A 70,572-nucleotide genomic window follows, 5' to 3' on the forward strand; every position below is an offset into this window, starting at 1 on the left:
TTGCAGAACCTGTGTGTGTGTGTTTGTATGAATGAATGTGTGAATAAATATGAGATTGAATGGAATGTTATAGCTATAACTAACTGCTTACTAGGATTCTTTCTGTATTCACAATAAATGTGGTATTTTGCCTTTTCCCCTTTAATAAGATCCTGCTGGTTTTTATTTTATTGGTATAACATGTTTATGTGTTTTTCTCAGGCTCAACACGCAATTGGGAGATTCTGACTCACGATGTGAATTCTCTAACTGTGAAACCACTTAGACAAGATGGGAGAGTCACACTGATGCTTTGAAGCCTCTTTGCTATGAATTTGGAAACATTTATGATGCCCTAATTGAAATTTCTGATGATACTACCTTTATTGGATCATCTGGCAATAGGGCATGTTCAGATGCAGAAGCTCTTGCGAATGTCCTTTCCAAGTTCAAATTTGTGACTTCACTCATTTTGTGGTATAATATCCTTTTCGAGATTAACCTCACGAGTAAGCAGCTTCAGGAAAAGAACTTGAACGTACATTCTGCTATTCAAAAACTGCAGCAAACTAAAAATATTCTGGAGTAACTCAGAAGTGATGAAGGGTTCGAAAGAATACTGGTAGATTCCCTTGAGCTTGCTGAAGAAATAGACTTTCCAACAGAATTTGAACCAGAGCCAGTTCACGTTCGGCAAAAGAAACAGCAGTTTTCATATGAAGGATGAGACACACCCATTCAGAACCCAAAACAAAGGTTCAAAGTGAATTTCTACTTCCCAGGCCTTGATACTGCTATTCCATAGCTAATGGGGAACATAGCTTCTCAAAGTTAATATTGATAAAAACATATCTGTGTTCAACAATGGTGCAAGAGAGACTTGTTGGACTTGCCACAATGGCAATAGAGCATGAAATAGCTGGAAAACTGGATCTAAAAGAATTAGTGACTGAATTTTCAAAACTTAAAGTAAGAAAAGTCATGTTTTAAGAGCACAGAGTGTTTTTTATTCGGAGTGTTTTGTAAATACAGGTTATTGAAGAGTTTTCTTATTTCTATATTGGATGGGGTGGTAATGGCAATTAGATTTGTAATAATAAAAAATATAATTTTTATTATAATTATAATTAACATTTTAATGCATTTTTATTTGAAATCAGACTGAAATATCATTTAGTTGTTGTGTACAAATATATTCTGAAAATTTTGTGTCTCTTTTATCTGATCTCAGAAACATTGGTTAGACAGACAGACTGACAAACGCCTCTATTTAAAAACAAAAACAAAAAACACTTTTAAAAAACATTAAAAGAAAAAACTGGGTAAAATGTTTCCCAGTTTACCAAAAACCTCAGCTTAGATCTGCCCTTGGGATTTGGGGGTGGGGGCGCCGATTGCATGGCTCACCTCGGGCGCCAGTTGCTGGCAGCTAGTCTAGGGCCACCCCTGTCTATGACCATTGACCAGCAGACCTTCTGGGGACAATTCCCTCAACAGAAATCCTGGTGCCACCTGCCCCACTCCTGAGCCAATCCCCTTCCTTGTTATTCAGGTAGATAAGGAGTCCCAGTGCCATAAAGAGTGGCACCAGCACAGAGTCCCCCACCTCTGTAAGGATTTTGCTCCTGGAAGATTCAGTCCCTGTCCATCCAAGCCTGATGTTGATGCTGGGGCCTAATGATGACATTTCCATAGTAATATTATTCATTAATTCCCTGCAGATCATTCTAGCAGAAATATTCATGGTGCATGCTTCTCCTTCCCTTCTGCATGCACAGGCTGATGATGGTGTGGGCATCTCTGGGGGAGGGGATAGAGAAGAGAGCAGATTCTTTCAGTGTCATTGGAGTGGAGAACTAAGCCCCTAAAGCCCTTGCCAAAAAAATGTCAAATTTCTGCTGACATTGCCATAAAGGGAAGGGAAAGAGGAGACCCCCTCACCCAGTACCAAACCCTTCCATTGACTCCTTAGGGCCAAGCCCCCAAACTGCTTCCCCTGGGGACATGCTTCCTAGCCCCACAGATCTGACTGCCAGGACTTTTCTCCAGAGACTCAGCCTCACTTTTGTCTTTGCTATTTCAACCCCCTCCCACTGCTTCCTCGCACCTGAGTTATTGGTGTTGAAAACACACCCAGAAATAACAGAACTGTAAGCAGGCAGGGCACCTCCAGTGCTCCCTCTAGGCTCACACCACAGGCAGTCTCCATTTATTGGGATGTTCCATAAACTTCATAAACACCTGTCCCGTCCCCATCCCTTCTCACATCATGCTCTATCACATTAGCCAGCATTCAGAATAAAGTTCTCAAGTCTACCCATTTCCCCCGGCCTTTCCTGCCTGTTGTCTCATTTCCCGAACCCGAGGTTTCTCTGCTGGAGCTCACCCTCCCCAGGCAGCTGCTGTACTCCCTGCAAACTCTCTCTACACTGTCTTTCCTGAGTCGGCAGGCACCCCCCAGCCCTTCTTAACTGGGGCAACTCCCCAGTCACAGAGTCTTCACTACAGCAGCCTTCCTCACTCTGCAATTTCCTGAGTGCCTCCTGCTGCTCTTTGTAGGGAAACAGCTAATCTAACCCAGGTGTGCCCCATTAGTCATCAGCGATCGCTAACCCGAGGCCCTACAGCTGTTAATAGGTGAACTGCCCTGCTACAAGAACCCCCAGTTCATGGACATATCAGATCCCAGCCATGGCCTCTGACAGCTCCAATTAGGGTCCCAGAAGTGTCCAGCCCCCTTATAAGGCCGCCTGCCCTCAGCCAGTCATTTCTCTGTCCAGAACCGTGTGAGACTCCATGGATCTGGGGCCCTTATGAGGCCTTGACTGTCAACCCTACTCTCATTATCATGGCTGCATCTGCATTAGCCTCCCCCTTCTTTGTGTGCAGCAGGCAGGGACAGGAATCTGAGACTCCTGCAGAACCGGAGGAGGATTTTACATGGACCTGGGGCTGTCCCAGGGTGTCCTCAAACTAAAAGGGCCCTGGGCTGATGGGCAGCTGACCCCAGGGCATGCCCCAAGCCCTGGCTGGCAGCAGGGGCAGGTTTCTCTGGGGCTTTGTCTCTGGTCCATTCGCTCTGGAGGTTTCTCTCTGTTCAGGAAAAAGAGAAGGATTCTGACCTGACCTGGATCCTCCCCACCCCACTCGCTCCCCTTTTCCTGTTTCTGTCCTCAGTGCTGCGGGGAGGATCATTAACTGTCACCACCAGAAGGTTCTGGTTATTGCTGGGAGAGAGGAAGGAGGCAGCTCTCTTGGCTCACTATCTCCCAGGTTGAGCTTCCCAGGTGCTGCTGCTCTGCAGTGGGGTCTGTGTGGGGAGAGCCCTTCACTAACGGCACTCTGTGCAGAGCCTTCACAAAATCTCACTATGAGACTAAGCAACCCCCAAATAATTAATTTTATGAACATTTAATATTTCAAAAATGGAGAACAATAAAAGACAAATACAAAATTTTGATTGAAAATGTCACAAAAAATAAAAAGGTTTCAGAGTAACAGCCGTGTTAGTCTGTATTCGCAAAAAGAAAAGGAGTACTTGTGGCACCTTAGAGACTAACCAAATTATTTGAGCATAAGCTTTCGTGAGCTACAGCTCACTTCATCGGATGCATACTGTGGAAAATACAGAAGATGTTTGTTTTTATACACACAAATCATGAAAAAATAGGTGTTTATCACTACAAAAGGTTTTCTCTCCCCCCACCCCCCTCTCCTGCTGGTAATAGCTTATGTAAAGTGATCACTCTCCTTACAATGTGTATGATAATCAAAGTGGGCCACTTCCAGCACAAATCCAGGTTTTCTCCACCCCCCCCCCCCGCCCCACACACACACAAACCCACTCTCCTGTTGGTAATAGCTTATCTAAAGTGATCACTCTCCTTACAATGTGTATGATAATCAAGGTGGGCCATTTCCAGCACAAATCCAGGGTTTAACAAGAACGTCGGGGGGGGGGGTAGGAAAACAAGGGGAAATAGGTTACCTTGCATAATGACTTAGCCACTCCCAGTCTCTATTCAAGCCTAAGTTAATTGTATCCAATTTGCAAATGAATTCCAATTCAGCAGTCTCCCGGTGGAGTCTGGATTTTAAGTTTTTCTGTTGAAATATCGCAACTTTCATGTCTGTAATCGCGTGACCAGAGAGATTGAAGTGCTCTCCGACTGGTTTATGAATGTTATAATTCTTGACATCTGATTTGTGTCCATTTATTCTTTTACATAGAGACTGTCCAGTCTGACCAATGTACATGGCAGAGGGGCATTGCTGGCACATGATGGCATATATCACATTGGTAGAAGTGAAGTGAGCTGTAGCTCACGAAAGCTCATGCTCAAATAAACTGGTTAGTCTCTAAGGTGCCACAAGTACTCCTTTTCTTTTTGCGAATACAGACTAACATGGCTGTTACTCTGAAACCTGTCATTATGCAAGAGTTAATAAGACACATGCACCTCTAAATATACTACCAAGTATATAAAGACTAAAAATATTTTCTACATCTCAAGGACGATTTTAACCAGTAGATTCTGGGAAACTTTCATAGGAGAGTGCATCAGCCACTTTGTTAGAAGATCTTGAGATGTGTTGTATGTCGAAATCAAAATCTTGGAGAGCTAAACTCCACCGAATAAGTTTTTTGTTATTTCCTGTCACGGTATGAAGCCACCGTAGCGCAGCATGGTCGGTTTGCAGGTGGAAACGCCGTCCCCAAACATATGGGCGTAGCTTTTCCAGAGGGTAGACAAAAGCGTAACATTCTTTTTCACTGTCTGACCAGTTGCTTTCTCTCTCAGACAGCTTCTTGCTGAGAAACACTACAGGGTAGAATTCTTGATCCGGTTCTTCCTGCATTAAAACTGCTCACACACCACGTTTGGAGGCATCTGTGGTTACTAGGAATGGTTTGTCAAAGTCTGGGGCCCTTAGCACAGGGTCAGACATGAGTGTCGCTTTAAGCTGGTTAAAGGCCTTCTAACACTCTTTGGTCCACTGAACGGCATTTGACTGTTTCTTTTTGGTTAGGTCTGTCAGTGGGGCGGCGATTTGGCTGTATTGCAGTACAAATTGCCTGTAATATCCAGCCAAACCTAAGAAGGATTGGACCTGTTTCTTTGACTTTGGGACAGGCCACTTTTGGATAGCATCCACTTTGGCCTGTAGGGGGTTGATAGTTCCTTGACCCACCTGGTGTCCAAAGTAAGTCACTCTGTTTAGGCCTATTTGACACTTCTTAGCCTTAAGAGTTAGTCCTGCCTCCCTTATGCGCTCAAAGACTTTTTGTAGATGTTCCAGGTGTTCAGCCCAGGAATCCGAAAATATGGCCACATTGTCAAGGTAGGCGACTGCATATTCTCCTAATCCCGCTAGGAGACCATCTACAAGTCTTTGGAAGGTGGCAGGTGCATTCCACAGCCCGAAAGGGAGTACATTAAATTCATACAGCCCGACATGTATGGTGAAGGCTGAGCTTTCCTTGGCGGATTCATCTAGCGGTACCTGCCAGTACCCCTTGGTTAAGTCCAAGGTAGAGATGAACTGGGCCCGTCCCAGTTTCTCTAATAGTTCATCTGTGCGTGGCATTGGATAGTTGTGTGGGCGAGTTACAGCATTTAGCTTACGGTAGTCCACGCAAAAACGTATCTCCCCATCTGGTTTGGGAACTAGAACCACTGGAGATGCCCATGCACTGCCAGAGGGGTGGATTACACCCATCTGAGGCATATCTTGGATCTCCTGTTCTATAGCTTGAGGAGACACCCAGTAAGGTTGGACTTTAATTGAGTGAGCATTACCTGTGCCCATGGAGTGGTATGCCCATTCAGTCAGTCCTGGGGTGGCTGAGAACGTTGGCGCATAGCTAGTGCACAGCTCCTTGATCTGCTGTCGCTGCATACGCCCAAGAGTCATGGAGAGGTTCACCTCGTCCACGCCACCAGCACTTTTCCCTTCGTAGTAGACACCTTCAGGCCACTCAGTGTCACCTCCTCCCTGGGCTGTAAACTGACAAACCTTTAATTCTCTGGAATAAAAGGGCTTTAGAGAATTAATATGGTATACCTTAGGCTTTCGGTTGGAGGTGGGGAAAGTTATGAGATAATTAACAGCTCCCAGGCGCTCCTGGACCGTGAATGGCCTTTCCCACGACGCTTCCATTTTATGGGCCTGGAGCACCTTTAAGACCATGACCTGGTCTCCTACTTTGAAGGAAAGCTCTCTGGCATGTTTATCATACCAAACTTTTTGCTCTTTTTGAGCATCCTGTAGGTTTTCTTTAGCAAGGGCTAAGGAGGTTCGGAGGGTGTTTTGTAGGTTGGTTACAAAGTCCGGAATGTTAGTTCCTGGAGAAGGTGTAAATCCCTCCCATTGCTGCTTCACCAACTGTAATGGCCCCTTAACCTCGTGGCCATATACAAGTTCAAATGGTGAAAACCCTAAACTGGGATGTGGTACAGCTCTGTAGGCAAAGAGCAACTGCTGCAACACTAGGTCCCAGTCATTGGAGCACTCATTTACAAATTTATGTATCATGGCCCCCAAAGTCCTATTAAATTTCTCCACCAGGCCATTTGTTTGATGATGGTAAGGGGTGGCAACCAAGTGATTTACCCCATGAGCTTCCCAAAGGCTTTCCATAGTTCCTGCCAGGAAATAAGTTCTTGCATCTGGGAGGATGTCAGAGGGCCTGGCACACACTTTTAGCCCTGGTGTTGCTTAGAGCTACTGCTTTCAGCCAATGGGTGGCAAAATCCATGAAAGTCAGTATGTACTGCTTTCCTCTAGGTGTCTTTTTCGAAAAGGAGCCAGAATATCCACAGGTACTCGCTGAAATGGAACTTCAGTGATGGGGAGTGGCTGGAGAGGGGCTTTGAGCTGGTTTTGGGGTTTTCCCACTCTTTGGCATACCTCACAAGACTGGACATAGGTAGAAACATCCTTGCCCATTCCCTCCCAGTGGAATGACCTCCCCAAATGGTCTTTGGTCCTGTTCACCCCAGCATGGCCACTAGGATGATCGTGGGCCAAGCTTTACCCAGTACTTAGTTGGAACTACCAACTGTCTGAGGATGCCAGTCTTCCTGGTGTCCACCAGAAAGAGTTTCCTTGTATAAAAGTCCTCTTTCTACAACAAACCTAGATTGATTAGAAGAGCTGAGAGGCGGTGGGTTGCTCCGTGCCGCCGTCCAAGCTCTCTGGAGGCTTTCATCTGCTTCCTGTTCGGTCTGGAACTGTTCCCTTGATGTTGGAGAGAAATCAGTTCCTCATTGGATTGTGAACCTATGCTTGGTCCCTCTGGAAGCTATGTAAGGGATGGGACTGTTTCCGTTGACTGTGAACCACTCTCTGCTGGTGCACTATGTTGGGGTTCAGGCTCTGGCTGAGCCTCTTGTGTAGGGTTATTGGCTGCTGCCGGTTCTGGGACTGGCTCTGTCTGGGTCTCTGGGACTGGATCCACCACTGCCGTTGCAGATGTTGGCATGGGGTCTGGGTCCATCACCTCTGACCGGGTCCTGGTAGAAGTTTCCGGAATAGAGCTAGGCGGGACGGCTTGCTTATCCTTGCTGTGGATGACCATTCCCATCCTCTTGGCTAGCTTCACATGATTGGCCAAGTCTTCCCCCAAGAGCATGGGGATGGGATAATCATCATAGACTGCAAAAGTCCACGTTCCTGACCAGCCCTTGTACTGGACAGGCAACTTGGCTGTTGGCAAATTGAAAGAGTTGGACTTGAGGGGTTGAATGGTCACTTGGATTTCCGGGTCGATTAAATTGGGGTCCACTAAGGAAGCATGGATAGATGACACTTGTGCTCCGGTGTCCCTCCACGCGGTGACCTTCTTTCCGTCCACACTCACAGTTTCCCTCTGCTCTGAAGGTATCTGGGAGGTATCTGGGCCTGAGGACCTCTGGTGTGATTCCAGTGCAATGAACTGTAATCTGTTGGGGTTCTTGGGGCAGTTGGCCTTCACATGCCCTGGCTCATTACATTTAAAACATCGTCCAGATGACGGGTCACTGGTGCGAGGTGGTTGCTGGAGAACAGTGTGGCAGGACGATAAGGTGTCTGGAGTATTCCTTGGTGTGTAGTTGGGGCCTTGGGCTGCCCCTTGTAGTAAGGTGTGGTCTGAGGGTGTTCCTTCTGGTATCCGCTCCAACTGTGACCTGGGTTGTTCCTCTCTCCACCCGTTTTGTTCCGGCTTGCCCCGCCTCTCTGGCAGTTTGGGACTGCTCGTATCGATGAGCATAAGAAGCAAAACTTTCTGCTGAGTCCATTTCCTTATCCCATAAACACTGTTTTATTTCCTCCTTGGACATATTCAGGAATTGCTCCTGAACTATCAAATCACACATTCCATCAAAGCTAGTGACACCCCTTCCTTGGACCCATTTATCTAACAGATCCTTCATCTGGTTTAGATAAGCCACATTACTTAGTCCAGGCCCTATCTTAAGGGTTCGAAATTTTACTCTGTACATTTCAGATGTAATTTGAAATTGCTTTAAAACCAAATCCTTGAACTTATTATAGTCAGAAGCCTCATCAATAAGCATCTTTTTGAATATGTCCAGAGCTCTTCCAGTTAATTTTGTGACCAATGTAGTCATCTTGTGAGCTTCAGAAATTTTATGGAGAGTGCACAGTCTTTCAAGGGTGAGAAAATATTCAGCAATATCACTGGATTCATCATACTGTGGACATAGTTGCTCCCATTTGTGGACTGTTAGGGAAGGATTGTTAGGGTTATCCAGTAGATTCCGCTCAGCCCTTACCTTCTCCAACTCCAGTTCATGCTTCCTCTCTTTTTCCCTCTCCTCCATTTCTTTTTCCGCTGCCTCCAGTACTCTCCTGTGGGCAGCCTCTTTGGCTGTTTCTGCCTTGGGCTCTGTCATGTTTGCCTCTCTGCTTTTAACTAACTTTACACCTGAGAGTTAGAAATAAAACAAACAAACAAAAAAAAACTTGGCTTGTTAAAAAACTATATATATATAGGTTGTGCTGTAACCGGATACCTATGTTCTCTGATAGTGACTGACAGCCTACAGAAAAATCCTTAAAAAAAACCTAACACCTTTGTCTCCAGGCAAATAGACAGAAAACCCCTCTAGTTGCTCTTAGATAAAAAACAACTTCAGGTCTGTGAAGACTTGTGAATTTCCCTGCAGGAGGTTAACTAGCCTGCCTTTAGGTAGAGAAAACTCCAGCTCACAAAAGACAATTCCCTTTTGTCTCTGCTCTGGCCCCCAAGCAGAGACAAAAAATACCTCTAACTGCCTTCAGCTTAAAACCTGCTTTCCAGTAGCCCAAAGGAAAAAAAGAATATTTCCTTTTAAAAAATCTGTGCTTCTGGTTCAAAAAATCTCAAATTGATCTCAAAAGGATTTCAAGTTAATCCCACTACTCTGCCACCATGTCAAGGTTCCTTCCCCATTCTGAACTCCAGGGTAGAGATGTGGGGACCTGCATGAAATACCCCCTATGCTTATTTTTACCAGCTTAGGTTAAAACATCTCCAGGGTACAAACTATTTTACCTTTTGCCCTTGGACTTTATTGCTGCCACCACCAAGCGTCTAACAAATATATAACAGGGAAAGAGCCCGCTTGGAAACGTCTTTCCCCCCAAAATCCTCCCAAACCCTACACCCCCTTTCCTACGGAAAGCTTGATAAAAATCCTCACCAATTTGCACAGGTGAACACAGACCCAAACCCTTGGATCTTAAGAACAATGAAAAAGCAATCAGGTTCTTAAAAGAAGAATTTTAATTGAAGAAAAAGTAAGAGAATCACCTCTGTAAAATCAGGATGGTAAATACCTTACAGGGTAATCAGATTCAAAACATAGAGAATCCCTCGAGGCAAAACTTTAAGTTACAAAAAGACACAAAAACAGGAATATCCATTCCATTCAGCACAACTTATTTTATCAGCCATTTAAACAAAACAGAATCTAATGCATATCTAACTAGATTGCTTATTAGCCCTTTACAGGAGTTCTAACCTGCATTCCTGCTCTGGTCTGGGCAAAAACAACACACAGACAGAGAGAGAGAACCCTTTGTTTTCCCCACCCCCCCTCCAGCTTTGAAAGTATCTTGTCTCCTCATTGGTCATTTTGGTCAGGTGCCAGCAAGGTTATCTTTAGCTTCTTAGCCTTTTACAGGTGAAAGGGTTTTTTCCTCTGGTCAGGAGGGATTTAAAAGTGGTTTGCCTTCCCTTTATATTTATGACACAGCCAAAAGGACAAGGAGGCATTGCAAATAACAATAGCACCAGTATCCTCTGTTTCCCAGTGACCAGAGGCTTCCCCTCCTGCTCCCAACCAACCCTCACACCATGAATTTCGTCACTGATTTGGATGGGGCAGGGCCCCGAAGGTGGAGGGCTAACTCAGGTGGATCCTTTGATGTCTAGTCAGGGCTGAGCTCTGGCCGAAGCTTTTCCTGAAGTTGTGGCATGTGTAGGGTTTCTCTCCTGTATGGATTCTCTGGTGGGTGCTGAGGTTCGAGCTCTGACTGAAGATTTTTCCACACAGGGTATTTATAGGGAGTCTCTCCTGAGAGGGTTCTCTGGTGTCTGATGAGGTCTGAGCTCTGGCTGAAGCTTTTCCTGCAGTCAGGGCACTTGTATAGCTTTTCTCCAGAAACATGAGCTGCCTGGTGTCTAATGAGGTGCCTGTTGTCGTTGAAGCTTTTTTCACAGTCACGACACTTGTAGGGTTTCTCTTCTGTGTGGATCCTCTGGTGCTGAATGAGGTTTGAGCTCTGAGTGAAATTTTTCCCACAGTCAGGGCATATAAAAGCCTTTTCTCCAATGTGGATCCTCTGGTGCACACTAAGGGCTGAGCTCTCATTGAAGCTTTTCCCGCAATCACACTTGTAGGGTTTCTCCCCTGTGTGCAGTCACTGATGGGTGATCAGCCTGGATCTCCAAAGGAAGCTTTTCCTGCATTCACCACGTTTGATCTCTTTCCACTGAGGTGTCACGGCTGGTCAATTTCTTCAGGTGTCTTGGTTGTCCTGTGAGTGGATTTATTCCCTCTCTTCCTTAGAGGTTTCCATTCTCCATGACTGGCTCACTCTGATGGTCACAGGCTTTTTCCTGCTCAGGACTCTTGGAAACACTCCCTTCAGATCTTCCAGATCCCCTCCCTTGTGGTGCCGCTTGCTCTGGACCTGCCTGCAGAGGAGTCTCTTCCCCGTTTTCCCTCACCATCCCGTAACCTGCAGGGATAGAGGATCTAGACAGGAGCCACTCCCAGTGCTGGTGGGCATGGGAACCTGAGAGAGGTGAATGGCGAAGGGTTTTTCACAAGGATAAAAACCAAACTAAAATCTCTGTTGGTAAAACTGAAAATCAGGAACTGAGTTCTACAGAAAAGAGGATATCGGGGAAAACCATGCTTCAACAGCCTGGAAGTTGAAGATAAACAAATTCAGGCTGGAAATAAGGCAGAATTTTTTTTAACAGTGAGAGTAATTAACCATTGGAACAATTTACCAAGGGTCATGGAGGATTCCCCATCCCTGACAACTTTTAAATCAGGATTGGATGTTTGTCTAAAAGATCTGCTCTCGGAATTAGATTGGGGAAGTTCTCTGGCCAGTATTATACAGGGGGTCAGACTAAATGATCACAGTGGTCCCTTCCAGCCTTAGAATCTATGAATCTCATGAGGAAGGGTTAGTGGCCAGATATCAGGTAGGATGGATGGGAAGCCACGAGTGACATCTGCCATGAGACTACAACATGTACTGGTAATAATTCTGAATGACCTGAGCTGAGGCAGAACTAAGAGCAAGGCCTGAAAGCCTTTTGAGTTGGTTTAAGCACTTCCTCACCTGTGCAGATGCCACTCAGGAGCTCCCTTTTCTTGGAGCCAGGGTGCTTCCCCTCTGTCCAGCTGGGATGTCAGATCAAGTCTGGGCATTGGAATCCTGCTCAGGAGGGAGAGAACAGACCATATCAGGGTTTGTTACATATTGGCTGAGAACATGTCACAAAGACTGTTCCAGGATTTTAAACCCAGCTTCTTTGGCTTTGTCTAGAGTAGATGTTTTCTTCTGGAAATCTCCCACCAGTGTACCCACACAGGAGCAGCTCCATCATTAGTAGCCACAACTGGAGCACTAGGATGGACAGGAATCAGGCAACTAACTCTACCACCACCGTAACATCTAGTTGTGCTGTAAGCAGTCAGGTGACATGGCGGTAAAAACACTGATGTCCCATTTGTGTGACTACTACAAAACAGCCGGGCCAAATTTTCTCTGAGGAATAGTAAATTCACAGAAAAATGCATTTTTCAGGCCACCAAAATTATCTGCTCAATCCAAGCAAATTCAATGAGTAGTTTTGCCCCCAAAATTCTTTTCCCCATTTTTTAAATTAACCACTTTGGCATTTCATTTCAAAATGGCACTGGACATAAACAATGTTCTTTCAAGGAGAAAAACTGAGGGGCGTGGGAAATCAGTTTTTGTTCAAAACACTATTTTTTATTAATTATTATGATTATTATTATTTTGTTAGGCCACTGAACTGAAAACTCAGTTATTCTTTCATCATTTGGCTCTCCACTCCATCCCCTCCACCCCGCACGAACTAGGGGTGCACGGGTTCTGCTGCACCCTGACTTGAAGTGGTTTCCATCATAAACAGGGTTTACAATTTGGTTCAATGGCTCTGGGCAACCCCACTTATGCAAATTGTTCCAGCGCCCTGACCCCCACCCATTGTGTGCCCAGCGGGCAGAGTGCACCCCTCATCTTAGCCCTGAGTGTATGGGAGGCAGCTTGAGACAAGGCTTTGGGGCTTCCCAGGCTGGTGAGGGAGCTACTGCCCCCTGCACATTCAGGGGATAATTATCCCTGAGAGCCAGCCCAGCTTTGAGGGTTTCAGGCTGCTGCAGAAAGACGGTCTGTAACCTTTCCCTGCTGGGAAGAAACCAGCATGAGCTGCCACCATCACAAATATTGTTGAAATCACATTTTCCCAACTCTCTAATTGTGTAGTGAATGGCAGTACCCTACTGCCATTCATTCTGCCATTTCGTCCCCCTTGTCTGTGGGAGTCTTTTCCTTTGCCTACTATGGGCTTTCGGTCAGGTCCATAGGCTGTGACCCAGAGTCACTGATTCCTCTGTGGATGACTGAATCTGCACTTTTCTAGGACCTTTTCCCAGAATACCTTCTAAGGAGCTGCCGGTCCTCCCAGAGCCCCCAGAAGTCACTGGGGGAGAGAAATGTTCACTTCCTGTCCTGACACAGGCCAGCTGGAAACAGGCTGATGGCTCCTGCTCCCCACCCAGACCAGGGTGCATGGGAACCCCACTGGGAGCAGCGGGATGGGTCCTTTCTCCTGACTGTGCTGGCATGAGCAAGGGTGGCATGGGGACCAGTACCCAGGCAGAGCTGGAGGGCCAACAGGGAGCTGGGTCATGCATGCTGCTGCACTAAGCCCCAGGGACAAGTGTCAGGAGTGTTCAGGGTTGGCACAGTGCTGGGCACACAAAGGGCTAGCCTGACATCACCCCCAGCCATGAGACCCAGCACAGCCTCTGCCTCCTCCTCAGATTCCACAAGAGACTGAGAGCCTGGCCCAGCTGCAGGGCTTAAAACAGACTGGAAAAGGGGGAGACCTCACCACACCAACCAGGAGGGGGCGCTGCTTCCTCCAGCTGCGGCATGTGGGGGAGCAACGTACCCAGCCCCAGGGGAGGAGCCAGAGCTCTCTGCCTGGGGGTGGATTTTACAGGGAAAGAAGAGATCTGGGATACGATAAAGGGGTCTGGGCTGGTGGGCGCCTGGCCCCGGGGGCGGCCCCGAGCCCTGGCTGGCAGCAGGGGGCAGGTTTCTCTGGGGCTCTGTCTGGTCGGTGCACGCTGAGGCTCAGGCAGGAGAGAAGGGTTCCGGCCGGATCCCCCCGTGCCGCGTTCTGCTCCCAGGAGCTCCTTGGCTGCGGTCGGTAGAAGGCCTGGCTGTTGCTGCGGGCGGGGCGGGGCGGGAGGCTGCACTTCCTGGGTCAGACACTGTTGCTCCATCCGGAGCCGCTGATCCTCCTGTCCCCGCCCCAGCGGGGTCTGTGTGGGGAGAGCCCTTTCCTACCGCCCTCTGTGTCCAGCTGGAGGGGGGGACCCAGCTCTGCTCCCGGGGGGGCGGGGGTCTGCGAGTCCCAGCGCTGCCGCCCTCCCTGACCCGCCCCGGCTCTGCCCCCGAGCGCCTGCAGGAGCCGAGCCAGCGCCGGGGGAGCGACCGGCCCGGGCCGGGCCAGGGACCGAGTCTCCCAGCCCGAGGGGTGGGGAGAGGGAGCAGCAGGGGGAAGAGACTGGAAGGGGCAGCAGGAGCAATAAGGGGGTGTATGCAGATCTCTGGTCAGATCCTCTTCTCTCCCCCCTCATGCAGAGGGAGGAATTGAACCTGTTTGGCCCACATCCCAGCTGAGTGCTAACTTCTGGGCTCTGAGTTATACTGTCGGCACCTTCTCTGGGTTTGGGACGGGCCCTGGCTGCCAGGCATGCTCTGAGCACACCTGCCAGATCAGGCCTTGCAGGGAAGTTAGGCATTCACCTGCCTGGCTTAGCCTGGTTCAGGGATCGTGCTAGGGCTCAGACGGGAGATAGTGTCCGGATGCCTAGAGGGAGGCAGCAGTGTGCTTGACCAGAACAGGAACTTAGGCAGCTAGGGAACTTTTACAGCAGTAATTTAGATGTGCAGTGAGAGCAAGGTCGTATAAAAGTGGCACCTGTAACTAGAACGTAGGCACCTAAATCTGGGCCAGTTAGCTTACCTGAATGATTACACAGGCCCAGGAGGAGGCTGTGAACTTGTGAGTTTAGGAGAGGATGCCTGGCTGAATTAGCATCCGGGCTCACAGAAGATGGATGGATTGGAAGGGTTAAAGGTGTGTACTTTTGAGTTAGTGAAATAAGCCCCACAAAGGAGGAATGTTGGTCTGAGTATTCTGGTCTGGGAGTAATCATTGCAAGACGGCAAGAGAGCGAGAGAGAGCTGCAGGACTGAGCGTGCCAACAGCTCCTAGGTGGCACCCCATCACTCCAGGCAAGCATGAGAAAGCCAGGAAAGGCCACAGGTAAGGGACCCCTTGTGCATCTTTAATTGCCCCCTTTTGCTTAAGCATTAGGACACTGTGTTTTATTACATGGTCACATATTATTTCTCAGAACTCATTGTCTCAGGAAGTTGTTGAGGCCAAGAATTTAATAAGATTCGAAAAAGGATTGGACATTTACATGGACATCACACTTCAGGTCTGAAGCCAATTTCTGGCTAGTAGAGACCAGAAGAAGACCTAATATGGGGGCATATTTTCCCACATCTGCTACACCATCCTCTGAAGCAGCTGGTGCTGGCCATTGTGAGAGACAGAATATTGGGCTAGGTCCATACCTGGGTCTGATCCCGTCTGGAAATTCCTATGTTTGTATTATACACTGCAGGGTTTTTTCCTACAATCTTAAGTGCACATGTTTGACAGCCTGTAATATAACTGTGTCATCTGGCATGCTGACAACAACTTCCCCGTGGCCAAAATCCTATGGTAAAGCTTTAGTGAAGCAGATTTGTCATATCGTCACTTCTGTCTTTTATAATTGTGCAGGCAGTGATTAATTTGTGCCAGGGCTGAGCCCTGGCACCTTGAGGCTTGGCAGTTCATAGCCCTGACACCTCTGGGCTCCTGGCCAGCAGCTGCAGCTCTCCAGTTGCCCAACTCGGAAGGCAGTGCCACCGCCACCAGCAGCCCGAAGGAAGAGTGGCAATACTGTCCCGTGCCACTCTTACTTCTGTGCTGCTTCTGGCAACAGTGCTGCTTTCAGAGCTGGGCGCCCAGCCAGCATCCGCCACTCTCCAGCTGCTCAGCTTGAGCCCCGGCACCTCTTTCATTACAGATTAAGCACTGGGTGTATATTGTTAATTATTATGCTGCTACATGTACAAGCCGGATTTCTATCCCTCTGGACTCAGATACGCTTCTGATGGGTGGTTTTGTTATCACAGCAGAACAGAGAGTTGCACTAACAGCCTGGATGCCTATTCTGGATGCCACCTTTTCTGACACCAGTATCCCCTTCTGACACCAGCCTGACCCCTCTGTCAAGCAGTAGCAGTTGTCTGAAGTCTTGCAGGTTGGCTTCACAGTTGGGGAGAAATCAGTGATTATCCATGAGGGTTTCCAGCCAGCTGGTTTTCATCACACATGGGTGACTCAAGGTAACGTGCTGTGGCCACTGAACTTGAGCTATACCAACATACTCTTAAGTTTGAAATCAGTCTGTATACACTGTAAGAGTAAATTGCAGTACATCAATTCTGACACGAGAAGGACAAACTGCATGCAGGGCAATCCCTTCTCCTAGGAATCTCAACCCCACACTAGTTCCCAGACAGCAGCTCTGTCTCGAGCAGACTGTATTTAGAGACAAGTTTCATAGGGGTAGCCGTGTTAGTCTGTATCAGCAAAAACAACTAAATTTGTTAGTTTCTAAGGTGCCACAAGTACTCCTCATTGTTTTTTAATTTAGAGGGCAATCTCTCCTGCTTCTCGCGCAGCTTCTCCTGTCCCGAAGCTGCCTCTACTCCAAACCTGGCATAATCCAAAACTAACAAAGCACAATATATCATCCCAAGAATCAAAACTTGCTCACATGCCTAGGAAAAGGGTTTGGAGACTATGTGTAACAGTGTCACTTTGTGATACCTGACAGGTTTTGTTATGCACTTTATTTGCCTCTTTCTTGGGAACTGCCCTGAAATGACCCTCATAGAGTTAACAGTAACTTTTTCCCAAAGCAGTGAAAGGAATTGCTTTAAAGTGTTTATGCTTCTAGCTTCCAAATTTAAGCTAAGGTCCTTCTAGGAGCTGACATGCATATGAATGTCTTCCTAGCTGCTAACTGTGCACCAGAATAGAATACCCTGTAATAATTGGTCACGCTTGTGTTCGTGTTTCCTAGCTGACCATTTAATGGCACACATTTTTAAAAAGTGGCTTCACTGATAGCATCTGTTTTTTAGGAACCCAGTTTGACACTTCAGGTAGGTGCAGTTTCCATTGGCTCTAGCACCTCTTAAGATCCATAACCGTTTCACTGTGGGCACTTGACATGTGAGGTACTCAAAATCAGTGTCCCTGAAAGTGCAGCAGCCTCTGGGGCTGAGCAGAGCAGCCGGGGTTGCTGAAGGTGACGTGCTATGGCCAGTGAACCTGTGTATTGTGAGTTTGAGCCCAGCCCTTGATGACTTTCAAAGAATGCGTCTTGTGTACATTGCTTTCACCTGTCTAGGAACAAATACCATGGGCTGTACTTTCAGGGAAGGGGACTCTTCTTTAAACCATGATTTGAGGACTTCAGTAGCTCAGACATAAGTGAGAGGTTTATTTCAGGAGTGGGTGGGTGAGATTCGGTGGCCTGCATTGTGGAGGAGGTCAGACTAGATGATCATAATGGTCCCTTCTGACCTTTAATATCTATGAATCATGCGAAGCAGTGATTCTGAAAGGCACATGGTGGATAATCAGCTGAACATGAGTTCCAAGCCCAGATCCACAAGATAAGTAGGCACCTAAATCTCAGTTATAGGCTCCACAAAAACCCTGCTCTGTTCCTGCAGGCACCTAAACTCATTCAACCCCTGTTTTCAGGGTAAAAGTTCCCTCCACACCTCAGCTTCTGCCTCTGGAAATGCACACAGCTGCCTGGACACCTATCTCCCCACTAAATCCCAGAGCGAACCACAAACCAGGGGATGATACATGTTTGCTTGCCTGTGGCACCTGATCCAGTAGGTATGCCCCTGAGAACCAGTAGGCATTGGAGCCAGGGGACTGCACCCGGAGGCTCATTCCTGGGTGCCCTAACCACCAGGCTACAGATTCTCTGGCACAGTGACTCTCTCATTATTTGATCCACAGTGGAATGGCTTCAGCAGGAGAGATTGTGGAAGGCCCCTGTTAGACTATCCGGTAGCCCAGTGGTTGGAGCACTCACCTTGTTCAAAGCCTTTCTCCCCTTTGAGAGAAGGGGGACTTGAACCTGGGTCTCCCAAATCTCCACTTAGAGCTCTAACCACATGTCTAGCCTAAAAGTTATAGGGCAAGCCCTGCCTCCACAGTCTGCTCCTCTGGCTATTTTATGCAGAGTGGGGCAGGCACCTCTCTCCTTCTCACAAGAAACAACTTAGGGGGCCTGAGCCACCTTACTCCATGAGACAAGTTCCAAGCTGGGAATTGCAAGCCAAGCTAAAAGCCTCCCTGCAGCCTGCATTGCAGGGGCCTATCTGCATTGGAGGGGCAGGACTTCAAACGCACCCCTCTTGTTGGCATCTGATACTGGCCAGTTTAGATGTCTCCCTGCCTAATGTGCTGGCTTTTGTGGATCCCATTCTAAGGCGCCTGTTTCTCCCCGTTCATTGTACTGGGAGCAGCTGCATCTAACTCAGGTTTTGTGAATACCAGTACTGTTCCAGTGACTTCTTAGGTGCCTAAGAATCCAATTGCAGATCTGGGCCCAACTGTGACACTGTAGCCAAACAAGCTAATGTAATCCTTGGATGTATAAACAGGAATAGTGCATCGGAGTAGAGAGGTTGTTTTACCTCTCTATTTGGCACTGGTGCGACCACTGCTGGAATTCTGTGCCCAGTTCTGGTGTCCACAATTCTAGAAGGATTTTGAGAAATTGGAAAGGGTTCAGAGGAGAACCCTAAGAATGATTAAAGGATTGGAAAACCTGCCTTACAGTGAGAGCTCCAAAAGCTCAATCGATTTAGCTTAGCAAAGAGAAGGTGAAGGGATGACTTGATCACTGTCTATAAGTATCTTCATGGGGAAAAAAAATTTTATAAGTTAAGGGCTCTTCAATTTAGCAGACAAAGGTCTAACATGATCCAGTGCCTGGAATTTGAAGCTAGACAAATTCAGCCTGCAAATAAGGTGCAAGTTTGTAACCGTGAGGGGAATTAACCATTGGAACAACTTACTCAGGGTCGTGGTGGATTCTCCATCACTGACTACTTTTAAATCAAGGTTGGATGTTGTCCTAAAAATATATACTCAAGTTGAAACAGGAATTATTGTGGGGCAGGTCTCTGGTCTGTATCATATAGATGATCACAATGGTCCCTTCCGGCCTTGAAGTCTATGAACAATGGAGGGAGGGGAGATCTTGTACAGAATTGTCAGAGCAAAACTCTTATGCTTGCAGAATGCAACAAGAGGCTACTTAACATTCACGTCCTTACCCGGGAGCATCTGGTTTTAAGGAACTTCTATGAAAAATCCACACTCAGAAAACAAAGTGGGATTCTCTCTTTTGTGGGCAGGAAGCCTTGAGCCAATCTAGCCTCATGGCACCAGTGGGACCTGGACGGGGGGTAGCTCTGTATTTCATAGGTAGCGTGTGCTTTAGAATGCTCTTTTGGTTCCCTTCCTCTAACGTCAGACAAAGTGACCATAATGTCAATATCTTCATAAATGATCTGGAGGATGGTGTGGATTGCACTCTCAGCAAATTTGCGGATGATACTAAACTGGGAGGAGTGGTAGATACGCTGGAGGGGAGGGATAGGATACAGAAGGACCTAGACAAATTGGAGGATTGGGCCAAAAGAAATCTGATGAGGTTCAATAAGGATAAGTGCAGGACCCTGTACTTAGGACGGAAGAACCCAATGCACAGCTACAGACTAGGGACCGAATGGCTAGGCAGCAGTTCTGCGGAAAAGGACCTAGGGGTGACAGTGGACGAGAAGCTGGATATGAGTCAGCAGTGTGCCCTTGTTGCCAAGAAGGCCAATGGCATTTTGGGATGTATAAGTAGGGGCATAGCGAGCAGATCGAGGGACGTGATCGTTCCCCTCTATTCGACATTGGTGAGGCCTCATCTGGAGTACTGTGTCCAGTTTTGGGCCCCACACTTCAAGAAGGATGTGGATAAATTGGAGAGAGTCCAGCGAAGGGCAACAAAAATGATTAGGGGACAGGAACACATGAGTTATGAGGAGAGGCTGAGGGAGCTGGGATTGTTTAGCCTGCAGAAGAGAAGAATGAGGGGGGATTTGATAGCTGCTTTCAACTACCTGAAAGGGGGTTCCAAAGAGGATGGCTCTAGACTGTTCTCAATGGTAGCAGATGACAGAACGAGGAGTAATGGTCTCAAGTTGCAGTGGGGGAGGTTTAGATTGGATATTAGGAAAAACTTTTTCACTAAGAGGGTGGTGAAACACTGGAATGCGTTACCTAGGGAGGTGGTAGAATCTCCTTCCTTAGAGGTTTTTAAGGTCAGGCTTGACAAAGCCCTGGCTGGGATGATTTAACTGGGAATTGGTCCTGCTTTGAGCAGGGGGTTGGACTAGATGACCTTCTGGGGTCCCTTCCAACCCTGATATTCTATGATTCTATGATTCTAATGATTCCTTTTAGCTGTCACAGGGTGGCACAAATTTCCTTCCCCTTGTCCCTGTGCTTGGGCTGGCAAAAGAAAGGGTCACAGGTGCCTCTTGCAGGTGCTTCACCCGTGTTCTTTTATTTACAGTGGCTGTACAGTCCTGTCAAGGTTCTTTCCCCACTCTGAACTCAAGGGTACAGATGTGGGGACCTGCATGAAAACCCCCTAAGCTTATTTTCTACCAGCTTCAGTTAAAACTTCCCCAAGGTGCAAACTATTTTACCTTTAGCCCTTGGACTTTATCGCTGCCACCACCAAGCGTCTAACAGATATATAACGGGGAAAAAGCCCGCTTGGAAACGTCTTTCCCCCCAAAATCCTCCCCAAACCCTACACCCCCTTTCCTGGGGAAGGCTTGATAAAAATCCTCACCAATTTACATAGGTGAACACAGACCCAAACCCTTGGATCTCAAGAACAATGAAAAAAAGCAATCACCTCTGTAAAAATCAGGATGGTAAATACCTTACAGGGTAATTAGATTCAAAACAGAGACTCCCTCGAGGCAAAACCTTGTTACAAAAAGACACAAAAACAGGAATATCTATTCCATTCAGCACAGCTTATTTTCTTAGCCATTTAAACAAACAGAATCTAACACATATCGAGCTAGATTACTGTTAGCCGACGGCCAAGGATGTTTGGTGAGGTGCCAGCTCTGCCCGTTTATACCATCCGTGACTTTAACTGCTAGAGCTCAGAGCTCCTTCGCAGCGGGCAGCCAGGATTGACTGACAGGTACCCCAAGAGTTTGCCCCGTGGAGGCGGCACAACTCAACGCTAGGCTCTTAGTACTTTCACCTAATGGCCAGGCTTTAGAGCCAAAACGGCTGAGGTTCTTTAATTGTGTTGGCTGCTTTACAGTAAACCAGAGAAAACAAGTCAGGCTTATGCATAAATGGTTACCAAAATTTATTAAGCTAGATTCTAATCATGTGGTTACAAAATTGCTAGTGCCTACTTATTTAAATGTAGAGATGTTACACACACAAACAAGTTACAAAACTGAAGCCACAATCCCAAAGAAAGAAAACAAAGTATAGAGCTCTATTTCAAAATATGTGTACACTAAAGATAGGAGATCAGGTGTGGGTGCGTCTTACCCTCCTTGCATCTCTCGATTCCAGCGGTGCCAAGCCAGGATCGGTCACTCAATTCCGCGGAAAGACGAATAAGGGACAAGGCGTAGGGACCCTCTTAGCTGCAGAAGCCTTGGGAGGCTGTCACTTATCTGACCAGCAGATAGATAGTGAAAAGCACTCAAAAATCATGGTGCTGTAGGTCCCCTACTTATACCTCTGTACTCCTTTATTCTCTTTCTCCTTTCTTATGCCAAATTGAGGCTGGTCTGTCGGGGTGACGCCAGCTTTCGCAAGAGTAGTTTACACTTGCAAAGGAGAGAAACAATAAGTTTCGACTACTGGACATTTCTTTTATCAGGGTAAATATTTTCCCACCTAGGATGTTGGTGTGTGTGCATCACACTATTTAGTTGGGGCTAAGAGCCATGTCTGTCACAGGGCCTCTGCCTGCTGTGAGCTTAATCGTTGTATCTGTTCCCAGAGGCACATTGTAGCAGCACACCTGTGCTTTCACAGCTTCAAAGGCTGTGCTGGAATATATGTTAAGTGCCCTGTTCCTGCTTCCTCCTGTGTTTCCAGCAATGCTGGTCTGAGAGGCGGGGGGGGGCGGGCTGGCTGTCTGACTACAATTACTTACTAAGTTCTAAGACTCCATTCCTGCTCTGTTCCTGGCAAAAGCATCACCCAGACAGAGAGAGACTTTGTTTCTCCCTCCGTGTAGCTTTTGAAAGTATCTTGTCTCCTCATTGGTCATTTTGGTCAGGTGCCAGCGAGGTTATCCTAGCTTCTTAACCCTTTACAGGTGAAAGGGTTTTTCCTCTGGCCAGGAGGGATTTTAAAGGTGTTTACCCTTCCCTTTGTATTTATAATGCCCCCCAAATCACAGATAGGGTGAAACGCTGGCTGGGATTTCTTCCTGGAGCTCGAGGAGAAAACAGAGTTAATAAGACACATGCACCTCTAAATATACTACCAAGTATATAAAGACTAACAATATTTTCCATATCTCAAGGACTATTTTAACCAGCTGATTCTGGGAAACTTTCACGGGAGAGTGCATCAGCGACTTTGTTAGGAGCTCCTGAGATGTGTTGAATGTCGAAATCAAAATCTTGGAGAGCTAAACTCCACTGAATAAGTTTTTTTTGTTGTTATTTCCCTTGGCAGTATGAAGCCACTGTAGCGCAGCATGGTTGGTTTGCAGGTGGAAACGCCGTCTCCAAACATATGGGCGTAGCTTTTCCAGAGCGTAGACAATGACGTAACATTTTTTCCCACTGACCGACCAGTTGCTTTTCCTCTTTGACAGCTTCTTGTTGAGAAACACTGCAGGGTGGAATTCTTGATCCAGTCCTTCCTGCATTAAAACTGCTCCCACACCGCGCTCGGACGCATCTGTTGTTACTAGGAATGGTTTGTCAAAGTCTGGGGCCCTTAGCACAGGGTCAGACATGAGTGTCGCTTTAAGCTGGTTAAAGGCCTTCTAACACTCTTTGGTCCACTGAATGGCATTTGGCTGTTTCTTTTTGGTTAGGTCTGTCAGTGGGGCAGTGATTTGGCTGTATTGCTGTACAAATCGCCTGTAATAACCAGCAAAGCCTAAGAAGGATTGAACCTGTTTCTTTGATTTTGGGACAGGCCACTTTTGGATAGCATCCACTTTGGCCTGTAGGGGGTTGATAGTTCCTTGACCCACCTGGTGTCCAAAGTAAGTCACTCTGTTTAGGCCTATTTGACACTTCTTAGCCTTAAGAGTTAGCCCTGCCTCCCTTATGCGCTCGAAGACTTTTTGTAGATGTTCCAGGTGTTCTGCCCAGGAATTCGAAAATATGGCTACATTGTCAAGGTAGGCGACTGCATATTCTCCTAATCCCGCTAGGAGACCATCTACAAGTCTTTGGAAGGTGGCAGGTGCATTCCACAGCCCGAAAGGGAGTACATTAAATTCATACAGCCCGACGTGTGGTGAAGGCTGAGCTTTCCTTGGCGGATTCATCTAGCGGTACCTGCCAGTACCCCTTGGTTAAATCCAAGGTAGAGATGAACTGGGCCCGTCCCAGTTTCTCTAATAGTTCATCTGTGCATGGCATTGGATAGTTGTGTGGGCGAGTTACAGCAAACTGGGCTGTAAACTGACAAACCTTTAATTCTCTGGAATAAAAGGGCTTTAGGGAATTAATATGGTATACCTTAGGCTTTTGGTTTGAGGTGGGGAATGCTATGAGATAATTAACAGCTCCCAGGCACGCCTGGACCGTGCATGGCCCTTCTCACAAGGCTTCCATTTTATGGGCCTGGAGCGCCTTTAAGTCCATGACCTGATCCCCTGCTTTGAAGGAACGCTCTCTGGCATGTTTATCATACTAGGCTTTTTGCTCTTTTTGAGCATCCTGTAGCTTTTCTTTAGCAAGGGCTAAGGAGGTTCGGAGGGTGTTTTGTAGGTTGGTTACAAAGTCCGGAATGTTAGTTCCTGGAGAAGGTGTAAATCCCTCCTATTGCTGCTTCACCAACTGTAATGGCCCCTTAACCTCACGGCCATATACAAGTTCAAATGGTGAAAACCCTAAACTAGGATGTGGTACAGCTCTGTAGGCAAAGAGCAACTGCTGCAAGACTAGGTCTCAATCTCTGGAGTGCTCATTTACAAATTTATGTGTCATGGACCCCAAAGTTGCATTAAACTTCTCCTCCATGCCATTTGTTGGATGGTGGTAAGGAGTGGCAACCAACTGATTTACCCCATGAGCTTCCCAAAGGCTTTCCATAGTTCCTGCCAGGAAATAAGTTCCTGCATCTGGGAGGATGTCGGAGAGCCAACCTACCCTGAAAAAAACGTCTGCCAGTCCCTGGCACACACTTTTAGTCCTGGTGTTGCTTAGAGCTACTGCTTCCGGTCATCGGGTGGCAAAATCCATGACAGTCAGTATGTACTGCTTTCCTCTGGGTGTCTTTTTCGAAAAGGAGCCAGAATATCCATAGGTACTCGCTGAAATGGAACTTCAATGATGGGGAGTGGCTGGAGAGGGGCTTTGAGCTGGTCTTGGGGTTTTCCCACTCTTTGGCATACCTCACAAGACCAGACATACGTAGAAACATCCTTGCCCATTCCCTCCCAGTGGAATGACCTCCCCAAATGGTCTTTGGTCCTGTTCACCCCAGCATGGCCACTAGGATGATCATGGGCCAAGCTTTACCCAGTACTTAGTTGGAACTACCAACTGTCTCTGAGGATGCCAGTCTTCCTGGTGTCCACCAGGAAGAGTTTCCTTGTATAAAAGTCCTCTTTCTACAACAAACCTGGATTGCTTAGAAGAGCTGAGAGGTGGTGGGTTGCTCCGGGCCGCCGTCCAAGCTCTCTGGAGGCTTTCATCTGCTTCCTGTTCGGTCTGGAACTGTTCCCTTGATGTTGGCGAGACATCAGTTCCTCATTGGATTGTGAACCTATGCTTGGTCCCTCTGGAAGTGATGTAGGAGAGGGGGCTGTTTCTGTTGACTGTGAACCCCTCTCTGCTGGTGCACTATGTTGGGATTCACGTTCCGGCTGAGCCTCTTGTGTAGGGTTAGCGGCTGCTGCTGGTTCAGGTTCGGTGGGGCCCTCTGGTGTTGGGGTTGCAAGTACTGGATTCAGTGCTGGCAATGGGTCTGGTGCTAGTTGTTCTGCCGGTTCTGGGACTGGCTCTGTCTGAGTCTCTGGGACTGGATCCGCTACTTCTGTTGCAGACATTGGCCTGGGGTCCAGGTCCATCATCTGTGACTGGGTCCTGGTAGAAGTTTCCGGAACAGAGCTAGGCCTCACGATTTGTTTAGCCTGGCTGCGGGTGACCATTCCCACCCTCTTGGCTTGCTTCACATGATTGGCCAAGTCTTCCCCCAACAGCATGGGGATGGGATAATCATCATAGACTGCAAAAGTCCACGTTCCTGACCAGCCCTTGTACTGGACAGGCAACTTGGCTGTTGGCAAATTGAAAGAGTTTGACTTGAAGGGTTGAATGGTCACTTGGATCGCTGAGTCGATTAAATTGGGGTCCACTAAGGAAGCATGGATAGACGACACTTGTGCTCCGGTGTCCCTCCACGCGGTGACCTTCTTCCCACCCACACTCAGTTTCCGCTCCGAGGGTATATGGGAGGTATCTGGGCCTGAGGACCTCTGGTGTGATTCTGGTGCAATGAACTGTAATCTGTTGGGGTTCTTGGGGCAGTTGGCCTTCACATGCCCTGGCTCGTTACAATTAAAACATCATACAGCTGACAGGTCACTGGGGCGAGGTGGGTTGCTGGAGAACAGTGTGGCAGGACGATAAGGTGTCTAAGGTGTCTGGAGGGTTCCTTGGGGGGTAGGTGAGGCCTTGGGCTGCCCCCGGTAGTAGGATGTGATCTGAGGTTGTCCCTTCTGGTATCCGCTCCAACTGCAACCAGTTTTTTTCTTCTCTGCTACCTCCACCCATTTGGCTCCAATCTCCCCTGCCTCGGTTACAGTTTTGGGCTTCCCATCTAGGATGTATCTTTCTATTTCCTCAGGAACACCCTCTAAGAACTGCTCCATTTGCATTAGGAAGGGCAAATCTTCTGGAGATTTAACACTTGCTTCCGATATCCAGGCATCCCAATGTTTCACAATGTGGTAGGCATGTCGAGTAAATGACACGTCTGGTTTCCACCTTAGGGCTCTGAACCGCTGACGGGAACGCTCGGGTGTTAGCTCCATTCTGACTCTCGCCTTGGTTTTAAACAGTTCATACTGGTTCACGTGTTCCTTAGGCATTTCAGCCGCCACCTCAGCTAAGGGTCCACTGAGCTGCGGTCTCAGTTCTACCATGTATTGGTCTGTAGGGATGCTGTACCCAAGCCAGGCCCTTTCGAAGTTTTCTAAGGAGACCTCGGTATCATCGCCTGCCTTGTAGGTGGGGAACTTTCTGGGATGGGAAGTGGTACCTGGAGAAAGATTGCTAGGGTTTGTTGGTATATTCTGCTGAGACTTTGCCTTCTCCATCTCCAGTGCATGTGTCCTCTCTTTTTCCTCCTCTACCATCTGGAGGAGATGGTATGATGGGATAACATGGTTTTGGTAATTAAATATTCATGGTAAATAGGCCCAATGGCCTGTGATGGGTTTTTAGATGGGGTAAGATCCAAGTTACCCGGGAAAGAATTTTCTGTAGTATCTGGCTGATGAATCTTGCCCATATGCTCAGGGTTTAGCTGATCGCCATATTTGGGGTCGGGAAGGAATTTTCCTCCAGGGCAGATTGGAAGGCCCTGGAGGTTTTTCGCCTTCCTCTGTAGCATGGGGCACGGGTCACTTGCTGGAGGATTCTCTGCTCCTTGAGGTCTTCAAACTACAATTTGAGGACTTCAATAGCACAGATATAGGTGTGAGGTCTTTTTTAGGAGTGGTGGGTGAAATTCTGTGGCCTGCATTGTGCAGGAGGTCAGACTAGATGATCATAATGGTCTCTTCTGGCCTAAATATCTATGAATCTATGAATCTGTCTTGAGTTCTACCCGTCTTTCATGTTCCTTTTGTCTTTCCTCAGCCTCAAATCTGGCTAATTCCACCTTCTGTTGAACAGTGCAGTCTGTTATCCTAACCTCTCTGTTTTTAACTAACTTTACACCCGAGAGTTAGAAAGAAAACAAACAAACAAACAAAAACTTGGCTCGTAAAATTTTGCTGTGCTGTCCGGATACCTATGTTCTCTGATAGTGATTGTCAGCCTACAGAAAAATCCTTAAAAAAAAAACAAACCTAACACCTTTGTCTCCAGGCAAATAGACAGAAAACCCCTCTAGTTGCTCTTAGATAAAAAACAACTTCAGGTCTGTGAAGACTTGTGAATTTCCCTGCAGGAGGTTAACTACCCTGCCTTTAGGTAGAGAAAACTCCAGCTCACAAAAGACAATTCCCTTTTGTCTCTGCTCTGGCCCCCAAGCAGAGACAAAAAAACCTTTAACTGCTTTCAGCTTAAAACCTGCTTTCCAGCAGCCCAAAGGGAAAAAAAAAATCATTTTAAAATCTGTGCTTCTGGTTCAAAAACATCTCAAATTGATCTCAAAAAGATTTCAAGTTAATCCCACCTCTGCCACCATGTCAAGGTTCTTTCCCCACTGTGAACTCTAGGGTACAGATGTGGGGACCTGCATGAAAACCCCCTAAGCTTATTTTTACCAGCTTAGGTTAAAACTTCCCCAAGGTACAAACTATTTTACCTTTTGTTCTTGGACTCTATTGCTGCCACCACCAAGTGTCTAACAGATATATAACAGGGAAAGAGCCCGCTTGGAAACTTCTTTCCCCCCCCGAAAATCCTCCCCAAACCCTACACCCCCTTTCCTGGGGAAGGCTTGATGAAAATCCTCACCAATTTACATAGGTGAACACAGACCCAAACCCTTGGATCTCAAAAACAATGAAAAAAAGCAATCAGATTCTTAAAAGAAGAATTTTAATAGAAGAAAAAGTAAAAGAATCACCTCTGTAAAATCAGGATGGTAACTACCTCACAGGGTAATCGGATTCAAAACATAGAGACTCCCTCTAGGCAAAACTTCATCGGGCTCCATCTTACGAAGAGAGGGAAGAGCATCTTTGTGAGCAGGCTGGCTAACCTAGTGAGGAGGGCTTTAAACTAGGTTCACCGGGGGAAGGAGACCAAAGCCCTGAGGTAAGTGGGAAAGCGGGATACCGGGAGGAAGCACAGGCAGGAACGTCTGGGAGGGGAGGGCTCCTGCCTCATACTAAGAATGAGGGGCGATCAGCAGGTTATCTCAAGTGCTTATATACGAATGCACAAAGCCTTGGAAACAAGCAGGGAGAACTGGAGGTCCTGGTGATGTCAAGGAATTATGACGTGATTGGAATAACAGAGACTTGGTGGGATAACTCACATGACTGGAGTACTGTCATGGATGGTTATAAACTGTTCAGGAAGGACAGGCAGGGCAGAAAAGGTGGGAGAGTAGCACTGTATGTAAGGGAGCAGTATGACTGCTCAGAGCTCCGGTACGAAACTGCAGAAAAACCTGAGTGTCTCTGGATTAAGTTTAGAAGTGTGAGCAACAAGAGTGATGTAGTGGTGGGAGTCTGCTATAGACCACCTGACCAGGGGGATGAGGTGGATGAGGCTTTCTTCCGGCAACTCGCAGAAGCTACTAGATCGCACACCCTGGTTCTTATGGATGACTTTAATCTTCCTGATATCTGCTGGGAGAGCAATACAGCGGTGCATAGACAATCCAGGAAGTTTTTGGAAAGCGTAGGGGACAATTTCCTGGTGCAAGTGCTAGAGGAGCCAACTAGGGGGAGAGCTTTTCTTGACCTGCTGCTCACAAACAGGGAAGAATTAGTGGGGGAAGCAAAAGTGGACGGGAATCTGGGAGGCAGTGACCATGAGTTGGTTGAGTTCAGGATCCTGACACAGGGAAGAAAGGTAAGCAACAGGATACGGACCCTGGACTTCAGGAAAGCAGACTTCGACTCCCTCAGGGAACGGATGGGTAGGATCCCCTGGGGGACTAACATGAAGGGGAAAGGAGTCCAGGAGAGCTGGCTGTATTTCAAGGAATCCCTGTTGAGGTTACAGGGACAAACCATCCCGAAGAGTCGAAAGAATAGTAAATATGGCAGGCGACCAGCTTGACTTAACGGTGAAATCCTAGCAGATCTTAAACATAAAAAAGAAACTTACAAGAAGTGGAAGGTTGGACATATGACCAGGGAAGAGTATAAAAATATTGCTCGGGCATGTAGGAATGAAATCAGGAGGGCCAAATCGCACCTGGAGCTGCAGCTAGCAAGAGATGTCAAGAGTAACAAGAAGGGTTTCTTCAGGTATGTTGGCAACAAGAAGAAAGCCAAGGAAAGTGTGGGCCCCTTACTTACTGAATGAGGGAGGCAACCTAGTGACAGAGGATGTGGAAAAAGCTAATGTGCTCAGTGCTTTTTTTGCCTCTGTCTTCACTAACAAGGACAGCTCCCAGACTGCTGTGCTGGGCATCACAACATGGGGAGTAGATGGCCAGCCGTCTGTGGAGAAAGAGGTGGTTAGGGACTATTTAGAAAAGCTGGACGTGCACAAGTCCATGGGGCTGGATGAGTTGCATCCGAGAGTGCTAAAGGAATTGGCGGCTGTGATTGCAGAGCCATTGGCCATTATCTTTGAAAACTCGTGGGCGAACGGGGGAAGTCCCGGATGACTGGAAAAAGGCTAATGTAGTGCCAATCTTTAAAAAAGGGAAGGAGGAGTATCCTGGGAACTACAGGCCAGTTAGCTTCACCTCAGTCCCCAGAAAAATCATGGAGCAGGTCCTCAAGGAATCAATCCTGAAGCACTTACATGAGAGGAAAGTGATCAGGAACAGTCAGCATGGATTCACCAAGGGAAGGTCATGCCTGACTAATCTAATCGCCTTCTATGATGAGATTACTGGTTCTGTGGATGAAGGGAAAGCAGTGGATGTATTGTTTCTTGACTTTAGCAAAGCTTTTGACACGGTCTCCCGCAGTATTCTTGTCAGCAAGTTAAAGTAGTACAGGCTTGATGAATGCACTATAAGGTGGGTAGAAAGTTGGCTAGATTGTCGGGCTCAACGGGTAGTGATCAATGGCTTCATGTCTAGTTGGCAGCCGCTGTCAAGTAGAGTGCCCCAGGGGTCAGTCCTGGGGCCGGTTTTGTTCAATATCTTCATAAATGATCTGGAGGATGGTGTGGATTGCACTCCCAGCAAATTTGCAGATGATACTAAACTGGGAGGAGTGGTTGATACACTGGAGGGCAGGGATAGGATACAGAGGGACCTAGACAAATTGGAGGATTGGGCCAAAAGAAATCTGATGAGGTTCAATAAGGATAAGTGCAGGGTCCTGCACTTAGGATGGAAGAACCCAATGCACAGCTACAGACTAGGGACCAAATGGCTAGGCAGCACTTCTACGGAAAAGGACCTAGGGGTGACAGTGGACGAGAAGCTGGATATGAGTCAGCAGTGTGCCCTTGTTGCCAAGAAGGCCAATGGCATTTTGGGATGTATAAGTAGGGGCACAGTGAGTAGATCAAGGGATGTGATCATTCCCCTTTATTTGACATTGGTGAGGCCTCAGCTGGAGTACTGTGTCCAGTTTTGGGCCCCACACTACAAGAAGGATGTGGATAAATTGGAGAGAGTCCAGCGAAGGGCAGCAAAAATGATTAGGGGTCTGGAACACATGAGTTATGAGGAGAGGCTGAGGGAACTGGGATTGTTTAGTCTGCAGAAGAGAAGAATGAGAGGGGATTTGATAGCTGCTTTCAACTACCTGAGAGGTGGTTCCAGAGAGGATGGTTCTAGACTATTCTCAGAGGTAGAAGAGGACAGGACAAGGAGTAATGGTCTCAAGTTGCAGTGGGGGAGGTTTAGATTGGATATTAGGAAAAACTTCACTAGGAGGGTGGTGAAACACTGGAATGCATTACCTAGGGAGGTGGTAGAATCTCCTTCCTTAGAAGTTTTTATGGTCAGGCTTGACAAAGCCCTGGCTGGGATGATTTAACTGGGAATTGGTCCTGCTTTGAGCAGGGGGTTGGACTAGATGACCTTCTGGGGTCCCTTCCAACCCTGATCTTCTATGATTCTAAAACCTTAAGTTACAAAAAGACACAAAAACAGGAATATCTATTCCATTCAGCACAGCTTATTTTCTCAGCCATTTAAACAGAATCAAATGCATATTTAGCTAGATTACTTACTAAGTTCTAAGACTCCATTCCTGCTCTGTTCCTGGAAAAAGCATCACACAAAGTGAGAGAGAGGCTTTGTTTCTCCCTCCCCCCAGCTTTTGAAAGTATCTTGTTTCCTCATTGGCCATTTTGGTTAGGTGCCAGCGAGGTTATCCTAGCTTCTTAACCCTTTACAGGTGAAAGGGTTTTTCCTCTGGCCAGGAGGGATTTTAAAGGTGTTTACCCTTCCCTTTATATTTATGAGAAGTCCCAATTCCCCCAACACTGGTCCCTGCTCCGACCCCTCACTGGGTCCCCTAGCCTTTGAGGCTTGTGTGAGCCAGCAGAGACAGAGCTCCTGTCTTCCTGCCTGGCTAGCCTCCCCACTTAAGCTCTTCCCTGGGTTTATATTTCTTCCCAGTCAGCAACGCAGCTGGTTCCACTTGGCTCAGCAGATTACACTGAGCCTGCCCTCGTTAGGGCCTGCAGCTGGGTTCCTGGCTAAGGGTCTTGGCCCATGTACCTGGCTGCCCTTTAGGGAAGAAGGGGGAAGTTGGGTCTTTAGCAGGGCATCCAAAGGTGTTATACCTCTGCCCTGCGACACAGGCCTTAAAATCTACAAGGGGAACAACAGGGCATCTGTCTCTCACAAAGGGTCTCCGTGACCAGGTTCCCATCTGTTCGGATCCCATGCCCTTCAGCATGGAATAAGGCTGGGTTAAAACCCCATGAAACACTTTATTGTAAGGAAATGGAATAAACTCTGATCTCAGTTGTTTGTGTGTTTTCTCCTGAGCAGGATTACTCATTGACAACTCCAATGTGAGCTCTCAGATGGAACAAGGAGAAGAGCCATGGGTCCCAGATATCCAGGGCTGTGAAGAACGGGAGATTTCAGGTGAGGTTAAACTAACTTGGTAGCCATCAGCGAGTAAAGTAAAAATGAGGGATTCCCACCAACACCCCATGTGTTTCCCCAGTTCTGCCTTCCCCAGGACTGTCCCCCACAAGGGTCGTATCCTCATCGCAGATGTCACTCATCATAGCTTCCCATCCACACTGCCTGACAGCTGGAGTGTTTGGGTGGGAACTTGTCCTTTCCCCCATTTCCTCTAGGGGATTCATTTCCTGATGTTCCAATCTCTCCATTTGTTCATAGATTCATAGATTCATAGATATTTAGGTCAGAAGGGACCATTATGATCATCTAGTCTGACCTCCTGCACAATGCAGGCCACAGAATTTCACCCACCACTCCTAAAAAAGACCTCACACCTATATCTGTGCTATTGAAGTCCTCAAATTGTAGTTTGAAGACCTCAAGGAGCAGAGAATCCTCCAGCAAGTGACCCGTGCCCCATGCTACAGAGGAAGGCGAAAAACCTCCAGGGCCTTCCAATCTGCCCTGGAGGAAAATTCCTTCCCGACCCCAAATATGGCGATCAGCTAGACCCTGAGCATATGGGCAAGATTCATCAGCCAGATACTACAGAAAATTCTTTCCCGGGTAACTTGGATCTTACCCCATCTAAAAACCCATCACAGGCCATTGGGCCTATTTACCATGAATATTTAATTACCAAAACCATGTTATCCCATCATACCATCTCCTCCATAAACTTATCGAGTTTAATCTTAAAGCAAGATAGATCTTTTGCCCCCACTACTTCCCTCGGAAGGCTATTCCAAAACTTCACTCCTCTGATGGTTAGAAACCTTCGTCTAATTTCTAATCTAAATTTCCTAGTGGCCAGTTTATATCCATTTGTTCTTGTGTCCACATTGGTATTGAGTTTAAATAATTCCTCTCCCTCTCTGGTATTTATCCCTCTGATATATTTATAGAGAGCAATCATATCTCCCCTCAACCTTCTTTTAGTTAGGCTAAACAAGCCAAGCTCCCTGAGTCTCCTTTCATAAGACAAGTTTTCCATTCCTCGGATCATCCTAGTAGCCCTTCTCTGTACCTGTTCCAGTTTGAATTCATCCTTCTTAAACATGGGAGACCAGAACTGCACACAGTATTCCAGGTGAGGTCTCACCAGTGCCTTATGTAACGGTACTAAAACCTCCTTATCCCTACTGGAAATACCTCTCCTGATGCATCCCAAGACGACATTAGCTTTTTTCACAGCCATATCACATTGGCAGCTCATAGTCAACCTATGATCAACCAATACTCCAAGGTCCTTTTCCTCCTCCGTTACTTCTAGTTGATGCGTCCCTAGCTTATAACTAAAATTCTTGTTATTAATCCCTAAATGCATGACCTTACACTTCTCACTATTAAATTTCATCCTATTCCTATTACTCCAGTTTACAAGGTCATCCAGATCCTCCTGTAGGGTATCCCTGTCCTTCTCTAAATTAGCAATACCTCCCAGCTTTGTATCATCTGCAAACTTTATTAGCACACTCCCACTTTTTGTGCCCAGGTCAGTAATAAAAAGATTAAATAAGATTGGTCCCAAAACTGATCCTTGAGGAACTCCACTGGTAACCTCCCTCCAACTTGACAGTTCACCTTTCAGTAGGACCCGTTGTAGTCTCCCCTTTAACCAATTCCCTATCCACCTTTCAATTTTCCTATTGATGCCCATCTTATCCAATTTAACTAATAATTCCCCATGTGGCACAGTATCAAACGCCTTACTAAAATCTAAATAAATTAGATCCACTGCGTTTCCTTTATCTAAAAAATCTGTTACTCTCTCAAAGAAGGAAATCAGGTTGGTTTGGCACGATCTACCTTTTGTAAAACCATGTTGTATTTTGTCCCATTTACCATTAACTTCAATGTCCTTAACTACCTTCTCCTTCAAAATTTTTTCCAAGACCTTGCATACTACAGATGTCAAACTAACAGGCCTATAATTACTTGGATCACTTTTTTTCCCTTTCTTAAAAATAGGAACTATGTTAGCAATTCTCCAATCATATGGTACAACCCCTGAATTTACAGATTCATTAAAAATTCTTGCTAATGGGCTTGCAATTTCTTGTGCCAATTCTTTTAATATTCTTGGATGAAGATTATCTGGGCCCCCCGATTTATTGTTATTTGAGTTTGTTCCCCCACTTCTTGTTCCCCTCTCTGAGGTTCTCTGTCTCCCCAGCACAGGGAGTGACTCCTGTCTGGATTCTCTCTGTCCCAGCAGGTGACAGGATGGGGAGTGAGAACAAGGAGGAGACCCCTCAGCAGGAAGGTCCCGAGCAAGTGGAACCGCCTGGGATGTTATTGGGAAGAGCTGAAGGGGATGTTCCCCAGAGTCGTGAGCAGGGAGAAGCCTGTGAGAGTCAGCGCAGGCTGGAGAAGCATCAGAAAAACCAGCCAGGGAAGGGAGAGGGAAAACCCACTTGCTGTGGAGAAGGACTCGAGAAACCAGAAGACTTCTCGGCCTGTCAGAGAGAAGGGAAAGGAGGTGAAAATGGAGATACACACACTGTGTCTTGGAAAAGCTGTAGACAGAGTTCAGAACTTAGTGTTCAGCAGACCATCCACCCCGGAGAGAGGCCCAATAAATGCGCCGACTGTGAGAAAAGTTTTACCCAGAAATCAGCCCTTGTTAGACACCAAAGGCTGCACACGGGAGAGAAGCCCTACAAATGCAGTGACTGTGGGAAGAGCTTCAGCGTGAGCTCACACCTGATCACCCACCAGAGACTGCACACGGGAGAGAGACCCTACAAGTGCCTGGACTGTGGGAAAAGCTTCAGCGAGAGCTCAAACTTTATTCACCATCGGAGAATCCACACAGGAGAGAGACCCTATAAATGCCCGGACTGCGGGAAATGCTTCAGTAACAACTCAGACCTCACGAGGCACCACCGGACCCACACGGGAGAGAGGCCTTATGAGTGCCCGGACTGCAGGAAGAGCTTCAGTGTGAGGTCCCATTTAGCTAGACACCAGCGCGTGCATGCAAAGGAGGAGGAGCTGGAAAGCTCCCCCCTTCTTGCACATCAGAGACTCCCGTCAGAGGAGAAGCTCTACAAATGCCCTGACCGCTGGAGAAGGTTCAGGGACAGCAGAGGCCTTGCCACACATCAGAGAATCCACACAGGGCAGAAATGCTACCAGTGCTCCGACTGCGGGAAAAGTTTTGGGGTGAGCTCAGCTCTTTCTGAGCACCAGAGAATCCATGCAGATGAGAAACCCAGCGTCTGCCCGGATTGTGGGAAATGCTTTCTTCAGAGCTCAGGGCTGCTCCTCCACCAGATTAGCCATGCAGGGGGGAAGCCCTACACATGTGAAGAGTGTGGTAAACACTTCACTCAGAGATCAAATCTCCAGGCGCACCTCAAACATCACACAGCCGAGAAGCCCCATAAATGCACCCAGTGTGGGAAGAGCTTTGTCAAGCGCTCCATCCTGGCTAGGCACCAGATCACCCACACGGACCTGAAACCATTTAAATGCTCCACGTGCAGCAAAAGCTTCACTCAGCTCTCCAGCCTCACGAGGCATGAGAGGGTCCATGAGGCAGAGATGCTCTCCGAGCCCCCCGACTGGATGGCAGAAATGAACCATACATTCATCGATTCCAGTGGGCGGGCGTGGAACTGGGCTCAAGAGTATCCAGCTGCCCAGCTGTGGGGTGAGGAGGCAGCCATAACCAGCCCCAAACTGATCAGTGACCCTCAGCTTACGCCTGGTCTGGCAAACCCCAGGCAGGGCAGGGGAGACCTCAGCCAGCCCCTTTTAAGTGCTGCTGACCTGTCTGCCAAGCCACCAAGCTCCTCTGCCTCCTGCCAGGACAGTGCAGGGAGGGAGAATGTCTCCATCTCCCTGGACTGAAAGATCCCCCATCCCCTTAACCGCTTCCCCAGGCCGCCAGCCTCAGGAGCAGTACAAGAGGAGGGCATTATGGCTGGGATTTCCCAAGGCACCCAGAGGCCAGGATTGGAGGTGATGGGAAGCAGAGGCGGGCAGCTGGCTGCTAGGGGTATTGAGTGTCTGGAGACTGGGGAATAAGGAATCATAAAATATCAGGGTTGGAAGGGACCTCAGGAGGTCATCTAGTCCAACCCCCTGCTCAAAGCAGGGGGAGAATGGGCAGGGTTAGGATGCTGCATTCCCCTCAATTGGAGTCTCAGCATCTCTGAAAGCCGATCCTGATACTTTTAATGACCACCATTAGTCACTTGCGCCATCACTTCCTGGTAAAATCTGCTGCTTTTTCCCACCCTTTGGGTGTCTTCCCCACCCTTCTTTCCAGGTGTCCCTCCCCTGTCTCTGTATTTCTCCTCCTGTCTTCCCTCAGCATGTCTTCCGCTGCAGCAGTTCACGCAGCCATCACTCCCTTTCCCCCCATCCCCTCTGCTACAAGAACGAACAATGACTCAGTTGGGCTGGCATGTACAGTGCCATAGGGATTAAGCTTAAACCACACCGCAAGAGGAAAGGGGGCGGGTCTTTCTGCAGACACCACTGAACCAGACTTACCTCGCGTTTGGAATGTTCCCTTCCCCTAACAAATCAAAGCTTAGATTCTGCAGAATCTGGACGTGCCAGAGGGAGCACACAAATACCTCATGCAGCTGGATGCTTGATACTGCTTTCTTACATACAACGGTTATGGTCAGTATGGAAATGTTTAAGCCGACAGATAGAGGGATGTGTATGGAGAAAATAGATAAATAGAAAAAAAGACTTTCTCCTGGGGACCTCTTGAATATTTTCTAGAGCTTGTTGGAAGGATTGGACTCCCAAGTATTATTTTACACCGTTAAAGAAGACAAAAGTATCTTGCAGTGTAAAGAGGAAAAATCCATTAAACTTAAAGGGGGAAATGGTTGGAAAGGTACTTGAGTTAATCCAGTAGCAGGAACCTTTTTGTAATTGATGGGTATCCTTCTGTTTTGTACTTTTTGATTTTAAACTGCAGGCATATGTGGTTTGAGAAAGCTCTCAAGGGAAACTTTATAAATCAAAATAAAATAATTGTACGATGGCTGAAATGCTGGCACAGCTCCTTAGGGACTTATCAAGGAAAGTTGTGGGTGTGTGTGTGTGTGGCATGCAACTGAGCTGGGTAAACAAGCCTGTGATCGAACAGGTTCAGTACAGCCTTTTGCAGCACCTTAGTGGCAAGGTCAGATCTGTAGCTTGGCAGGTGTTGGTGTCATTCTGGCTTAGCCCCATTCAGCTTCCCACCCTCACCCCCTTCAGGACCATCTGCAGACACTCCACAGCCTCCATTTTTGTCAGCTAATTCTAAACTAGTTTAATATGTCTGTAGGGATTTAATGTGGGGGAGGGATAGCTCAGTGGTTGAGCATTGGCCTGCTAAACCCAGAGTTGTGAGCTCAATCCTTGAGGGGGCCATTTAGGGATCTGGGGCAAAATTGAGGATTAGTCCTGCTTTGAGCAGGGGGTTGGACTAGATGAGGTCCCTTCCAACCCTGATATTCTATGAAACAGCTCCTACAGCTTCAGGAGCTGGAGCTTTAAAAGCCTAACACTCCCTGATTAGGCCAGTCAGAGGTCTCTGTGGTAAAAGCCCTTTAGGAGGTTTCAGCCCTCATGCTGCTGAGTGATTGTTTTTTTATTTTACAAGGAAAAGCTAGTACAAAAGGTAGCAGAAACCCACAACTCTGATTCTCAAGCATTTTAAATGAAATCCCAAAGCACAATTCACCCCAGAGATAAATGAAACATGCAACAGCAAAATATTGTTGCTTTATGGCCTGATGTATTGCTACTGCATGGTGTTAAATACTTTGAATTAGGATATGGCACTTTGTATGCAATCTACCCAGTTCAAATCTCTCTGCTCCTTCCCCTGTTGTTCATGTCACACAAAAGTTTCTGGCTGATTCAGTGGATCACACTAGTTTCTTCTTCTAAATGAGGAAAATTCTCTCCCATACAGGATCTTGTTTTCCCAAAAGAAATGTCTCTCTTCTTTAATTCAGCCTCTAAACTCACTCTTATCTGAGGAGTTGTTGTGTGCAAAGTTGTCCGCTGGGCAAGGAGCAGCTATGCAGGTTTCAGGGCAAGGTCAGCTCTTCAGCCAGGCGGACAGGTGACAAGATCTCTCTCAGGCGGGGATTTGCTCCTCTCTCCCTTCTCCCCTCTTGTTCTCACTCTTTTTCCCAGCCAGGATGGCACACAGGGAGGAGGGGAAGGACATGCCTCTAGGAGGACTGCCTGCAGGTGGGAACAGCGGAGTGCTTGGCCAGCTGCTCCGGCATCACCAGCTCCAGAGTGGCTTGAATCTGCGATGACCCAATGGTGGGGAGTTGGCTTTTCAGCCTCAGCTGCTCGGCCTCTGTGGACACCCAGCTGTAGAGGTCACTCACAAAGGATTTCATCGGTTTTCTGGTCTTGCCTGACATGTGCACCTTGTCCTGGTGCAGCTGGTGCAGGATTCTGAAGACATACAGGGAGTGGGAGCATTTCTTCAACAGGCTGCTCCTTGCTGGCTCTATTGTTTCCTGCTGCCCTTCCTGAGGCTGGAGCATCCTCCACTTGGGCTTTGGGTGCATCCTTCTGCATAGGGGCCATTTTCTCCAATGAGCCTGAGCTATCTTAGAAAGCTGTAGAAAGGGTAGAAAGCTGGCTAGATTGTCGGGCTCAACGGGTAGTGATCAATGGCTCCATGTCTAGTTGGCAGCCGGTATCAAGTGGAGTACCCCAGGGGTCGGTTCTGGGGCCGGTTTTGTTCAATATCTTCATAAATGATCTGGAGGATGGTGTGGATTGCACTCCCAGCAAATTTGCAGATGATACTAAACTGGGAGGAGTGGTAGATACGCTGGAGGGGAGGGATAGGATACAGAAGGACCTAGACAAATTGGAGGATTGGGCCAAAAGAAATCTGATGAGGTTCAATAAGGATAAGTGCAGGGTCCTGCACTTAGGACGGAAGAACCCAATGCACAGCTACAGACTAGGGACCGAATGGCTAGGCAGCAGTTCTGCGGAAAAGGACCTAGGGGTGACAGTGGATGAGAAGCTGGATATGAGTCAGCAGTGTGCCCTTGTTGCCAAGAAGGCCAATGGCATTTTGGGATGTATAAGTAGGGGCATAGCGAGCAGATCGCGGGACGTGATTGTTCCCCTCTATTCGACATTGGTGAGGCCTCATCTGGAGTACCGTGTCCAGTTTTGGGCCCCACACTTCAAGAAGGATGTGGATAAATTGGAGAGAGTCCAGCGAAGGGCAACAAAAATGATTAGGGGACTGGAACACATGACTTATGAGGAGAGGCTGAGGGAGCTGGGATTGTCTAGCCTGCAGAAGAGAAGAATGAGGGGGGATTTGATAGCTGCTTTCAACTACCTGAAAGGGGGTTCCAAAGAGGATGGCTCTAGACTGTTCTCAATGGTAGCAGATGACAGAACGAGGAGTAATGGTCTCAAGTTGCAGTGGGGGAGGTTTAGATTGGATATTAGGAAAAACTTTTTCACTAAGGGTGGTGAAACACTGGAATGCGTTACCTAGGGAGGTGGTAGAATCTCCTTCCTTAGAGGTTTTTAAGGTCAGGCTTGACAAAGCCCTGGCTGGGATGATTTAACTGGGAATTGGTCCTGCTTTGAGCAGGGGGTTGGACTAGATGACCTTCTGGGGTCCCTTCCAACCCTGATATTCTATGATTCTATCTTCCTGCCTGGGCACCTGCCATGGCTCCATTCTGGAATGGCTCAGCTCACTTCAGTCCCTGCCACTCCTGCTGCCCTCTTATATATTGGCTGGCATGCAAATGAGGGGTGCTCATTGTGACAGACCCCATTACCCAACTATGCATGACTATGATCAGTTCCTTCCCCTATGTGAATGAAAAAACCTGACTGTTCACTGGCAATCAAGATGCTACAGCACCTTTATAGGCTTATGTGCTACCCCACAGAGATTAATGGAGAATAATTATATGTTAGTATAATTAAAATATTCAGGGATCACCAATGAATAAATGATTATTCTCATAATATTATTGATTTACAATCAGTTAATTATCATGGACTTATTATCATTCAAATCCAAACCCTGTACTGAATACAAAATTATTAATTTCCTCCTGGGTGTTTCCCATGACATATCTGAGTGCTTCACAAACATTAATACATTTATCTTCACAGCACCTGTGGCAGGGGACATGGCATCACAATCTCCAGATTGCAGACTGGAAACTGAGGTACAGAGTGATTAAGGTCAAAATGGTCAGAAGTGTCCTCTGGTTGTGGGTGCCCAGCTGGAGACACTCAGGGCCTAGTGTTCCAGAGCACTTAGCACTTTCCATAGTCAGAGCAGAGTTCCAGTAGGTCAGCTGTGGTTGTAAATACTCAGCACCCCCTGCAAATCTGGCCCCCAGTGTCTTGTGTTGGGCACCCAGAAAGTGAGGCACACACCTCATGGCCAGCTGTGACATGCTTGGTTTAAGTGACTTGCCCAGCATTGCACAGGATTGTGGCAGAGGCAGGTAAAGAATCCAGTTCTCCAATCAACTTCCATGACCAGGAGACCATCCTTTCTCTTCCTGACACTCCTCCCATATTCTGCAGCAAAAGAGGCTGGGGTCCTACAGGGCACGTTTCTCTGTCTCTGGTTTATTCACTCTGGAGTTTTCTCTCCGTTATGAAGGAACTGGCTGGATCTCAGTCATGTTTCTATGGGGGTTCATCAGCTGTGGCCACCGGAGGGCTCTGTTTAGTGATCCAGGAGAGGAGGCTGCTCTCTCGGTCTCGCTGTTCAGCATGTGCGGTGTTGAGCTTCCTGGGTCAGACGGTCATCAGCGTTGCTGCTGCCACTGCAGCCTGGATGGGGGCTTTCTGCGGGGGCTGGACTCAGCCCCTGGGCAGCCCCGGGCTCTGCCGACACCAGCCCCTGAGCCGGAGCCTGCAGGTGAGGGGAGAGACCCGGGGAAAGGGCCGGGGCCGAAGGGGAAAGTGACTCTGCACCAACGGCCCCTCCTCGCCCCAGCTCTGCTCCCGGGGGGAGGGGGCGGGGGTCTGCGAGTCCAGGAGCTGCTGCCCCCCGCCCCCCACCCCTGCTCGGCCCCCCTGAGCGACTGCAGGAGCCGAGCCAGCGCCGGGAGAGCGGCCGGCCTGGGCCAGGCCAGGGACCGAGTCTCCCAGCCCGAGGGGATGGGGGGCAGGAGGGAGACAGGGGCAGCAGGAGCAGTCAGTGGGGAGGGAGGTTCCCGGCTCCCAGCCCTGCCCAGCCCCGTTCCCTGCAGCACCCCGGGCAGATTGACTTTCCTGGGACAAGGGGAGGCGCAGGGAGGGGAAAAGCCAGTTCCTGCCTCTGCCTGGTCCCCGCACTGCTGGGGGGATGCGCTGCCCTGGGGACAGTGTCAGGGGGAGCCCCCAAAGCAGCTCCTTTGGTCCTGCTCTTTTCCAGAGTTTGGTTCAGACACTCTGCTAGTCCTGTTGGGTTTTCCCTGTGATAAAGCGACCCGGCGTTTTTCTGATACCCCAGACTCTTCAGGGTGTCTCTGCAGCAAAGAAAGCTGTGGCAAATCACAATGTAAAATGCACTAAAGCCCCATGCAGGAGTCAGTCCTTCAGCAGAGCAACAGGACAGGGTCCGGGGCTCCTGAGGAGACTGGAGTTAAGAAGAGCACAGTGTTAAAGGACGATTCCTGGATCCTTCCAGACACATCTCAGGGTATGTCTACACTACGAAATTAGGTCGAATTTATAGAAGTCGGTTTTTTAGAAATCGGTTTTATATATTCGAGTGTGTGTGTTCCCACAGAAAATGCTCTAAGTGCATTAACTCGGCGGAGCGCTTCCACAGTACCGAGGCAAGCGTCGACTTCCGGAGCGTTGCACTGTGGGTAGCTATCCCGCAGTCTCCGCTGCCCATTGGAATTCTGGGTTGATATCCCAATGCCTGATGGGGCTAAAACATTGTCGCGGGTGGTTCTGGGTACATATCGTAAGGCCCCCGTTCCCTCCCTCCCCCCGTGAAAGCAAGGGCAGACAATCATTTCGCGCCTTTTTTCCTGAGTTACCTGTGCAGACGCCATACCACGGCAAGCATGGAGCCCGCTCAGGTAACCGTCACCCTATGTCTCCTGGGTGTTGGCAGACGCGGTACGGCATTGCTACACAGTAGCAGCAACCCCTTGTCTTGTGGCAGCAGACGGTACAGTACGACTGGTAGCCGTCATCGTCATGTCTGAGGTGCTCCTGGTCGCCTCTGTGAGGTCGATCAGGAGCGCCTGGGCAGACATGGGCGCAGGGACTAAATTTGGAGTGACTTGAGCAGGTCATTCTCTTTAGTCCTGCAGTCAGTCCTATTGAACCGTCTTATGGTGAGCGGGCAGGCGATACGGACTGCTAGCAGTCGTACTGTACCATCTTCTGCTGAGCAGCCATGAGATGTGGATGGCATGCAGTCCTTCTGCACCGTCTGCTGCCAGCCAAAGATGTAAAAGATAGATGGAGTGGGTCAGAACAAGAAATAGACCAGATTTGTTTTGTACTCATTTTCCTCCTCCCCTGTCTAGATCACACTGCAGTCACTCACAGAGAAGGTGCAGCGAGGTAAATCTAGCCATGTATCAATCAGAGGCCAGGCTAACCTCCTTGTTCCAATAACAACGATAACTTAGGTGCACCATTTGTTATTGGAACCCTCCGTGCAGTCCTGCCTGAAATACTCCTTGATGTACAGGCACACCCTTTGTTGATTTTAGCTCCCTGAAGCCAACCCTGTAAGCCGTGTAGTCAGTCGCCCCTCCCTCCGTCAGAGCAACGGCAGACAATCGTTCCGCGCCTTTTTTCTGTGCGGACGCCATACCAAGGCAAGCATGGAGGCCGCTCAGCTCACTTTGGCAATTAGGAGCACATTAACCACCACACGCATTATCCAGCAGCCTATGCAGCACCAGAACATGGCAACGCGATACCGGGCGAGGAGGCGACGTCAGCGCGGTCCCGTGAGTGATCAGGACATGGACACAGATTTCTCTGAAAGCATGGGCCCTGCCAATGCATGCATCATGGTGCTAATGGGGCAGGTTCATGCTGTGGAACGCCGATTCTGGGCTCGGGAAACAAGCACAGACTGGTGGGACCGCAGAGTGTTGCAGGTCTGGGACGATTCCCAGTGGCTGCGAAACTTTCGCATGCGTAGGGGCACTTTCATAGAACTTTGTGACTTGCTTTCCCCTGCCCTGAAGCGCATGAATACCAAGATGAGAGCAGCCCTCACAGTTGAGAAGCGAGTGGCGATAGCCCTGTGGAAGCTTGCAACGCCAGACAGCTACCGGTCAGTTGGGAATCAATTTGGAGTGGGCAAATCTACTGTGGGGGCTGCTGTGATGCAAGTAGCCCACGCAATCAAAGATCTGCTGATATCAAGGGTAGTGACCCTGGGAAATGTGCAGGTCATAGTGGATGGCTTTGCTGCAATGGGATTCCCTAACTGTGGTGGGGCTATAGACGGAACCCATATCCCTATCTTGGCACCGGAGCACCAAGCCGGCGAGTACATAAACCGCAAGGGGTACTTTTCGATAGTGCTGCAAGCTCTGGTGGATCACAAGGGACGTTTCACCAACATCAACGTGGGATGGCCGGGAACGGTGCATGATGCTCGCATCTTCAGGAACTCTGGTCTGTTTCAAAAGCTGCAGGAAGGGACTTTATTCCCAGACCAGAAAATAACTGTTGGGGATGTTGAAATGCCTATATGTATCCTTGGGGACCCAGCCTACCCCTTAATGCCATGGCTCATGAAGCCGTACACAGGCAGCCTGGACAGTAGTCAGGAGCTGTTCAACTACAGGCTGAGCAAGTGCAGAATGGTGGTAGAATGTGCATTTGGATGTTTAAAGGCGCGCTGGCGCAGTTTACTGACTCGCTTAGACCTCAGCGAAACCAATATTCCCACTGTTATTACTGCTTGCTGTGTGCTCCACAATATCTGTGAGAGTAAGGGGGAGACGTTTATGGCGGGGTGGGAGGTTGAGGCAAATCGCCTGGCTGCTGGTTACGCGCAGCCAGACACCAGGGCGGTTAGAAGAGCACAGGAGGGCACGGTACGCATCAGAGAAGCTTTGAAAACCAGTTTCATGACTGGCCAGGCTACGGTGTGAAAGTTCTGTTTGTTTCTCCTTGATGAAACCCCCCGCCCCTTGGTTCACTCTACTTCCCTGTAAGCTAACCACCCTCCCCTCCTCCCTTTAATCATTGCTTGCAGAGGCAATAAAGTCATTGCTGCTTCACAGTCATGCATTCGTTATTCATTCATCACACAAATAGGGAGATGACTACCAAGGTATCCCAGGAGGGGTGGTGGAGGAGGGAAGGAAAATGCCACACAGCACTTTAAGCACAGCACTTTAAAAGTTGACAACTTTAAAATTTATTGAATGACAGCCTTCTTTTTTTTGGGCAATCCTCTGTGGTGGAGTGGCTGGTTGGCCGGAGGCCCCCCCACCGCGTTCTTGGGCGTCTGGGTGTGGAGGCTATGGAACTTGGGGAGGAGGGCAGTTGGTTACAGAGGGGCAGCAGTGGCAGTCTGTGCTCCAGCTGCCTTTGCTGCAGCTCAACCATACACTGGAGCATACTGGTTTGGTCCTGCAGCAGCCTCAGCATTGAATCCTGCCTCCTCTCATCACGCTGCTGCCACATTTGAGCTTCAGCCCTCTCTTCAGCCCGCCACTTACTCTCTTCAGCCTGCCATCTCTCCTCCCGGTCATTTTGTGCTTTCCTGCACTCTGACATTATTTGCCTCCACGCATTCGTCTGTGCTCTGTCAGTGTGGGAGGACAGCATGAGCTCGGAGAACATTTCATCGCGAGTGCGTTTTTTTTTCTTTCTAAGCTTCACTAGCCTCTGGGAAGGAGAAGATCCTGTGATCATTGAAACACATGCAGCTGGTGGAGAAAAAAAAAGGGACAGCGGTATTTAAAAAGACACATTTTATAAAACAGTCGCTACACTCTTTCAGGGTAAACCTTGCTGTTAACATTACATACATAGCACATGTGCTTTCGTTACAAGGTCGCATTTTGCCTCCTCCCACCGCGTGACTACCCCCTCAACCTTCCCCCCTCCCTGTGGCTAACAGCGGGGAACATTTCTGTTTAGCCACAGGCAAACAGCCCAGCAGGAATGGGCTCCTCTGAGTGTCCCCTGAAGAAAAGCACTCTATTTCAACCAGGTGACCATGAATTATATCTCACTCTCCTGAGGATAACACAGAGAGAGAAAGAACGGATTTTGGTTGAATGCCAGCAAACATACACTGCAATGCTTTGTTCTACAGTGATTCCCGAGTACGTGTTACTGGCCTGGAGTGGTAAAGTGTCCTACCATGAAGGACGAAATAAGGCTGCCCTCCCCAGAAACCTTTTGCAAAGGCTTTAGGACTACATCTAGGAGAACCGCAAATGGCAGGGCAAAGTAATCCTTTCACATGCTTGCTTTTAAACCATGTATAGCATTTTAAAAGGTACACTCACCAGAGGTCCCTTCTCCGCCTGCTGGGTCCAGGAGGCAGCCTTGGGTGGGTTCGGGGGGTACTGGCTCCAGGTCTAGGGTGAGAAACAGTTCCTGGCTGTCGGGAAAACCGGTTTCTCCGCTTGCTTGCTGTGAGCTATCTACAACCTTCTCCTCATCATCATCTTCTTCGTCCCCAAAACCTACTTCCGTATTGCCTCCATCTCCATTGAAGGAGTCAAACAACACGGCTGGGGTAGTGGTGGCTGAACCCCCTAAAATGGCATGCAGCTCATCATAGAAGCAGCATGTTTGGGGCTCTGACCCGGAGCGGCCGTTCGCCTCTCTGGTTTTCTGGTAGGCTTGCCTCAGCTCCTTCAGTTTCACGCGGCACTGCTTCGGGTCCCTGTTATGGCTTCTGTCCTTCATGCCCTGGGAGATTTTCACAAAGGTTTTGGCATTTCGAAAACTGGAACGGAGTTCTGATAGCACGGATTCCTCTCCCCATACAGCGATCAGATCCCGTACTTCCCGTTCGGTCCATGCTGGAGCTCTTTTGCGATTCTGGGACTCCATCATGGTCACCTGTGCTGATGAGCTCTGCATGGTCACCTGCAGCTTGCCACGCTGGCCAAACAGGAAATGAGATTCAAAAGTTCGCGGTTCTTTTCCTGTCTACCTGGCCAGTGCATCTGAGTTGAGAGTGCTGTCCAGAGCGGTCACAATGGAGCACTCTGGGATAGCTCCCGGAGGCCAATACCATCGAATTGTGTCCACAGTACCCCAAATTCGAGCCGGGAACGTCGATTTAAGCGCTAATCCACTTGTCAGGGGTGGAGTAAGGAAATCGATTTTAAGAGCCCTTTAAATCAAAATAAAGGGCTTCATTGTGTGGACAGGTGCAGGTTTAAATCGATTTAACGCTGCTAAATTCGACCTAAAGTCCTAGTGTAGACCAGGGCTCAGAGACTCAAAATGGCCTAGGGATTTGGGTCTCTTCTTGGGGTAAGTCCAGACACAGGCTCCTTGCTGAGCTGATTGTGGCGTGTCTGTACTGAGGGGAATGGAGCCCCTCTCACCGCAGTGTTCTTTCAGTGGCAAACCCAGTGATGATGGTGGAGGCAGCTAACTGGAAAGCTGGTTTTCAGAGCTGGGGGCACCTGGCGTTCCCTCAGGAGCCAATGGGAGTGGCTGAAGCCTAGGACCTCTGACAATCCCGGCATGCATAGACATTCGCAAGTCCGCCAGGTTTTTTAAAGATTTTGGGTGTCTCAGCTCTTAAGAGTCAGAATTGAGTCCGGTTCCAGAACCGCTAAGACCCCATACCCTCCGTTTGAGTAGTGGGTGCTCAGCACATCTGAAAATCCGGCACAGGGTGTCTGAAATTGGGGGCCCAGCCTCAGCAGCTCCCTTACTTCCCAACATGGCTAAAGCGGGACGGGTCTGGTGCCTGGTGGGTGGGTGTGTGCCTGCCTGCATGCGTGCGTGGAGGGGATTTACAGAGTAAGCCTGTCCTGCACTCACCCCACAGCGGCTGTTCCTGTGGCTCCTGTCCGTTGGGGTTGGGTATGTTTGCAGTCCCCCAGTGGGTGAGAGGGCAGCTGGACTAAATTTGAGAGAGTGGTGCCCTAACCCCGTGGAGTCCCTTTGCTGCTCTGTGCCTCAGTTTTCCCATGTGTAGAATGGGCATAATGATACCACACTTTGAGCACTCTGAGAGCTATGGATGTACAGTGCTGGGTATCACTGATATCTCTGTTTTTGAAAGCTATGCTTTAGCTCAAACAGAAGCTCGGCTCTCTGAAATTCTCTGGCTTGCGTTATACAGGAAGGGAGGCTAGATGACCGTAATGGTCCTTCTGGCTTAAAATCTTTAGTCACTGATCCACCTCCAACACAAACTTCATATAATTTTAAAAAAATCAGAAATGACATCGTAGCAAAGAAAATGTCGTTGGTCTGTGCTTATCTGCACCAGCACCAGGGATAACTTCTCAGTGCCTTCCTTGTTTTTAAGACGTCAGCACACAACCTTCAAGCAGAAATCTCCAACTTACACCTGTTCCTCAGAGAGCCCATCCACAGTACCACCGCTCCATGATCGTCTCCACATGGTAATCACAAGCTCACCTCACAAAAACTCATCCCTCTCTTCCTTTTAAGTTTTATACTTCCTGGCCTTTTAAGTAACCATTCAGTTGCAAAGATAAAGTACCGCATGGTGTTTGCTGTACGATAAATGCACTGTCCAACACAATTAGTAGGAGATAAGGACTCAGTTTTTCCAGTTATCAGATGTAGATGTAAAACCCCACAGATCTTTCCCCTTTTCTCTTCCGTTATTAAATATTGAGATAAAAGCCAATCACTGGTCCCTTCCCCATTGCCATGAGGGGAGAGAAATTAGCACTTTCTAGTTATTTATAAAAGAATGAACCAAAATCCCCTCGGATTTTACCCCTTTTCTCCCTTATCATCAAAACCGTGATATAAAATCCCATCTCTATTCCCCTGCCTGCCCAGTCCCCAGTTTGAAATGCAGGAACTTCTGGTTTGGGAGAGAAAACTGTTGTCTGGGGTCCCCAGCCCAAGTGGGGCTGACAGTTACAGCCTGCACAATGATCAGCTCTCCTCTCACATGTGATGATAATGTTGCATCCCCCTTTACATCAAACAGAATCGGAGAGATTTGCTGATTAGTGTCTGCACGGGCGAGGGTGTGCCCTGGCAGTGCTCATCTGCAATCTAGTCTTTCGGTGCTGATGTAGGACTTATGATCTCTTTGACATTACATGTCCTGGCTCTCCAGGCCTTGGATTTTATGGGACAGACCAGGAGGCTGTCACTTAGCAAATATAACTGGCTTTTGAAATGAAACATTTACTTTGTGAGAAATTCAGAGTCTCTGGGGAAACAACTGGAAGACTAGAAAGCAGAAAAGTTTTCACTGGAGTCGTATTTTCAAAAATGTGGGGCACATCCCCCCGGGTGTGTGTGTGCAAAGCATTAGTTGGGGATGGAACATGGAGAGGTGTCTCAGGTTTCATAACCCCTCTCCCCCAACAAACCCCACACAACCAGGTCGTTAGGTGTCCTAGTGGCAAAGAAAATCTGTAAAATGTGACCCGAGTGTGACTGATGCAGATGCATTGCTCTGAGTTTGCAGAGTGCCTGAGACAAAGACCCTGAGCTGCAACCTGCCCTGTGCATGTCAGTGGTGCTGACTCGGAGGCTATTGATGATGACTGAAATGTCAACATCAGAAACATTAGAATCCCTGAAAGAGTCTCTTTTGAGTCCGCTCTTTTCTAGGGGTCCCTCAGAAATTGTGACTGTTTGTGTCCTGGGGGGAGGCACCAGGTTTACGCTGTAACTAAAGTGTCCAAACACTTCCCCAGCATCGCAGTGATGAGATGTTCTGTCTGCAGGGAGAGATCCGGGGGGATCACGTTGTGAAATAGACTAACGCCCCTTCTGAAATCATCCTCTTTTCCCTTGTTGCTCTGACAGGCTGCAGAACAACATCCACATTACACTCCAGATCGTTCCATCCTCCCAGGGGATGGGGAAGTGACATGTCTGCAGCGGAATTGATGACCTTTGAGGAGGTGGCTGTGTATTTCACTGAGGAAGAATGTGCTCTGCTGGACCTGGGTCAGAGAGCCCTCTACAGGGACATCATGCAGGAGAACTATGAGACCGTGACCTCACTGGATAAGGATTCCTGTCCCCTCAGGTATTAGAAATTGTAGGGCCCCTAAAGTGCCCAGGTTTTGCTTCTGTTCTGGATTTTTCTTTGATTCTTTTCCAGCTAGTTTCACAAGTTTGGAGATGAAAAGCAATGAAACTGGCAGAACCTTGTCTACACTACAGCTGCTACTGGTTCAGCTGAACTGATGGGAGGGTTCGTTTCTTCCAACATTCCCTGGTGAAGAGTCTGCCTTAAATCTCAGGAGGTTCAGACCCTCTCGTTCCCAGAGACCACGTGAGAAGGACTGGCCCCTCCACACCTCCTGTGGGACAGGAAATTCTGAGACACAATGGAGATGATAACCTACCCTCAAGTTTTCAAGAGGGAAGAAGGGATTGTATTTATCTGTCTGTGATTCACAATCACTAAAATGCATAAAATCTCTCGTTTGGAGAGAGCGCTGATCTCTGGAGATTGAGTAAGAGGCAAGGGGATTGGTCATGCTGATGTGTTGAAGTCAGCAAGTCCCCTAGTGTATGGCGATCATTGGGTTAGATTCTCTGGCCTCTGTTGTGCAAGAGATCAGATTAGATAATCATGAAGCCTCCTTTTCTGCCTTGAAATGTATCAGTGCCTGTGATATGTCAGGGTAGAAGCTGGACTAATGAGCAGCTGTGTCACTCCATTCTGCCACCTGGTTGCCTTTTAATGCCTTGCTCGAGTATGCAAGCTTCTGTGTGTGTGTGAGAGAGAGAGAGAGAAACTGCAGCCTGCCAGCCACACTTGGGTTACACTCTGGCTCTCACCAGCCTGGGTTGTACTGTAGAGTGACCCCAACATACCCCCAGTTTTAGTTTTTACCCCAGAAAGGTGTGTCCTATACTGTCCAGCCCTCTCCTGGACAATACAAGTTATATTATGTCCATTATTCCTTTAAAAAGAGTAATATACACACGACTTGTCACCCCAAATGGAATTTCCCAGACACTTCAATGTAAACACACTGGATTAGATAAAACAACAATACAAGTTTATTAACTACAAAGAGAGAGCTTTTAAGTGAGTGACAGTAATGAGGCATAAAATGGTTACAAGGAAAATAAAGATAGGACATTTACTAATACATAACTTAACAAATTATATCAGATTCAAGCAAAGTTTCTCCCCACATGTTTTCATGTCTTAGTGACCAAACCCTGTAGGTCAAGACCCTTCTTCTAGAGTCCAACAAATGCTTCTTTTGTCTCTTTAGGTGCAGAGAATGTGATAGGGAGAGAGAATGGGTCTTGCAGTGATTGTCCTTCCTTTTTATTGTTTCAGTCCCCCTTTTGAAAAACATTTCCGGCTGGGCATCAGGAGACAAAAAGGCTATGTGGAAGGATATTCCCTGCTGCTTTTTTCTTAACTGTTTGAGTTTTCTTTGTTCCCTGCTTGATGACTCTGTTTACTGCTTCAATGAAAATTAAGTACAGCAGACATTGCTTTGTTTAGGACAGACTGGTTTGCCAACTTCTGTTTGGGCAGGGCTGTGGGGTTTGGAACATGTGTTAAGAACACCATACAGGGGAATCTTATAACTTACGTACAATGTTGCCACACACATTTCACCAGGACAGTGCTGATCAGCAAATTATGAGTTTTCAAATGATACCTCACAAGGCATATTTTGTACAAAAAATATTACAACAGTGTGTAGGGTGTGAACACAGAGGTATATTCTGTCACAACATCCTACAAGGGGAACAACACATCCCCCAGCAGGTGTCTGATTCCCCTAAAATGTCTCTGTGACCTAGATTTCATCCATCCATCCAGATCCTATGTCCCTCAGCACAGAAAAAGGCTTGGTTCAAATCAGGGAAAGTTCTCTAACAAATATTCTCTGTATCAACAGCAATCCCTGGTCTCCCCTGGTCTCCTTTCCCAATAGCAGGATTTGCAGTTCCCAAACCTGCTGTGATCTCCCAGCTGGAGCAAGGGGAAGAACTGTGGTTCCCAGGTCTGCAGGGTACTGAGGAAAGTGAGATCTCCAGGGGCACTTGCACAGGTGAGGAATCAGTTATTCTGACACAGAAATGTTAAGACAAATAAAAAATTGGGATTCCCACAGGGCCCTGTGAGCTCACCGGGGTCTGGATCATTCCCAGCAGTGGCTAAATGCTCACGGCATGAGGCACCAAGTCTGGCTGCCCTCTAGTGGTACCTGCCTTGCTTCTGACTGTTCAGGTGGGAGGTGGAAGCAGAATGGATCCTCTCCTCTGGAGAAGGGTTGTGGAGAAGGTGGGGGGAAGATTCAGAACCTGATTTTTTCGATTGCCCTAACAATTATTTTGGGTTGTTTTCCCCTTTCCTATTCCCTTTCCCACAGCACAGGGAGTGACTCCTGTCTGGATTCTCTCTCTGTCCCAGCAGGCCATCGGACGGTGAGTGAGACTGAGGGTGGGAACCCTCAGCAGGAAGGTCCTGAGCAACTGGAACCACTTGGGTCGGTATTGGCAAGATCTGAAGAGGATGTTTCCCACAGTCAGTGTAGACCAAAAATAGAGGAGAGAAGCCACCTAGTGGAGGCACTGGGTCAGGATCCTGGGTTTTCAGGACCTGAAAGAAATTATAATCCAACCGAAAATCCACATGAGAGAGAGTAAATACACATGCACTGTGTGTGGGAGATGCTTTGGGCAGAGCTCGGACCTTATTGTACACCAGAGAACGCACACGGGAGAGAGACCCTACAGTTGCCTTGAGTGTGGGCAAAGCTTCAGCCACAACTCCAACCTGCTCCGGCACAGGAGGAGCCACACGGGGGAGAAACCCTTTATCTGCCCTGATTGTGGGAAAAGGTTCATTGGTACCGCTGACATCAAGAGGCACCAGAGAATCCACACGGGAGAGAAACCCTACAATTGCTCCGAGTGCGGGCAGAGCTTCAGCCGCAGCTCGAATTTCCTGAGGCACCAGAGAACCCACACAGGGGAGAAGCCCTTTCAATGTCCTGAGTGCGGGAAGAGCTTCCGAGAGAGATCAGACATCTACAGGCACCACAGAACCCACACAGGGGAGAGACCCTACCAGTGCCTCGACTGTGGGAAGGGCTTCGCTGTGAACTCAGACCTGATTAGGCATAAGAGAGTTCACACGGGAGAGAAACACTATCTGTGTCTGGGGTGTGGGAGGAGCTTCAGCCGGAGCTGCCATCTGATTGCACATCAGCACATCAGCAAACGTACATGGCCTATAAGGCCCCGATGAGCAGAGGGGGGAGTGAAAAACACATTTGCTGATCTTCTCATATGTCAGGGGAATTCAGCTTTGGCGTATCTGTCTGCCTGTCTCTGGACGCTTGTCCCTAGCTCCTCTCCCCCTCCACTACCACTGACTGGCCCTACAAACGCCACATCTGCTCTCCTTTTGCTGGCCTTGCTGTGTCGAGGTTCCTTTCCGGGATGTTTCTTTTGGGGTGAGGTGTTAGTGGGGGTAAGCCGGAGTGGTGTAGAGATCTGATGTCAGCTGGGTATAGAGCAATGCTTGCAACACAGATCTGTCAACTGTCCTGCTACTGCTGACTCTACACTGTGCTGCTGCAGCTGCTGGGAGGATCCACAGGTTAGGCTGGGAGCAAGTGGGGTTAGGAGACCAGGAGAAAATACTGTGGGGAAGGTCAAAAGGACTTGAGACTTGATTTCACCACCCCAACCCCTGTAATGACAGTGCACCCTGGAAGTATTGGCTCACCTAGCCACCACAATCCAGCCAGACTCAACCCCTGGGCCAAGGTCCCCGCTGTGCTTTGTTCTGCCCAGCTTCCAGCCCCAGCTGCTACTCAGTAACTGTCTGCTGGGTGAGGGTTTGGGTGTCAGCTCAGCCCATGGTTAGCAAGAGAGCCCAGAAGGTACACCCGGATTAACAGGGGCCTCTCCCCACCTTGGGTGGAGCAGGGGAGATGAGACCTGAGGGACTGAATGTTTTCTCAGAGGGTCCCCACATTAAAACAATCTCAGGGCTGATGGGCAGCTGGCTCCAGGGGGTGGCCTGGAGCCATGGATGGCAGCAGTGGGTATGTTTCTCTGGGACCCTGTCTCTGTCTTACTTGGTTTGGAAGCTTCTCTGTGTTTTGGTCAGATCAGTCATGTGTTGTGTTTTCCCAGGTGAGCATAGAGAGGGGGCTTGATTGCCCTATCAGAGGGCCCTGGCTATTGCTTAGGGAGAGGAGACTGCTTTTGCATTACCTCTGTTCAGTCTGGGCAGAGTTAAGCTTCCTGGGTCAGATGGTGCTTCAGTACTCATGACCCCTCCCAATGTACCCAATCACCATGTCAGAGCCCGGGCTGAGCAGCTCTGCTCCCCAGTGGGGTTTGTGCAGGGAGAGCCCTTCCCTATCGCCCCTCTCTGCTCAGCCCGGGGGACTCTCTCTGGGGGCTGACACCAGCTCCTGAGCCGCAGACTCCAGGTGAAGGGAGAAACCTGAGGGAAAGGGCTGGAGCTGGGCAGGAAAGTGATGCTGCACAAACGGCCCCTCCTCGCCCCAGCTCTGTTCTCAGATGGGAGTCTGCAAGTCCCAGAGCTGATGCCCTCCCTGACTCCACCCCCCACCCTGACTCTGCTGCCCTGAGCGCCTGCAGGAGCTGAGCCAGCTCCAGGAGAGCGAACATCCCAGCACCGGGCCAGGGACCAAGTCTCCCAATCTGAGGGTAGGGGAGAGGGGGCAGTAGGGAGACATGGGGAGAGACTGGAAGGGGCAGCAGAAGCAATAAGTGGGGAAGGAGGTTCCCAGCCATGCCCAGACCCATTCCCTGCAGCACCCTGGGGCAGATTGACTTTCCTGGGACAAGGTGATGAGCAGAGATTGGAAAAGCCAGTTCCTGCCTGTGCCTTGTCCCTGCGCTGCTGGGGGAATGTGTTGCCCGGGGGACAGTGTCAGGGGGGATCTCCTAAAGCGGCTCCTTTGATTCTGCTCTTTTCTAGCATTTGATTCACAGACTGTTACCAGGAATCTCTTTTCTGCTGTCTTTTTCATCCCCTTTTGAAAAACTCAATTTGATTTTCAAACCTCCCGGCAATGCCAGCCGTACCAGGGCTGTCTCCCTGCTCAGAATGGGTCTGGTTCTATGTGGCTTTTCACATGATCTGGCTGCTTCAAAGGTGTAATGACTGACCCAACAGGTCCGTGGGGGTGCGGGTGCCTGTGCAGGAACACCCGGATATCCCGATTGGGGTCATGGGTGTGAAGCCCTAATCTCAGGTCACTGAGTCCCAATGCGTATATTTGTGTAGGAGAGAGACCAATTTTTTGGGGGAGGCAATTTGACTCCCAATCCATCATAACGAGGTGTTCAGCTCCTCCTGGGTACGTGCCCGTTCCTTTCTGGACTCAGAGGATAGACAGTCACAGGTGACCCTGAGTTGATCAGTGACTGATACCGCCTGGTCCCGCAGAACCCTTGGCAGAGAAGTCCCCTATCAGCCTCTCCTCATTGCTCCAGCCCCAGCTGCTGGGCCTGAGGCCTCTCTGCCAGCCTGTTGGGAGAGGGATTTGCTTTATCAACCTTTTAATTCACTTCTCCTGCTTCTGCCGCAACTCAGCTGGACAGGCTGGTGAAGCTGGTTGTGCTGCCTTGAGGAAGTTGCCAAGACATTCCTCTCTCAGGTTCCAACTCACCCCATCACCAGAAATGTCAGCTGACTCCTGTATGAATCATAGAAGATTAGGGTTGGAAGAGGCCTCAGGAGGTTATCTAGTCTAATCCCCTGCTCAAACTAGGACCAACCCCAACTCAATCATCCCAGCCAGGGCTTTGTCAAGCTGGGCCTTAAAAACCTCTAAGGATGGAGATTCCACTGTCTCCCTAGGTAACGCATTCCAGTGCTTCACCACCCTCCTAGTGAAATAGTGTTTCCTAATATCCAACCTAGACCTTCCCCACTGCAACTTGAGACCATTGCTTCTTATTCTGCCCCTGTTTCTCACAGGGCTGGGCCACAAATGGCAATCAAACCACCAGGAAGAAAGAAGTTCTTTATTTCTGAGATAGGAAATGATTATATAAAATGACAGGGGTTAATACAATGCTCAGCATTTGTATTTTATCAGCCAAGAAGCCATGCTGGGCACTGACTGCTTTTCAGCAAAAGGAAATCAAGGCAGAGAGGATGTTCCTGGCCCACTTACATTGCCCTTTGGCCTAAGGTGCCTGGGTCACACCGTCAGCTTCAGGCAGGGGCAGGGGCAGGGTGTGTTATTAGCTACATCATTAGTAGTTTGTAGCAAAGTTCCTGTAACACAGAAACCAAATCAGATCCCAGGGAGCTATCCAGGGATAACCCCATCCAGCTACCACCTCTTACATTGTAAATCTTTCTCCCTACACTAGGCTTTTAACACGTTGGCTCAGACCCACCTTCAAAACCCACCTTTTCTCCTAGGGAAGACCCAGCTAATAGTTTATGTCTGAGGTGGGGTGACAGGCACTGCACATGGTGTCTGGCTGAGGCTGTCCCACTCATTTATACAAGGGCCTTATAATGTTCTCTGTAACATTCTCCATCCTATTCCTTATCTACTGGCTGAGATTCCTTTGCTAGCATTTCTGACTGCAGCTGCAGGCTGAGCAGAGGTGCCTGTTGAACTGTTTGCAATGCCAGTTCCCCAATCACTGCACTGAGAGGAGGATTAGCAGAGCTCCCCTGCAGGCAGCCAGGGGAGGCCCTGCATTTCTGGGGCTATTTTGGGGCTATATAAGGCAGACTGTGCCCACTGAAATGATCTCACACCCAGACATTGCAGGGAGGGAGGGGGAGGAAGTCCTCTTGAAGGTTAAGTAATTAGAAGGCAGGCTAAGAAAAATCCCAGTTTATTATAATATTGTCAGTTATTTAAATCAGCATTTTATTCTGGCATCAGGCACATTCTCTTCTGTTTTTTGAAAGGCCTTATTGCTTTAGAGTAACAGCCGTGTTAGTCTGTATTCGCAAAAAGAAAAGGAGTACTTGTGGCACCTTAGAGACTAACCGATTTATTTGAGCATAAGCTTTCGTGAGCTACAGCTCACTTCATCGGATGCATACTGTGGAAAGTATAGAAGATCTTTTTATACACACAAAGCATGAAAAAATGGGTGTTTACCACTACAAAAGGTTTTCTCTCCCCCCACCCCACTCTCCTGCTGGTAATAGCTTATCTAAAGTGATCACTCTCCTTACAATGTGTATGATAATCAAGGTGGGCCATTTCCAGCACAAATCCAGGGTTTAACAAGAATGTCTGGGGGGAGGGGGGTAGGAAAAAACAAGAGGAAATAGGTTACCTTGCATAATGACTTAGCCACTCCCAGTCTCTATTCAAGTTAATTGTATACAATTTTGCAAATGAATTCCAATTCAACAGTCTCTGGGAACTCTTCTGGCTCTATCAATCTGTTTCTTCACTTCCGCAGGTGGGTATTATAGCAGCTCTCCAACACCACTTTCTACAAGCCATTACCCTCTGATCCCACTGAGAGTTACCAAAAGAAACTACAGCATTTGCTCAAGAAACTCCCTGAAAAAGCACAAGATCAAATCCGCACAGACACACCCCTGGAACCCCAACCTGGGATATTCTATCTACTACCCAAGATCCATAAACCTGGAAATCCTGGGCGCCCCATCATCTCAGGCATTGGCACCCTGACAGCAGGATTGTCTGGCTATGTAGACTCCCTCCTCAGCCCCTACGCTACCAGCACTCCCAGCTACCTTTGAGACACCACTGACTTCTTGAGGAAACTACAATCCATCGGTGATCTTCCTGATAACACCTGGCCACTATGGATGTAGAAGCCCTCTACACCAACATTCCACACAAAGATGGACTACAAGCCGTCAAGAACACTATCTCCGATAATGTCACGGCTAACCTGGTGGCTGAACTTTGTGACTTTGTCCTTACCCATAACTATTTTACATTTGGGGACAATGTATACCTTCAAATCAGAGGCACTGCTATGGGTACCCGCATGGACCCACAGTATGCCAACTTTTTTATGGCTGATTTAGAACAACGCTTCTTCAGCTCTCATCCCCTAATGCACCTACTCTACTTGCACTATATTGATGACATCTTCATCATCTAGACCCATGGAAAAGAAGCCCTTGAGGAATTCCACCATGATTTCAACAATTTCCATCCCACCATCAACCGCAGCCTGGTCCAGTCAACACAAGAGATCCACTTCCTGGACACTACAGTGCTAATAAACGATGGTCACATAAACACCACCCTATACCGGAAACCTACTGACCGCTATTCCTACCTACATGCCTCCAGCTTTCACCCTGACCACACCACACGATCCATTGTCTACAGCCAAGCTCTGTGATACAACCGCATTTGCTCCAACCCCTCAGACAGAGACAAACACCTACAAGATCTCTGTCAAGCATTCTTACAACTACAATACCCACCTGCGGAAGTGAAGAAACAGATTGATAGAGCCAGAAGAGTTCCCAGAAGTCACCTACTACAGGACAGGCCTAACAAAGAAAATAACAGAACGCCACTAGCCGTCACCTTCAGCCCCCAACTAAAACCCCTCCAACGCGTTATTAAGGATCTACAACCTATCCTGAAGGATGACCCAACACTCTCAAAAATCTTGGGAGACAGGCCAGTCCTTGCCTACAGACAGCCCCCCAACCTGAAGCAAATACTCACCAGCAACCACATACCACACAACAGAACTACTAACCCAGGAACCTATCCTTGCAACAAAGCCCGTTGCCAACTGTGCCCATATATATATTCAGGGGACACCATCACAGGGCCTAATAACATCAGCCACACTATCAGAGGCTCGTTCACCTGCACATCCACCAATGTGATATATGCCATCATGTGCCAGCAATGCCCCTCTGCCATGTACATTGGTCAAATTGGACAGTCTCTGCGTAAAAGAATAAATGGACACAAATCAGATGTCAAGAACTATAACATACATAAACCAGTTGGAGAACACTTCAATCTCTCTGGTCACGTGATTACAGACATGAAAATTGCGATATTACAACAAAAAAACTTCAAAACCAGACTCCAGCGAGAGACTGTTGAATTGGAATTCATTTGCAAATTGGATACAATTAACTTAGGCTTGAATAGAGATTGGGAGTGGCTAAGTCATTATGCAAGGTAACCTATTTCCCCTTGTTTTTTCCTTACCCCCCCCCCCCAGACGTTCTTGTTAAACCCTGGATTTGTGCTGGAAATGGCCCACCTTGATTATCATACACATTGTAAGGACAGTGATCACTTTAGATAAGCTATTACTAACAGGAGAGTGGGTTTGGGCGGGGGGCAGAGAAAACCTGGATTTGTGCTGGAAATGGCCCAACTTGATTATCATACACATTGTAAGGAGAGTGATCACTATTACCAGCAGGAGAGTGGGGTGGTAAACACCCATTTTTTCATGTTTTGTGTGTATAAAAAGATCTTCTGTACTTTCCACAGTATGCATCCGATGAAGTGAGCTATAGCTCATGAAAGCTTATGCTCAAATAAATTGGTTAGTCTCTAAGGTGCCACAAGTACTCCTTTTCTTATTGCTTTAGTGTGTCTCTTGCTCTCATTCTCCACATCACTGGGGCCCAGTGTGAGCTTGGCCTATACCCAGAAGAAAGGGAATATTTTCTTCCCCTTGAAAGGGACTGGTTGGGAATGGCAGATCAGCTCCTCGGTCTCAGAATTGTAAAACACCACCCACCCCACATCATAGTCCAGAGACACCCCGACCTTCCTGGGGCTCACACTCAGGGATAGACGTCTCTTTCGGGAGATGGGAGCCCAGAGCTGACTCCCTCACTGCTGCAAGGTCCAGAACCCCTCCTGGGGTTTAAAGCTGATCACTCCTTTCTTCTCCACAGCCTCCCTGGGCCCCCCCACAGTCCAGTTTTCCCCTGCCCCCATATCTGCCTCCCAGTAGTGTCTCCCCACATTGCCCAGCACACATTGCTCAAAATCAAATCTCTTGTGAGTTTGGGACAGGTCCTTCCACTCAACATCCCATTCCACGGATTTCTGATCTGGAGACACCAGGACCCGGGGATTCTCCAGGTCCAGGGTCACGGCCTCTGCAGACAGAGACAGAGCATCAGGGCAGACCAAAAGTGGGAGGAGGAAGGGAGTGAGAGCGTCAAGACAAAGCCCACTCTGGTCAGGGTTGATGGGTGAAGGGCAGAGAGATTCAGAGGCAGTAGCAGATACAGCCCCACTAGAGGGAGAGACAAAATCTGAGGGAAGACAGATACACTGCTCAGCATGGGGACAGGAGGAGAAGACAGAAGAAGACAACCTTGTGCCCACAGTCAAGATGCGCTCAGAGGAGATACTGCAGCCCAAGGGGATGGGAGGGGCCATGGGCAGACATGACAACAAATAGCAAGGGGATCCTTGGGGATGGAAAAGCTGAACACTCCCTCCCTGAATATGGCAGAGGGAGAACGGCCCAGCCAGCCACAGTCAGTCCCACCAGGAAGAGGCAGGCAGTAGACACCAGTTGACTCAACCCCTCCCAGACAGCAGCAGTCCCGGAGATTGACACTGAAGCAAGAGATGGGGGAGCAGAAAGTATGCTGGAAAGACCCCAAAGCTCCTGCTTCCCCCAGGGTTTAGACCCTCAGAAAGAGCCACAGCCACCCCCAGTTGCCCTGGGGACTCTGAACACTCCACAGAGGCCCTGGGGCAAACTTCTGAGTGGAGAGCTCAGGGGTAAATCCAGGGGCCTCATTTCAACCCAATGCTGCCAGTGCCGAGCAGCTGGAAAACCCATGGAAATGAGGTCATTGGAGCCAACCATTCCCAGCCCCACCCGAGCTCCGTGCCTGTTACCGTCCTTCCATCTCCCTCCTGGAGGCAGGCCAAGATCAGAAATCACCCTGGGTGAAATGATGGGCCAGTGAAGTCCATGGAGACTCGACAGTGACTTCAGCAGGGCATGGATTTCACCCACTGTGCACAGTTTGGTGTGCATTTACCTCTGACATCCTTCAGAATGTCTTTCAGATCAGGGGGGTAAAATACATTCTTTCCTTCAGTCCTAAAAAATATATCCCGTTATCTCTCAGCTTGGCTCTGCAATGGACATAGTTCTTCAAAGCTTCTGTGAGGAACAGCATGGTAAATGGAAAAGAGAAGCATGCACATACCTGCTCAATACACTTTGCACGTCCTAAGCAAAAAAAGAAGAAAAGTAATCAGTATCCACTTCACTTAATCTAACTCTTCAATGATTTTTCCCCCTGTGGTATCCCAGACTTGCTTCACATCAGGGCCATTTCCCTTCTGAATGGTCAAATATCCAGAATTTCATTATTCTTGGAGAGCGATCTGGCTAAAAGCCTCTCTGCTCTGAGCCTGCCCTGCTCTTAACCTGAGCAGTCCATATTGTTTGATTGCTGTAGTTTTTCTGAGGCAGACACCTCTGTATTTAAGGGTGAAACTGACTTCCCATTACACACCTGATTGAGTCTCTTACCCCCAAAAAGCAGAATACAAGGAAGAGCAGCCTCACCTTTGGTAGGTCACATCTCAGGCCGAGAGAATTTTTCCATTAAATGTGATAGGAATTGAAGTACCCTAATGTCAAAGGCCCCAATCCACAAAAGCACTGAGGTGTATCCACACCAAGCAATGCAGTGCCTAGCCACCCAGTGAAACCTACATAACTTAGGTTAGGTGTCCAGGCGTCCTATACACTGAATGGGAAGAGACAGGTGCCTCAGAATGGGATCCACAAAAGCCAGCACGCTAGGTAGGGAGCCACCTAAGCCAGCCAGTGGAGATGGCAAGGAGAGGGGTGAGTCCTAAACCCCACCCATCAAATGGTGTTAGGGACCTAAGCTCAGCCTGGACGGAGATGCCTGTCTCCACTTGGGATCCACCATCAGGAATCCCATCCAGGAGGCAGGCATCTGAGTCCTTTTGTGGATCTGGGCCAGACCTCCCAGAACAACCCAGAGCATCTGAAAAATGTAGCACGAAGGAGCTATTGTCAATGCACTTCTCTGGTTCTGTACTTTGGCTCAGCTCAGAAGTTTTGCAGAGCTCTCATTCAGAGAGGACCCCTCAGGAAATCTCCTAGGGTTCATGTCCAGAATAGAATAGCCCCATATCTTTACCTCTCTGCTCCTGACTGCAGCTCTCAGTGGCTGTGGAAAGCTGATGGATGCTGGCACCCAAAAGGAAGAAATACTGCATAGTGCCAACTGTTATTTCCTTTGGATATAAGTGACGCCCACTTCTACACTTTAAATAAGGGCTGTGGGATCATAAAAGTTACAATGCTGCACTCTGTGAGAGTGTATCTAACCCTGTAGGCCACAGTGAGCATAAACAGGGCTCAGTTCAAAGTTACAAATTCCTGGTTGGACAGACACCAGACTGCTGTGCTAAGGATCCTCACCCTCACATTACAGCTGGGTTCTCACAGCCTCGCCTGCAGAGCCAGATCAGGGCTATCGGTTACCATGATCAGAAAGTGCTGGGATTAGTCTGTGGTGCTGGACAAGGGCCTCCTCTGCTCTCGTTCTCCCCAGGGCTGCTGCTCTGGGCTCGTACTACCGAGAGCTCCTGTGGGGTCATACAGGGCCACAGTGAGGAATTCTGGGGCCTTATGCTCTATGGAGATCCCCACCTTCCCTGCACCATGCAGGGCATGTGAGACACACAGTCTGTAACCATGAACATCTCCATTTATTAATTGTATAACTGCAGAACATGTAATCAGCCAGCTGCACACTAGGCCAGGACTCTAAATGCAAATATGTAGAGAGACATACAGACAGAGATGGGAATCAGGGAGGGAGCACTCTGTATCCCAACCATCCCTTTCACACCTAGTGATTTCAAGGTAGGAGCCTGGATTTGCTTTCTAGCTGGGGAATGGAAGTTTGCTGCTCATGCACACAAGCTTCAGCTCAATTCCCTGAGACGAAAATGCATGCTTGTGCCAACCAAGCCCAGATAACATGGTAGGTTTGCAATGAGATTTGGTTGCTTCCTTTTACTGTTAACATTAAAGGAACCTTCGGAACCTCAGTTCACCATAGGATTTAGCATTGTTGTTTTCACTTAATCCAGCAGAGTACTTAACTGTGCATAAATCCAAGCACTTGAGCAGTTCCATTGATTTCAGTGGGACTACTCCCATGCTTATAATTGAGCATATGTTTAAGAGTTTGCTGGATTGGAGCCTCAATGTCAGAATATATTATAATAAATAATAATTAAGAACTGGAAAGTCACACTATTCAGCTTTGCAATGTTAATAGCAAAAGTGAGTCAGTTGTGAAGTTTCGATCCAAATTCAAGTTCCTAAACTTCAGATCCAAACCCAAGCCACTTCACACAAGTGTTGGGATTTGGAGGTCTGAACTGGCCCATCATAAAAGTAAACCTGAGCTGTGAAGTTGAAATCTGGACCTAGAACTGATCTTCCTCATGTTCTGAATGGGTTGGATTCTGTGTCCCAGTTTTGGGTCCATCTCTAGTTACAAGTAAACTGTAAAGAGAATATGGAGTTGTAAGTAAGCTCAGAAATGTGACTTGAACGTCCCTGCTCACTGGGCTGGGCACAGGAGATTGAGCACAGAAATCTGTTTCCATTTGCTTTCCATAAATTCTTTCAAACCACTCTCCTCCTGCCATGAAATCTGTTTCTCCAGATTTGCTAATGATGCCCCATATTCATCATTCTCTGATACTATAGATACCAGAAGAGTCAGATGCCAGAGGAGATATCATAGCCCCCAGGAGAGCTAGCATGAGATTTCTGGTACTTGTGATGCCCAAAAAGAAAAGGAGGACTTGTGGCACCTTAGAGACTAACCAATTTATTTGAGCATAAGCTTTCGTGATCTACAGCTCACTTTGAGCTTACTTTGAGCTCACTTTGAGCTGTAGATCACGAAAGCTTATGCTCAAATAAATTGGTTAGTCTCTAAGGTGCCACAAGTCCTCCTTTTCTTTTTGCGAATACAGACTAACACGGCTGTTACTTTGAAACCTGTGATGCCCAAGAGAGCCAAGATCTTGTAAACGCAGCAGAGAGAACGGATTCAAATGGAGAGGGAAAATCATTTTACAAGGTTAAATTAGAACTGATTCGTGACATAATTATTGGATGCCCCTGGAGTACTTTAATTTGTATTCCTGTATTACTTTAGTATAGATTTTGTGATTTTTGTGCCATTATTGCTGAACAAGTAATAAAAGACATTTCTGTTCTGAAAAAGCACTGCCTGGGTATCTATCCTTTGAGCGGAAGGCTGTCTCTCTGTCCTCCCAGGTGTAAGCAGATTTAGTCTGTTCGGGGAATTTCCTGAAGGCCATAGAGAGATCCTTGGTAAGTCTTGGCAATTCTACTAGGGTGAGCCCCCACTTTTCACCTTACAGGTGTTACCCGGGGTTCTTTCAACCCAAAGCTCTTGGTAACTTTTACTCTGTGCGAGGTGGTGTCAGGAAATAAATCAGGGGAGACACAGTCGTCCGACTGATAGATGGCTGGCACAAACAGGACAACACAAGAGTGCTTTCACTTAAAGCTAAACTTTACTTAGTCTCAAGCACTTACACACGTCTGCAAAAGGTTAGTAAAACACCCCCAACCCTTAATAATTACCAAAGCTGAGTGTGGCTCTCGAGTGACACAGCGGCAGGCTTCTGGTGACCAAATCTTCCGTCTGCCAGTGGGGACTGCAAGATGTATCCAGAGGGAGAGTCCTAAAAGAGTCCAACTACCTCAAACTTTTCCCCCATATTTATACATTAGACATGTCCCTTAAAGAAAAATTGTTACAAGCAGTTTCAGTGGTCCAGAAAAAGGTTCCTTCTGATTATTGATTAACCAGGTGTGGGTTTTGCCAGAGTTTGCAGCCTTGAGGCCCCCAATAGACATTCCTGGGGCACATCCTGCTCTTCTAAAATGCATGTATCAGCCACTTCAACACAATTCTTATTAGGAAGGACATGGGGTCAAGCTGCTCTTTCTGTGGCACCCAAAGACGCCCCTTCCCTCCTGCCTTGATTAAGCTAAGCCTGCTGACTTGGCCAATTTACAGCCTGCTGACTTGGCTGCTTCTAGCAACAAGCCATAGTGGTTTCAGGCACTTTACTGGTTTGCCAGTCTCCCTGTACAACAGGAACAGATTGATAAATACCTGGGTCTGTTCTTGGAGTAACACATCTGCCTGTGGTGCCAAACCTGAGCAGCGCTGAGACCCTGTGCACCAGGTCACAAGGCCACTCATTGTAGTCTGCCCCCTGTTACCCCATCATGTGTCAAGACAGGGTCTGGCCAGGCCAAACCTGGTCAGGGAACAAACAGGACGGCTACCTCTTAGCAGCAGAAAAACTGACCACTACCTCCCAGCTCCATCAGCCTGACCTTCCTCTTCCTCTCCCAGGTACAACTCCCTCCAGCCTGACCCCCCTGGCCCATGAGCGCCTACACCGACCCCTTCCCAGGAGCTCAGTCCAGGGAGACCCCAACCATCCCCTCCCAGACTCCCCACCACAGACCTTGCAGGAGAGCCTTGGGATGTGGCCAGCCTGCTTTCCAGCACCAAGAGCATGTGGAGTGGGACTCAGTGCTCCGCCGACAGTGCTCCCAGCAGCCATGTGACCTCCGTGCTGCGGGGGAAGCAATCACCGGTGCTCCCATGTGTCCACCTAGCATCAGTGGGCAGCTGCCATGTGCCTTTTCCCCCGCATAAAGGCACATGTTAGGGTTGCCACCTGGCCAGTTTCTTTCCTGAGAAGATACATCCCCACAACCCCACCTGGCACATTGCAACTGGCAACTCAGGACAAAAACAGGCTGGGTGGCAACCCTAGACCCAAACCTGGTCAGGGACCACCTTGAAATTGAGGGGCCCTGTGCACTTGCACAGAGTGTACATTTATTAATACAGGCCTGCTGCCGAAGAGAAAACAGTCAGAGCATGGTTATACCCTTGATCTAAAGCTTTATATCCCTTCACCACTGGAAATCCTGAACTGAAAAAGGTCCTGAATGAATCAAACCAGACACTTACCCTCCGCTCTGTGGATTTCTCCTCCTCCTGAAGATGGCTGAGAATTTTCAGGAGTTTTTCCTGACAGGGACAGTACATTTGAGAAACAATCTTTACATCGGCACTGCTCATTGGTGGAGATTATTATGAAATGTGCATTTAGTATAAAATCTAAAAACACCCACCATGGAAACAAGCAGAAGACTCAGTTCTGCAGAGTGCCTTGGCCTTGGAGGGGCTGAGCTGCAGGGCTGAGAGTAGAGCCCTTTTCCCATGTATCTACTATCTGCAGGGGCTTGGGACTTTCTGAACTTGTGGATTCCATTGAAGTTTTATGTTATTGATCACAGCCCAGCAAGGCAATAACCCAGAAAGTCTGAGAAAAATCCTTAGGAGCTCAGAGAAAGGATATTTCCCCATTTAACCCATTTATGGCAGTGCAATCCCAATGATTTCAGACATTGCTGTGGGCATGTGGCCAGTCCGCAGGGTGGAATAATAACTATATTTGAGAAGGAGAAACCAACGTAATTGTAGCCTCAGTCTGTTCAAACTGCTGGTGCAGAAATCACCTCCTCCTACCCCACACGTTCCCCTGAACCCCTCAGCTTCCTTCCTGCAACCACACCTAACCCTGCCCCTCATTCCACTGCCCTGCATCATCCATACTCCTGTCTGCCAGAGCATGTTCCTGCTCCCCACTTCCCCTTCACCCCCTAAATCTCCCTCTGCATCTTTCCATCCTCCCTTTTGCTTTCCGTGCTCCCATCTCCCCAAAGGTTTCTATCCAGTCCCCTAACCACCTGCCACCTCCCCTCAGGGCAACCTGGCTTCACTCTGTTGAAAACAGTGGGAGGTGGAAAGTGTATGTCTAATGGGCAGCCTCATTCCCACATGCAGGGATTGGAGGGAAACAGCAGCCATCTTGTCTGTCATCACCCCATGGAAAATGATAGGAAGTGGTGGCCATTTTGGACAAGGAAATGGAAGGCGGGAATAGGGCGAGGAGTGAGTGAAAGTTTTTAAAGAAAATATCACAAGTGCTGGCAGCACGCAGACATCAAGTTTCACCAAACCTGGGTCTGAGCTCTCCACTCAGTCACATTCCCCACCCCCTTGGCCTGCTCCTGGTCTCTTTAGTGCCAATCCTGCAAGTCCATTCACACAGAGTGAAGCCTTGTGGCGGCCCAAAGCCCTTTGGACAAGAGTGGAGCCACACGCAGGTGCAAGGCTTTGCTGTATCGGGCTGTTTGCAGCAGCCTGGCCCAGACTGCAAGCTCTGCAGGGCAGTAGCCTAGGCATCATGGGTGACTCTAAGGTGCCCAGCACACCATGACAAGATAGGTTTGATCTTTGAAAAGATGTTTGAAATTCAGTGTCGTGTCTTCACCCAGCTCCCCAGAACGCCCCTGCTTAGTGGGAGTGGCCCTTATCTTCTGTCCTCCCAGTCATTGAAAAGTGACTGTAAAATGCAGCTATTTGTGACCAGACTGATGGCAGACAGGGAAACTCAGCTGGCGCCTGGCGGCCCTTTCTCTCCCCTCTCCCCCACTCCACTGGGAAGGGACAGGGAACCTCAATAGCAGCTCTTTTCCCTCCCCTCTTCTCCTAGGCAGAGGAGTAATTTCTCTCCTCTGTTTTCCCTGTCCCGAGCAGGGGACGGGGCAGCTCTGCCAGGGGGCAGGCTGAGGTGCTGGGCTCAGGGAGACACAGAATGGCACTACAGGGTGATTGCAGAGCACTTTAAAGAAAGCTGGGTGTTTCTCTCAGAGGGATTGGAAGTGAGATAGGTACCAAAGGGGATGATTAGAGGGCGTCCTTCACAGCTTTCACTGGACCCAAAAGAAAATCTTCATTTCTGAAGAAGTTAGTACTTAAGGGCAGTGATGAGCTGCCAAAAGCCGAAGAACTGGTTCCTTCAATCGCTCAGGGTCTTCGGCGGCACTTCGGAGGCAGGTCCTTCACTCGCTCCGGGTCTTTGGGGGCACTGAAGGACCTGCCACCGAAGTGCCTCTGAAGACCCAGAGCGAGTGAGGGGCCAACTGCTGAAGTGCCGCCGAAGACCGGGAGCGCCATCAGCTGAGTAAAAATTAAAAACGGATTCTCAGGGGAGCCTCCCCAGCCGACAGATCAGGCGGGCCGGAGAGGACGGTCCTGCGGGCCGGATGTGGCCCACAGGCTGGAGTTTGCCCACCCCTTTAACAACCAGTTCTAAACCGGCTTCAGAAGTTAACAACCGGTTTGCACGAACCTGTGTGAACCAGCTCCAGCTCACCACTGCTTAAGGGGGGATCTACACTGGGAAAGGGGCTCCAATTTCACTACTTTGATTTAACATAGGTACTCAAGCTAAGGTAAATTGATATAAGCAAAGGTTAAGCTTGTTCAAGTACCTCTGCATTAGGGATTTGCTGGGTCAATTTCAAATTTATTTAGTTAACTGGCACAATTTTTCTAAACTAGATTTTGATATAAAAATATCCACCTTAAAGGGATGGCTGGCAGAGGTACAGGGTCAGAGTTAAGGCTGATTGTGGAATGTACCTGTGCATTTCATACCTTGCTGATGCTTGCTTTTGTAACTACAGTATCCAATGTTATTGTCAATAAGAGGTGTGGCGGTTCAATGATGAGACAGAACACAGCTTTATGCAAGCAAGCAGGCTGGTCAGCTGAGATGGGCTGTTCTGCCCCCCCGCCTTCCACCTTCTCCTTTTATTATATTTCTCCCCCCTAAGCATTACACACTGCTACCGCAAAAAGATACACAAAGGAATGTATGACGTTGATTAATATACTTATTTACCATCCTTTATCTACTACAATCCTGGTTCTCAGGCCTTGAGCCCAGGCTAAGAAAGCTTCCCACAGTTGCTGTCCCAACAATCAAGTTCTCATGGTTCATATCTAGCCCTTGTCCTTGGATAGAGCAATGTGTGCATTGCTTCTACAAAACAGTCAAGGTGTGCCCTGCCTGCTTCCAGGTAAAATAGCTAAACATGAACCCTTCAAAGAGGATATTTATTTACAGCCTTAATGCTTTCATAATGATTTTTGTATCTGAAAATTAGCCATAAGTAAAACCTGTGCCCTGCGGTGCATCGTATCTGTGGCCCTTACCCACTTATATGATCGTATAATGTGGGACTCATTTGTAAGGAAGTAGATTTAAGGTCTCTGTAGATACCGTCAGCTGGTTCACGCCTTGCTTCCCAAACCGGCATGCCCCCTCACTCCCCAACCTGGGAGCAGTTCAAGGCCACACGTCCATTTTACTTAAATCATGTTGATGGAGAAAGTGTCTCTGTCAAGGTTCCTTCCCCACTCTGAACTCTAGGGTACAGATGTGAGGACCTGCATGAAAACCTCCTAAGCTTACTTTTACCAGTTTAGGTTAAAACTTCCCCAAGGTACAAGCTATTTTACCCTTTGCCCTTGGACTTCCACTGCCACCACCAAACGTTTATCTGGGTTTATTTATTAGGAAAGCATTGTTTGGAAACGTCTTTCCCCCCAAAATCCTCCCAACCCTTGTACCCCACTATGCAAAATCCTCACCAATTTGCATAGGTGACCATAGACCCAAACCCTTGGATCTTAAGAACAATGAAAAAGCATTCAGTTTCTGAAAAGAAGGATTTTAATAGAAGTAAAAAGTAAAAAAGAATCACCTCTGTAAAATCAGGATGGTAAATACCTTACAGGGTAATTAGATTCAAAACATAGAGAATCCCTTAAGTTACAAAAAGACACACAGACAGGAATATCCATTCTATTCAGCACAGCTTAATTTCTCAGCCATTTAAAGAAACCATAATCTAACGCATATCTAGCTAGATTACTTACTAAATTCTAAGACTCCATTCCTGTTCTGTCCCCGGCAAAAGCATCACACAGACAGAAGCAGACCCTTTGTTTTTCTCCCTCCTCCCAGCTTTTGAAAATATCTTGTCTCCTCATTGGTCATTTTGGTCAGGTGCCAGTGAGGTTATCCTAGCTTCTTAACCCTTTACAGGTGAAAGGATTTTTCCTCTGGCCAGGAGGGATTTTAAAGATATTTACCCTTCCCTTTATATTTATGACAGTCTCACACACTGATCTCCAGGAACCCACTCTGGAGCAGGGCACAGTGAGTGAAATCCTGGCTCCAATGAAGTCAGTGGAAGCTTGACTTTCACTTACAGTCAGGCCAGGATTTCACCCAGCGACTTTCATAAAGGTTTAATTAACCAGGAGCACTGGTGTCTCTTACCTTACATTTCTGGGAAGCCCGTCTATGGGAAACACAAATTTCTATGGCAACAAAAATGATTAGGGGACTGGAACACATGACTTATGAGGAGAGGCTGAGGGAGCTGGGATTGTTTAGCCTTCAGAAGAGAAGAATGAGGGGGGATTTGATAGCTGCTTTCAACTACCTGAAAGGGGGATCCAAAGAGGATGGCTCTAGACTGTTTTCAGTGGTAGCAGATGACAGGACAAGGAGTAATGGTCTCAAGTTGCAGTGGGGGAGATTTAGGTTGGATATTAGGAAAAACTTTTTCACTATGAGGGTGGTGAAACACTGGAATGTGTTACCTAGGGACATGGTGGAATCTCCTTCCCTAGAAGTTTTTAAGGTCAGGCTTGACAAAGCCCTGGCTGGGATGATTTAGTCGGGGATCGGTCCTGCTTTGAGCAGGGGGTTGGACTAGATGACCTCCTAAGGTCCCTTCCAACCCTGATATTCTATGATTCTATGATTTACCTCTCTCCATTCTGAAAACTGACCCTTTATTCCTACCCATTCTTTCCTATCTTTTAACAAGTTACCAATCTATGAGAGGGCCTTCCATCTTATCCCATGAGTGCTTACTTTGCTTAAGAGCCTTTGGTGAGGGACCTTGTTAAAGGCTTTCTGAAAATCTAAGTACACTATTTTCACTATATCTCCCTTGTCCACATGCTTGTTGACCACCTCAAAGAATTCTAGTAGATTGGTGAAGCATGATTTCCTTTAAAAAGGCTATGTTGACTGTTCCCCAACAAATTATGTTTATCCATGTGTCTCTGACAATTCTGTTCACTACCATAATATCAACCAGTTTGCCCAGTACTGAAGTCAAGCTTACTGGCCTGTAGTTGCTGGGATCGCCTCTGGAGCCCTTTTTAAAAATTGGTATCACATTAGCTATCCTTCAGTCATTTGATACAGAAACTGATTTAA

At 48.1% G+C, this 70,572-nt stretch overlaps 2 protein-coding genes and 1 long non-coding RNA gene across 16 annotated transcripts; 2 read left to right on the forward strand and 1 right to left on the reverse strand.

Moving 5' to 3' along the window:
- Positions 1-9,812: 9,812 nt before the first annotated feature.
- On the reverse strand, positions 9,813-14,116 carry LOC311531275. 2 transcript variants are annotated; one of them, XR_014714168.1, is made up of 3 exons: positions 13,634-14,116; positions 11,830-11,925; positions 9,813-11,211 (listed from the first exon to the last, which is right to left on the reverse strand). It is a non-coding gene; the product is annotated as an uncharacterized lncRNA (long non-coding RNA). The 2 variants fall into 2 exon arrangements; XR_014714169.1 differs by lacking the exon at positions 13,634-14,116 and adding an exon at positions 13,178-13,303.
- A 201-nt stretch (positions 14,117-14,317) lies between these two features.
- LOC311531224 (uncharacterized protein) lies at positions 14,318-37,194 on the forward strand. 5 transcript variants are annotated; one of them, XM_084648438.1, is made up of 4 exons: positions 14,320-15,079; positions 16,006-16,218; positions 32,033-32,131; positions 34,392-37,194. In XM_084648438.1, exons 3-4 carry the CDS (start codon positions 32,068-32,070, stop codon positions 36,029-36,031), a joined length of 1,704 nt encoding a protein of 567 aa, XP_084504564.1. In that variant the 5' UTR covers positions 14,320-15,079; positions 16,006-16,218; positions 32,033-32,067; the 3' UTR covers positions 36,032-37,194. The 5 variants fall into 5 exon arrangements, with proteins under 5 accessions (XP_084504560.1, XP_084504564.1, XP_084504561.1 ...); XM_084648436.1 differs by having other exon boundaries at positions 14,940-15,079; positions 34,389-37,194; XM_084648437.1 differs by having other exon boundaries at positions 14,953-15,079; positions 16,009-16,218; positions 34,389-37,194.
- A 3,065-nt stretch (positions 37,195-40,259) lies between these two features.
- LOC311531257 (uncharacterized protein) lies at positions 40,260-56,361 on the forward strand. Of its 9 annotated transcripts, XM_084648525.1 has the most exons (6): positions 40,260-41,081; positions 41,580-41,846; positions 47,652-47,748; positions 49,145-49,370; positions 51,220-51,372; positions 51,694-56,361. In XM_084648525.1, the coding sequence occupies exon 6, from the start codon at positions 51,957-51,959 to the stop codon at positions 52,572-52,574; it is 618 nt and encodes a 205-aa protein (XP_084504651.1). In that variant the 5' UTR covers positions 40,260-41,081; positions 41,580-41,846; positions 47,652-47,748; positions 49,145-49,370; positions 51,220-51,372; positions 51,694-51,956; the 3' UTR covers positions 52,575-56,361. The 9 variants fall into 9 exon arrangements, with proteins under 9 accessions (XP_084504651.1, XP_084504648.1, XP_084504654.1 ...); XM_084648522.1 differs by lacking the exon at positions 47,652-47,748; XM_084648528.1 differs by lacking the exon at positions 47,652-47,748 and having other exon boundaries at positions 51,699-56,361.
- The last annotated feature ends 14,211 nt before the right edge of the window (positions 56,362-70,572 follow it).

Source organism: Lepidochelys olivacea, assembly GCF_965140295.1.
Source record: "Lepidochelys olivacea isolate rLepOli2 genome assembly, chromosome: 14".
Taxonomy (NCBI): Eukaryota; Metazoa; Chordata; order Testudines; family Cheloniidae; genus Lepidochelys; species Lepidochelys olivacea.

What these genes read in the sequence shown, in the direction of transcription:
- LOC311531224 (XM_084648434.1), top strand. Translation starts at nt 15,055, where the DNA reads ATGAGAAAGCCAGGAAAGGCCACAG. An exon ending in AAAGCCAGGAAAGGCCACAG is followed by an intron (nt 15,080 to 32,032) that starts GTAAGGGACCCC and finishes TCTCCTGAGCAG; the next exon opens with GATTACTCATTGACAACTCC. An exon ending in TGAAGAACGGGAGATTTCAG is followed by an intron (nt 32,132 to 34,388) that starts GTGAGGTTAAAC and finishes TCTCTGTCCCAG; the next exon opens with CAGGTGACAGGATGGGGAGT.
- LOC311531257 (XM_084648525.1), top strand. Translation starts at nt 51,957, where the DNA reads ATGAGAGAGAGTAAATACACATGCACTGTGTGTGGGAGATGCTTTGGG.